General features: G+C 44.6%; 2 protein-coding genes and 1 long non-coding RNA gene across 4 annotated transcripts; 1 reads left to right on the forward strand and 2 right to left on the reverse strand.

The window, feature by feature from the left end:
• Positions 1–2,650: 2,650 nt before the first annotated feature.
• LOC148056058 (uncharacterized) lies at positions 2,651–18,228 on the reverse strand. Its single transcript, XR_015704119.1, has 5 exons — positions 18,064–18,228; positions 16,831–16,965; positions 5,174–5,853; positions 4,786–4,907; positions 2,651–3,286 (listed from the first exon to the last, which is right to left on the reverse strand). It is a non-coding gene; the product is annotated as an uncharacterized LOC148056058 (long non-coding RNA).
• Positions 18,229–18,459: 231 nt separating this feature from the next.
• Positions 18,460–49,089, reverse strand: PTPN11 (protein tyrosine phosphatase non-receptor type 11). 2 transcript variants are annotated; one of them, XM_087754371.1, is made up of 17 exons: positions 47,976–48,518; positions 43,811–43,933; positions 42,762–42,864; positions 42,460–42,654; positions 41,109–41,301; positions 39,730–39,846; positions 39,090–39,203; positions 34,171–34,267; positions 33,473–33,552; positions 33,188–33,346; positions 29,818–29,949; positions 28,767–28,921; positions 28,114–28,181; positions 27,302–27,453; positions 23,510–23,622; positions 23,182–23,283; positions 18,460–22,132 (listed from the first exon to the last, which is right to left on the reverse strand). In XM_087754371.1, exons 3-16 carry the CDS (start codon positions 42,767–42,769, stop codon positions 23,214–23,216), a joined length of 1,653 nt encoding a protein of 550 aa, XP_087610497.1. In that variant the 5' UTR covers positions 42,770–42,864; positions 43,811–43,933; positions 47,976–48,518; the 3' UTR covers positions 18,460–22,132; positions 23,182–23,213. The 2 variants fall into 2 exon arrangements, with proteins under 2 accessions (XP_087610497.1, XP_087610494.1); XM_087754368.1 differs by lacking the exons at positions 42,762–42,864; positions 47,976–48,518 and adding an exon at positions 48,592–49,089.
• A 102-nt stretch (positions 49,090–49,191) lies between these two features.
• Positions 49,192–53,568, forward strand: RPL6 (ribosomal protein L6). Its single transcript, XM_087754372.1, has 7 exons — positions 49,192–49,331; positions 50,081–50,317; positions 50,410–50,508; positions 50,986–51,129; positions 52,148–52,196; positions 52,685–52,869; positions 53,374–53,568. The coding sequence occupies exons 2-7, from the start codon at positions 50,081–50,083 to the stop codon at positions 53,524–53,526; spliced, it is 867 nt and encodes a 288-aa protein (XP_087610498.1). The 5' UTR covers positions 49,192–49,331; the 3' UTR covers positions 53,527–53,568.
• Positions 53,569–65,046: the final 11,478 nt, after the last annotated feature.

The raw sequence follows: 65,046 nt of genomic DNA on the forward strand, positions 1-65,046 counted from the left end.
AAATGAAGCTGTTGGAGCAGGGACCACTCCGCTGGGTGGGATGGACCTTCCCCATCACCCAGCCGGCAGCTACAGCTGACTAAGCTGCCGCGCACAGAGCCCAGCTCAACAGGCTGCTCCCAGGGTCCTGCACCGCCGGACAGGGAGAGGGACACAGCAACACGGACACGCTCCTCGTGCCACCCTCGCCCAGCCGGGGCTGCTCAGAGGTGGGCGAAAGAGAAATAAATCCCGGTGCAGCAAAGCATCTCGCTGTGTTTGCTTTCGGCACTATTGCTGTGAGCGTTTATCCTTTTGGATACCTCATCACAACAAAACCCTTCCTAGCGCACTCTCCATGGGATTCATCACGGGCAGGTGGTGAAATCAGCCAAGTGCTCGTCCTTGACTCGCTGATCAATCGAGAATAGGCACCCACTGGAGCTGCACGTCGTCCAGTTAAAACACGTGGTGGAAGGAGAGATCCTGGGGATTTTCCTCTTTTTTTTTCTCCTAATTCCTACTGAGTCCAAAAATACGTTCCAGGAGAAGCTGCTAAATATTCCAGAATCAAGAAAGATGAGGCAACAAGCAAGAGGGGAAAGAAAATGGGGTGCTCCTGCTGTTTGATTTTTCTTTTTTCCCAGCCTGTGCTCTCACCCATCTTACCTCCCAGTACCCATTGACGAGTGACTCCTGCAAAGAAGCTGAACACAGCAGATGGGATTATTTATTGCCTCATCAACCTGAGGACAAGGAAAAATATTCCTTAACTCTTAATGCCGGATAGAGTCAGCTCCCTTCGAACGGGACGTCACGGGGGACGGCTCTCCTTTGCCACTGGGCCGTGTCGGTGTTATTTTGGGGACACGTGTCAGGCACTGGCGCTTTGCAAACTAATGGGACAGCCCGCAGGGAGCAGAAGTCGCATGTCCCAGCGAGCCATGACACCTCTCACGCCATACAGCCATCAAATGGAGGCTTAAAGGTTGTAGCAGAGGCAGGTGAGAGGATGGAAAAAGAAATTTAAAGGACGTTAAAACCCTGAAGGACCGTCACGGGCTATGCACCTTTCTCCCAGCTAAACCGCCCTGCAAGGCTGAAGCATTTCTTCCTCCTCTTCTTTCTTCTTCCATCCCAAAAGGAAATTAAAATAAGAGGGGAACAAACCAAGTGCATATTTCAGAGCAAATCACTTTAAAAGCGCACTTAAAACTCTCACAGCGCAGTTTAAGAAATGTAACACGTCCTCTCAAAGGAGATGGGTTTTTCCCCCCCATAAAATGATCCACTAATGGCTTTCCAAATGCACCGCATGAGAATAATCTAGAGGCATAAAAACACTTGCCAGAGGCAGATTCTGTAGGATGTGTTTGTCAGCAGCTCCCCTGCCGTGCCTGCACAGCCGGGTGCTCGCACCCCCTGCACGCTCGCACCCTGCGCCCAGGGGGTCGCCCACGGGGGGGTCAGGGATGGGGATGCAGCTGCGGGTGCCCCCCAAAACCTCTGAATGTGAGGTCAGGTTCTTGTGCTGTTCTCCTGCCCAAAATTTCCACAGCCGTCAGCTTCCCAAAAAGGCCAAAGGAACCACGAGGTCCAGCCCTCGGTCCAGCACCGTGAGCCCCAGGCGTCTTCCCCCAGGGCTGCTCCTGGCAAACACAGCCCCTGAAAACTGAAATAGATCCAAAACGCAGATTTAAACCAAGGAAAGCAGAAAGAGAAACAACGAGCAGCAAAGAGGCACCATTTACATTTTAAGACCAGGTTAAGCTAACGACCGCTCGGGTTTCTCCTCTCTCCCAAGGCAAATAAAGCAGCAGACAGGTACTCGAAGCCTTTCCACAGCTGTCTGAAAGGATGCTGCGTTGCACATCGGCTTTTTCAAGTCGTATTCGGGCACAGTAAAATCTGAACTGGCAAAGTCTCATACACACCCCCCTCTCTCTGCTTTGAAAGGACTAATAACACAAAAGGTGCAGACGGTGGTGAGCCCAGTCAGCTAGGAGAAAGAATTTAATGAAGAGAGAATTGGACACTGCTTACGGACATTTACTTAATTATTTAAAAAGCTGCAGAGAAAGAAATTCATAAAAGCCTCGCTCAGAAGGCAAGCGTAATCAGGCTTTAAAAGTTTGTTGTTTTTTTTTTTTTAAAAATACAATATATAGAACTAGATAGTTGCTAGCAGCTAAATTAGAAAGTGAGCAAAAGCGATGAGAGCAAGCAGCGCTGGGAAGAAACCCATGGTCCCCCCTGTCAAGCCCGATCAGGTTAGGTACGGAGAAAGCCAAGCAGGGGTGTCAGCCCTGTAATCAACAGATGGGGTGGAAGTGCTGACAGTAATGCAGAGAAATTGGGTTTATTTAATATGGAAGAGGAAGAATGAGATGATGGATTCATGCCACAGTACAATGAGACATTTTGTATTGCAACACAAACTAAAATAAACCAATAAATAGAGATTATTAACACCAGACTTTTTAAAAATCAGCAAGATCTGGAGCAATTGAATCAAAGAGGTTTTAAAGAGCTGGCCAGGGAGTTATTTCTAGATTTTTTTTTCCTTTTTAAAAGGCTACTTTAAATTACAGCAGTGTTATTTATTTCCTTGTATGTTAAAACAATCCATGTCATCTTCCAAATTGTTGGTCTGACATTGAAGCCGGGCAAAACAAAGGCAGAGCTGAAACAGGACTCACTTAATGAAGAAGTGAAATTTAATTAGTGCCAATCAGCACACATTTATGAAAAGCAGATTTCATTAAACCAACCTGAGCTTTTTATGAGATTCTAAAATGAGTTTACCAACGCAACAGGGTGTTTGATTCAGCTGCGGGTGACATTTTGATGAAGAAGCTGGAACAATACAAAAATCAACACAGAACCTGTTAAGTCTCTAAACAGCTGGTTAAGACACAGCTGCCCAAATGTCAGGTGAAGGAAGGAATCGCCACTGACAGGGATGCTCAGCCAGCTGGTGAGTCACTAAATAGCGAGGGCTAATAACGAAGGCAGGGAAAGCAGTTTTACAGCCGGGGTAATACCAAAGCTCAGGCTAAAAGATTCCTCCTGGCCTTAAAAGCCATTAATATGGAGGGCTGGGGAAAGGGGAAACATCTGGTGAAAACAGCGTAGGGGTTTCTCTCTCCTCCCGCCCTATCTGGATGCACACGCACATCACTGCGTTGCTGCAGCTTCAAACTGGGCTCCATCCTCAGCGCAGTGGAATGTGCCCACTGACGGTTATTTTCCATGCTGTATTTGTGCTCCAGCTTTTATTCCTCTCCCGGGAAATCAGTAGCAAGCTCTGCAACAGGCAACAAAAAAAATCACTTATTGGGACAATCAGAAAAGGAAAGTGCTGGAAATCAGGCTGCCCGCCTCATCCGAAAGCCAAATCCACGCGAGGCTTTGAGTGAGGGCAGTACAGACACGGGGTGGCAGAGATGCTGCCAATGCCACCCGGTGTGGGAAATGGAGGTTAAACTGCAGGAAAGCAAGAGGCCATCGACAGACCCAGGCTTTTTGGGGGTTTTTTTTTGGTAGTTGCCACATGCTGGTTGGACAACACAAGGGTCACATATAAACCCTGCACTGGGAACGGGGCGTTTCTCGCCCCACGGCAGCGGGAACAAGGCAGGACGTGGCAGAGCCACGCTGCCCACATCTGGGCACTGCTGGGTTTGGCCCCAGACATTGTGGTCCCGACACGTTTCCCCTCCTGGAGAGGGCACAGGGCTCGCCAAGCCCCACCGCCACACCGGGGCCAGCTCGCCCTTCTTTTTTGCCTAAATTGCAGGTGTTAGGAAGCCTCCTCCCGGTGTGTGGAGGAGGTTCCCCAGGGCCACCAGGCTCCGGGCATGGGGACATCGCTCCCTGGAGATGCAATGACCACGGTCCCAACCCAAGCCACAGGCCCACCACAGCCTGAAGCGGTCGCTGCCCTAGCTTAGGTTGTTCTCCATCGTTGCTAATTACTGCAGGGAGCCTTCTGCACGCGCACACGCTCCCCTCCAACAGCGTCTCCAAGGAAAGGACGTGCTGAAGCCCAGAGCCACGGTCCTGGCTGGCTGCCACCCCCATCTCCTTGCAAAGTCTCTTTTGATGCTGTACAACCTTCACTGGTGGGGGGGAAGTCACCGCTCTGCTCAGCACAGTCAATGCACGAAAAGCTCAGTCTGCTGCCCTCAGCCACAGAGGGGGAGGAGAGCGGCAGCCATAGGGCTGGCCTGGGGACGTCTTTGGGGTGAAAAACAGCAGGATGGGGACAAAAGCATGGCCAGAGCCCCAGAGCTGGGGGGAGAAGCAGGAGGATTTCGCATCAGCCCCAGGAGAGAAGCAACACGAGCCACGTGCAGGGGCTGCTGGGAGGACCCGGGTGGCAGGGGGTAGCCAGAAAGGCCACTGTTCTGCCTGGCCTCATGGTGGCTGAAGGTGACAGGGAGGTTTGGGGGTGGCAGGAGGAAGGACAGGAACAGGGAGCTGCAGGGGCGAGCACCCAGCTGAACCCCGGCATCCATTTGAAATCTGGTGCCTTTATACCACTCAGGGAGAAGGTTTTCTTCCAAAGGCACCAGTACACTTGGGCAACCAGCTCCTCCTCCGCGTTTGCCCCTGCAAGCCCGCGAGCTACATCGCGAGGAGCAAAAAAGCAGGTCTGTGCTTCTGGGCATGAGGAGGCACCTTCCTCCCCAGCCTCCGCTCCTCTGCAAAACCTTCACGTCTCTGAACAGGCGCAGGCGGAGAAGCAAACACTCCTCCCGACACTGATGAGCCCTTTTGTACCCAGCCCGCGCGCTCCTTTACCTTTGGGCAGGGATAATAGGACAGCCTGAGCCAGGCGGCTGCTGCAAATGTCACCTCTTTGGAGAGGAGGACAGGGGGTGGCCTCCGTGCTGTGGCTCATCAGTGCTCTTGTCTGGAAGGAGCTGTGACAGAAGGAGGAATTAATCCTGAAGGCTCAGCCGGTACCTTTGATTTTGGGGCCCCGGAGCATCCGCCGCCCCCTGCGCTGTGCGAGGTCCTGGGAGCAGCGGGGACCCAGCAGCAGCACCCCCATGGCAATGCACCCCCCCCTCGCATCGTCCCTCCCCGGGCCTGCCCAGACACCGATTCCTGTCCCAGGGACCTGTCGCAAACCAGGATTGATTTCTGCACGTCAACAAGCCCGTTAGTGACAACCTGAGGCCGGTACCTCCTGATGGCTCAGGAACACATCTCCTCCCCACCATGCTCCCGAACCGCTGCAGCCACAGCCAGCCTGCTCGTGAAGCCAAACGCTGTCATCGCTCCTCTCTGGAGAGTTTTACACTCAGACACCATCCTCCAGTTCATCTCCAGAGGAGATGCTGCGGCTGTCCGTGGTCCTCCCCCGCTTCCCTCTCCTCCTTCTCCAGGCAAAAACAGGAGAGAGGAACATGAAGGACACGTGTCACATCAGGCACCTGGTCTGATGCTCAGAGACACCGAGGCTCCAGAGCAGGGGTGTGAGAAGAACCGGGTTAGATGAGGCCTCCTGAGATGACTCAGACCAGAAGGATGCACATTACGGGTCTCCATCCAAGCGCTCTCGCTGCAATGACCCATAAATATGCCCTTTGCTCCACCACTGCTGCATTTATGTGCTCTGCTTTCACCAGAGGGATGCTCCTGAGGAGAAGTTGACCTGAACACTGCAATACAGCAAGTCCAAGCAGAGGATGCGGCACTGGAGCAGAAAGCCACGTGAGACTGGCCAGAAACCGGCTCCTCGAGGGGTTGGAGAGGCAGCATGCAGGATATGCCCAGTGCTGGAGCACCCCATGAAGCGGAGGCTCTCAATTCCCAAAAGCAGGAGCATCCTTCCCATTAGCCCTCATCCCTCTGGATTTGGACCTGGTGGGACACAAGGCAGAGACCAGATAAGCCACATCTCCACCCACCGATCCCTTTTGGAAACTTCCAGTGCTTCCCAGCAACCTCTCGCACCCCCTTCTCTCCTGCTAGAGATTTATCACAGACCCTGAACAACAAACTCACACCAACAGTCTCCAACGTAAATTATTCCACGTTGTCTTCTGTACATAGAGCTTCCTCCAGCTCACTGTATTAATCTGTGCAATTAATTAGGCATTTGCCAATTAAATTTTAAATGTCATTTTAGGTTAGTTGAAGGTGGGGAGGAGATTTCCTATTAAAAAAAAAAAAAAAAAAAGGAAAAGGGAAAAGCAAGTAAAGCCCTAATGACAGGAATGATTAAAGACAGGCTGGCAAATGGGCCCTTAGAAGACGTGGATCTGCAGTCAGCTCAGATCACAACTCTCTCATCCCTAACTGAAAAATAATCATCATCACAGCATCATTGCAAAGTCAATAACTTTAAGACACTCGAGAATTACTTCCACTTGCTTCACCATCACTTATCCCCACCGAAAGCAAGCTGAGAGTGTTCTCTGGCTAGAGAAAAAGCATTTTGTCTTTGTCTTTCCTTCGGGGGAGGAACCTGACGTGGCAGCAGGAGACCGTAGCTATTCGGATGGAGAGCAATTGTTTTCCCAACCAGATGAGTTCATGGGTAACTGTGACCGGTGAGAGCTTTCATCACTGGGTGAAACGTGTTTTGCTCAGCAAGGTACAAACCTTCTGGCTCTTCACAAACAAGCCCTGGCCCCAAAAGCCCCATGGGGGCACAGAAATCATCCCATTTCCCCATCACCGGTGGGGCCCGAGGATGCAGCGTGCCAGGATGGTGCCATCTTCCCTTTTCTGTTCCTCATGAGCTGCTAAATCTATGCAAAGAAGCAATTGCAATATACACATAGATATGATGTGGGGATGGGCCACTGCTATGGTGGAAAACTGAACCAGCTACGGAGGATAAAGCTGATTTGAAATCCAGGCGAGTATCTAAAGACGACCCAGCGGCAGCCATGGATCAAACCCATGTCCCTCATATTCACACTTCTTGTCTCATCAAAAGCTCTCCAGGCCCTGCTAAAGGCAATTAATTAGATGCACCTTCTCAAAAGACGACCTTTTGTTATTTTCCAAGAGCAGGAAAGGTTAAAAAAAAAAAAAAAAAATCACAAAGCAGCATTGGTTTCACCCAAATTATTTTAAACGGCGATTATGAAGGATAATCCTCTGAAAAAATGGGTGATGGATTTCCATTAAACCTGTTCTCTGTTCACCTGTTTGCGGGTCCCCGTCGGTCCGATGCCATACGGGAGGCGTGCGTCCCCACAGCCACCTGGGTTGGTGGGGTGCTGGCCTCCCCTTCTCACCTGCCCAGCCCAGGCCATCACAGCTGCTCCTCAGATTTGTCACTTCTCCTCCAATATAAAATACAAAATGGATAAAGCACCAATTAAAAAATAAAGCAAGCTGTGGTTTGTCTTGAGTTAAGCTGGGGTTTTCGAAGGACATTACCCCAGTCTGTTGGAAATCAAGGGCAATGCAGCTCTGCAGCGGTCTCTATTCAATGTCTTTGAAAATCCCAGCCTTTCATCCAGGTTTGAGCTGAAAGCACGAGGAACACCAAGGGATGGTTTCACCCCCCCCGCTGTCAGGCTGCCTGCTCAAACAGGGCCACACACGCTGGCAGGACAGCGTCCCGGCTTGTCCACCCCCCTGCCATAGTTACAGCTCCTGGTTTGTGCGCAGCAGGAGAAAATTTGTTAGAATTCAAATGCTCGTTAACAGGATAAAAAAATCACCCAGGTAGACCTGCTGGCCAAAGAGTCTGCTCTCTGACCGCCGAGCATGCACTGCTTGGAGATGTACCCTCTGCTTGGGAGAGGGATGGGTTTAGAAATAAGGTCTAGAGCTGATACTTTGGATATTTCGCTGCCAGTGGTGGTTCCCCGTGAAAGCCCTCCAGATGTGCTGCCATACACGCGCTCGACTGTAGACGCCAACCACAGCGCGGTGCTGACAACATCTTTCCATCTCCATTCTCAACAGGGGAGCTCATAAAGATGATACGCCAGAAGCCATCACGTTTCTGATGAGTTTGACCCAGTCTACACTCAAGAACGACCCTCACTCTTCCCTCCAGGGCCGTAATCCTGATGACTATGCGTGTGATGGAGGAGGATTGGTTTGATGGGCTGCTCGGGGCAGGTACGTACCCTGCATCTCGCCCAGGAGAGCTGCTGTCAAAGTAAAACCTGATCTAAGTCGGGCCATTTCCCAAGGAGCAGACGATCTTCTTAGCTCTGTGACACAACTGCAATGGCTTCACAGAGTTGGGCTCGAGCTGCACACAGCTCTTGACAAACACAACTGGGGAACCTGCCCTACTCCCAGCTAGTCCTAACCCAGCTAGTCCTAACTTGGCATCTGCCCTGCCTACAAGCTGTTATTTGAGATGGATTTTGGAAGAGCCAAGCATTTTGCTGTACGACCCATGCGCAAAGCTCAAGGCTGCTGTCAGCGGCAACTCCACACCGTGAGCTGGAGGAGAGCAAGATGAGATGCGACTCAGCACGGCTCCGCTTATCCAGAGCTCCACAGCCGGCAGGGAGAAGTTTGCAAACTAAACCTACAATCCAGCCCCAGCCCTACAAGAGCTCAACCATCATCACTGGAGAACCATCACCCACCCAGACAGGCTCAGGCAGCGTGTTGGTAAGAGCAAACCTGCCCTTACAGATCCCATCACAGCGCAATAGGGCAGACAGCAAGCCGTGCTGGAACGCCACGCTGACCTTTACAAACACGATTTCCACCCCCATCTCCTGCTCTCCAGTCCTGGCCGCAGCCGGAGCGGGACATTCATCATCGTTTACCATCAGGACTGCAGGAGAGGACCCGGGAGGGAAGCGGCGAGGGAAATGGAAGGGTGCCGTGAGCAGGCAGCCGTGCTTGCCGCTCATGGTCCCGTCTCCGCTTCCCATTTGTCATCGCAGAAATAATAAGAAAGCGAAGCCAGCTGTAACAATCCAGCCTCTTCCTAAAAATATGCATCGTTGGCAGCAGCTTTATTGCTGCCGGTTCAAAGGCAAGCCAGCGTGGCCTCTGCTTTCCTGAGCCTCCCGAGGATACGTCAGACAACTGCATGGGGGGGATGCATTGCAGTGAGTCTCCACCCTAAAGCATAGAGCCCACCACGGCACCCGCGGAGAAGGAGCCCACCAGGACCCTCGCTGCGGGCTGCTGAAGAGCAAAGTGATGAATGTCTGCTCCTCCGAATGGAGGAGGTTAATTACTGTGATCAAAAATATCCAGAGGGAAAAATGTTACACCAGATATTAGCAATTAACCCAGAAATCTAAACATCACAATTGCTGCAATTAATAGGATCCTACACTTGCACTAATTGCCAGTCTGCGCAAGAGGAGGCTGTGCCAGGAGGGAGGGAGGGTGCCTGCGGAGCCACCGGAGCGGCAGATCCCGGCCCCAACTGGGGATGCTACAGGGGGGTCCCATCTAGAGCCGCGCCAAAATGGAAGTGGCAGGGGTGACTGGAGGGCTTGAGGGGGTCTCCTGCCTTCAAAGCTACACCAGGGTGCTCAGGGCCTTGCACAAAGCTCGTTAAACCTCCAGCAAACCAAACCTGCTTGCAGTGGCATTGCTGCATGTCACCAGACCAGTGGGGACGTGCTGTTCTGCAGCACTGCAACCACACAGGCTTTAAACCGGGAGAGGAGCTGATCCTGTACCCTGACTCACCCCCAGCATGATCCTCCCCGGTTATGGTGGGCTGCAAACCACACCCGTGACCGTGCCAAGGGTGTCACCATGTGCCGGGAGGGTCCCGGGGAAAGCGTGGTGCATGGAGGACACCGCCTCTGCTCCACGTCCCCAGTGGCCAGCGTAGGAGAATTTACCCCATCTCCTTGTTTTAGGAGTGCTGAAAGCACAGAAATATTGAGTAAGGCTGAGTAAAACAAAAACCCAATGCCTTTTCCTTCCTGCCCTACAAGCCCAGCTCAGACACAGCCCCATCGTGAACTCCTCAGAAAGCAAAGCCCCTCTCCTCCCGCCACCAGGTTTAAGCAGGAGGGAGGATCCTGCTTCCTCACCAGCACTTTTCTAACGTTTTAGCTCATTTAGAAAGGGGTTCCTCTGCACAGAGCAAGCACTCCCACTAACAACCACTTTGCTCTTTAAGTAACCTGGTGGTCCTTACACCCAGCGTGCAAATTCAGCTGTCGAGGGCAAGGCGATGCAATATAATGGATGCGATGTCAAGAAAAATTAAATCAAATGTCAGGATAAAATTCCAGGGGGGAACATACTTTTATGATTCATAATGCCAACCAATTATCCCCATGACAGGCCAAACGGCAGTATTTTATCATGCCTAGCAGCCTGGAAAGGGAGTTGGGCAAATCGGCTCATAAAAAGATTCTTTAACAAACTCAGCAGACATTGTAATGATCACTAGCACACACTTCATTTTTCAGCACCAAATGACAAAAAAAGAAAACCCAGCACTTAACGCGTGCCAGAGCTCTGATGTATTCCCAAGAAAAAGCACCTCTGCCGGGGAAACGATCCGGGTACTTTGCTCTCCCCTCTGCCCCATCCGCTCCAGTGCTTGAGATCTCCCTCTTTCTCCCACCGGCACGGGCAGGGCTCAGCCATCCATCCTAAAAACACTACAGAGCTTTTCATTTTCAACAGCTGACATGCTTCAGCGCTACTTGCTTTGGGCACCGAGACATAAAACGGAGGTTACATTTCCATCAGAAATACAAAGTAATTTAATATCTCAACCAGGTACAAAACATTGCCCTTGGCGATGACTGCCCCCAAAATCACATCAGCTGATGTGATGCAGCGGGGGATCAGCCAGGCACTACGGCCAGACGCAGCAGCCGACGAAGCGGCGCTAACACAGTCTATCGAGGCTGGATGTATTGTGTTTATACACAAGATTTACCCTGGTGTCTCATCAGCCGGTGGAGCGGAGCGTGCTGGAAGGGCAGTGGCAGTAGACGTCAGCCTGATGGGAAGCCACTGCGCTGAGACCAAGCCAGGAGATCACAGCAGAAAGCCCACGCAGCCTTCGGGTCAGGCTGCAACGCAGGACGCCCTCAAAAAACCCTCCAGATACCAAGGTTTGATGTACGAAATACAGCATTCAGTGCAAAAGAGCATGCAGGGCTAATGGGAGTCAAGCCGTCAAAGCCCAACAAAAACATCAGCATTATTTTTAATCCCTGGTATAACCCCACAGAAAAGCAAAGGAAAATCTCAGGAAGGAAAAAGCTTCCTGCACTGGAAGTACTTGTTTTCCATGGAAATGCTTGCAAGATCATGGCTCAAAGCGTAATCACGTGAACTTGGTATTTTTTAGGACCTACAAAGTGCTTCATACTTCCATGTCCTGAAGGGCAGAAAGGAAGGAGGCAGTTGCATCTCTGCCAGCAAAGGTGGAGGAGCAATCGCTAGATAAACTAAGGTGGATTAACAAACACCCAGCCCTGCATCCCAGTGCTGCCTCTGCCCAACAGAAGGAAAAGCCCAGGGTGAAAAACAGCAGAATTTTTCTGGCTCAGAAAAAGGGTATTTAGACCAAGAGAGGGAAAGAGAAATTCCACCTATAAAACCAAACCTGCCACTAGGACTTGGACGTACGTTCTCATTGGCCGCTCTTCCCAAAATGGCTTTTTTTTCCCTAGAAAAAACGAAGGGTGTGCTCAGGACCTCCCTCTGCACCACGGCAGGGAGCCAGCGACCACCCGGGGGCTCGGGGCTCTGCCGGCGCCCAGGAGCCCTGCCCAGCCGGGGGCAGACGTGCTGGCAGACGGAGCCGGCGGACCTTCGCCTGGCCCGTATTTGTGTTACATGGATCTTTTCCAAGTGAGCAGGTTAAGTGTTTGCATCCTGGAGATACAAAAGAAGAACCAAGCCACCACCAGGCGGGTCCCCAAGGAAGAGGTTTCTGATGCTTTCCATCCCTGCTAATAAAATATAGTTCCTGGCTGGTCCAGAATCCTTTTGGAGAGGTATTTAATTGGCGCTTATTGCGGTAGCTTTCCAGCCCCCTGCCAGGATGGGACAGTTAATGACGCGGGCAGCAGCTGCTCCTGCTCCGCTTGCAATAACAACGGGGTCTAGGAGGCAGCACCAAGCCACCAGCTCGTCGGCCTCACCGCCTGCACGCAGACACCCACCCGGCTCCTATGCAGTCGCAGGGCTTACAGCAAAGGGATTTTTTCGCCTGTTTGTTCCCAGCCCATGCCAAAACACAGCGGTGCTTCCCTCACCAAGACCATGGAGGATGGCAAAGCTGCGTTCCCAGGAGCCCACGCTGTCTGCTCCCAGCCCAGGGCCCGCCGGAGCAGAAGCAGAGCCCCGATGGCGAGAGGCTGCCCTTCCCACCACTGTCCCGTGTGACAGGGCCAGGAGCATCCTTCCCGCCTCGTGCTTTGCAGGATGACTTCCACCCTGACTGTTCCTCTACGAGACGCAAAAGCAAAGCCACCGCAGCAAGGTACGGAGAGGATAGAGAGAGTTAACGCCTCTCCAGTAAAAACAGGGGTAAGGTAGTTGTGCTTACAAAGCCCTGCTCTGCACCAGGACAGGCACCCCCATTGCATAAGCCAGTTTTCTCAGCAGGCTTTAGCACCGTAACCCAGCCTTTTGGCCATCGACAGACCTCCAGAGGTGCTCCCATCCTCACGACCCCAGAGAAATAGACCTGGGTATCCTTCGCACCCTCCCAAACATGCATCTCCCTCTCCCAGGGGCTGGCTGGCCTCGAAGGCCACCCGCAGCAACCACGCAGGAGCCCCAGCGTCCCCCATCCGCGGCACAGCCGGGCGGCAAAGGAGGCCCCGAGGACCCTGGGCAGGCACGTTTGAATAGGACTGTCGACGCTGTCCCGCTGCCGCATGACACAGCATCCGAATGGCCTTAAAATAAACTTCTCCTCCTTTCTTATGCATGATTAAGCTTCCTCCCGAAAGTGTGTGTGCCTGTGCATGCACGTGTGCATACACACACGCACGCTCCCCACCGCGCCGGCACCGTAGGCAGCGGCGCACTCATTATGTTTTAAATAAAGCATTTTTAAAACCTCTCAGAATTTAGCAACAATTGCCATGGATACCAATCACTGAAATCCCTCTGTTACTATAGCAACACCTTTCCCATCCTGCCTATTTATCCTGGAACTGACACACCATTTATCGTGAGTGATAGGAAGGGAATTTGAAAGCAACCTTCCCTAAGTGCACGGAAGCATAAAAATCCTCAGTGAGGAAATAACTATTAATAGAGATAAAACAGCTACAGCGCGCGTTAGCCCCAGACCGATGGCACACGGGGTGCGTTTTGTGCCTGCGCATCGCTGCTAAACGCCGAGGACAACACGAGCAAAACGCAGCCTCCAGTGAAAGGGAAGGCAGGCAAGGTCAGTAAGGCTCAGTAATGGAAAACACAAACGCACACCATTTTTTTTGCACATGTAGCACGCAAATAATTAACACGAGAGCCCATAAGAGCGAGACTGTGTGCTGCAAAGGGACTGGGGTAACTGCGCTGCTGCGGTGGCACGGGGATGCTTTAGCAAACGCTGCTCGAAGCCTCCTCGCAAGCCTGCGGGCGACGCTCGGGGCTCACAGCAAGCCCTCGCCGGGGCTGGTGGCACCAGAGTACGAAATTACCTCCTCGCCCCAGCAAAGGGGCTTCCAGGGGAGCGGAGTGGGCAATCCAGCCAGGTGAACCATATATAAATGTCTCACGCTAGGTATTTATGATGCCCGTTGGGGTAATATTCGAGAGGCCTGAGATCTCCATGGTGTTTATTTTCACAATACACCCGACAAGTCAGCACAGTTTATTATTCCCTGCATCTCCAAGGGTCAAACTCAGCAGAGCCAGAGCCTGCCGGTGAATTGTTTAACTCAACCCATTGCCCCAAAGCACCGAGGGGCTGAACGCGTTAAGCACAAAGAGACTTCTGCAGTCGAGCTACAAGCGCTCACATGCAAGAGCCTCCAGGCTCTTACGCACCAGCAATCAGCCCCTTTGCAGCACAGACTGGAACAAAGCCTCTCCCCGGCGTTTCTGATCCCACGCCAGAGCGCCAAGCGTGCTGCGTGTCGGAAATGCTCAGCGACCAGCCGAAGAAAGGGGAACAAGCCTTGCAGAAAGAAGCCCACCACCATCACAGCCCTTCTTCCCACACCCTTCATGAAAAAGGGGAGAGAAAGGCTCCAAGCCCCTGGGAGGGGGATCCTCGTATCTTCCAAACATTGGTCATCCTGTTGCTCTCCTATCCTACAGCTTCAGGCACAGTGATGCTGAGCGGGAGGAAGGAGAGCAAACATGAGGCAAGCCCAGGTAGTGGGCAAGACCAGGGCTCCATCCCCAATTTCATTTCCCAGGCTGCGTGTTACCATTAAGACAGTGTAATTCATCCTGAAGAGCTTCATACTCAAAGGGCAAGACATAGCTACGGGGAGTGGGACCCCAGCTGTTCCCTCGGGAAGGATGGAGCACAGGCTGTCACAGCTCACCACCCCGAGGTCACACTTACTCATTCTGCAGGGTGACAGCAACACGCTGGCTCCATCCTTTGGTTTTCATCAATGGCAGGCACCGAGGATTTGGGAGAGCAGCTTTATATTTTTCTCATGCCTCTTGTAAAAGCATCGTGATCCAGACTGAGTCCATCCACTGACCCGTGCCTGGGAAGAGCAATTTGAGTAAGAGTCTACTGCTTTTCCATGTTATGCAGAAAGGCGTCTCTGCAAGGGAAGTCACCACTCAAAGCCTTTTGATTGATTCAACTGAATTTTAGGAGCAGATTGTCCAGACACTGATATTGCTATGCAGATCGAGGCCTGGGAAATGGACCAAAGCTAATAGAAATTCAGTACAGCCATTGATGATTTTTACAATTATGGGCTGCTATGAATCAAAAGGTTAACTTTCAGACAGTTCCTTGTGGGAGAACCCTGAGAGATCGATTTCAAATTTCATACAGTATTTAGTCAAATCTCTTTATTAGGGGACAACAGCAGTCTCCGTGTCACAGAAACGAGAAGGCTGAAGGCTACGCAGAGGTTAGTGCAGGACACCTGCAGGGACAGCAGCGTGAAGCGATCCAGCGTAGATGCTCTGGAAATACTGCATTTTTCTGAGCTCACGAGCCATGAGGAATGTGAATTGACTGCAACGTGCAGAAAGGCTGTTAATTACAATCACGCAAGTCACTGCAAACATCTGTGATTAACAAGAGGACTCCAGGAGACTGAAGGAAGGGGAGCAGATCGCACACCGACACAACACACCAGCTACCACAGTCGAGATGGGTGAACATCAAAACTCAGCTCTTGACACTGGGGGCGGAAAGACTTGCAAAGCATGGAGCTTGCGCGGCTGAGAAGTCCCGGGGAGGTTTACCGTTTGCACAAAAGCCTACACAAAGAATACCCCAACTAAAGCAGCTTTCTGCTCTGCTAAATTAGGACAGCGCTACAAGTACGATCAGCTGCTGTCAAAGGATGCCAGAAACATCAGGAAAGCAGCGGGAGGACGTGTCCATGGGCAGGTCTGTATCCAAAGCACAGGCTCCCAAGAGACACCATTTCCCGTGGGAAGGCCAGGGTGGCCAAATACGTACAGACGAAGCCAGGATCGCTGCAGTTGGGCAGGAGCTGAGGTCAGGCTTATCTGAAAGAGCGAGCGCAATCAATCTTGACGAGCCAGCCTTCGACCTGTTCTGCGTACCCGCAGCCCAGCCACCAGAAGGACAGAGCCATTCCCTTCCTTCAGAAGGACACTCACCCGCTCTACAAATATGAAACCTTAAACGCACAAGATAAAATGAGATCAAGCAGTTTGAAAAAGCCACCACTTACATATTATTTCTCTTTCCTGTTTCTTATACAGCACTTTATATCCCTTTAGCTATCATTCATAGTTGTAAATATACATGGGACTTTCACAGATCTATAAAATTAAAGATTGCGGCCAGAAAAAACAACCATAAACTAAGCTGAGATATAGGACTATTAAATAAAAAGACCAGAAGGAATCACAGCATCTTCCAGCCTGATTTCCAGCACAAGAGAGACTAAGGAGTTCCTCCCCCTCCCGTTTCACATCCAATGACACAAATAAGGAAACTGAGAAAAGCACCAGCGTAAGAATCCAAAGATCTTTCCTCCATTAGCAGCAAACATGCACATAAGTCAAAAAAAACAGAGTTGTCAAGATGATGCACGCTAAAAATGTAGCAGCCCCTCCAACACTGGAGGCATTCGTTGGGAGAGCTGGGTTTTTTTTCAAATCAAATGTTTTGATCTACGAATTGTTATGCTGAGCCTTACTCCGTGGGGAAAGCGGGAAGCAAGCAGCGTTATTAAGAATCCTTTGAAGGTATCTTTCCCAACCATTACAAAAGAAAAAGGAAAAAAAAAAAAAAAAAAAAAAAATAGATACACGTTTGAGCCTCAGGCCCCAGCTCAAGGCAAAGGAAGGTTTCAGACTTGAAGCACAAGCGCCATGCGATGGGCTCAGGCGAAGGGACATGCGAAGGCTCAAAAAGCACCACCGGGTGCAGCACACAGGGACGTGAAACAAGAATTGCTGCCCTGAAAACAGAACCTGATTTGCACCAGCTCTGCCAAGAGAGATGTGCTGGAAAAACATTGTCTTTGGAAACAGCAAATAGGTTGGCTGAAAGATCAGAAGAGCGGTACGATGTATACGTCTTGTCGTGTAACAGGAGGCATGTTTCACAATTCACCTAACCGAAACACTAACTGCACTGGAGTTCGTACTGAAGAAAAGTCAGCCAAAGTTTCAAGGTTTTATGGAGATAACAAACTTGTCCTTGAGCAATATCCGATCACCCAGGTTTGTATAAACACAGAGAGCGCTGCGAGAATAAATTCTATTCATACTTACCTACGCGGGGCAAGCAAAAAATGCAACACGGCAGCCTGGGAGAAAGCAGGAGGGGCTGCAAGCGTCACCACGTCACCATCGCTTTCAATCTTTGTCAACGTTCTCAGATTGGACCAGGCCCCCTCCCGCCCCAACCTGAAACAGATTATAAAACCATTGCTATACACAGAGGTGGATATAAACTGTTGGATGCACTCATAAAAAAAAAAAAAAAAAAATCTTACTCTGCAGGATAATCGCCTTAAAACCAAGCTGCTCTACAGAGCTACTGTCCTCATTTGAATTCAGCTTGTATGTGAATCTGCAGAGGCCTCAACCACAGGGCTTTGCCTCCTTCTTGGCATTTCAGTAGATTATCTCTATGCGTTGCCATCGCCTTGAGATTAAGCTTGTTTTACTACAAATTCAGCTGATATTTGCTCTGCGTTCAACTGGCACTGCTCATGTTGTCTGTGTTACAAGATACAGCATTTATTTCCTAAAAAGTTGCAGGAAGGCTCAGCTGCATTTTTACCGCTCAGCCCTGAAAGCAGGATCGAGGGGAGAGCTAATGCTTAGTGGAACCTTTCCTTAAATTAAAACCCCTTCCTGTGTTAGTGAAGCCCCTCGGGCTGTCTGGTTTCTGGGAATCAGTACCAGCAGCGACATGCCTAGTGGGGACATTCCCCACAGCTATAAGTAAGAGCGAGCAGTATCAGTGGACCTAAAATTAGACTGATCGGCGATACTTAGAGGCACATGTACGCTCTTCTGCTCAGGCCTAGAGAATAGGTAGGACATTACATTTTTGGGAGTGTCTAGCTCCAAGTGCTACAGCGAGTCAGAAATTTTGATAGCTTTTGAAGTATGGTAGCAGCAGCTGGCAGAAAGGAGCCTGGGGTGCAATACAGCTCCTTTTCAAAGCACCAGTCCCTCTTTTGAGTCACTGCATGGTGCTGGCATTAAAGGATCTCAGGAAACAGCAGAGCCCCAAAGACAAATGGTGCAAGAGATAAAAGATCTGGAAGGAAGAAGCAGCAGGAGTGAGAGCAACAGCTTCTTCCTCCCTCCCCCAGAAGAGCTGGTTGCAGCTACGTGCGCTGTGGACAGAGAAAGAACAGGATTGTCCTTCCTTTCCCCAATTAAAAGTGATTGATTGCACACTAAAAAATGAGAGGCTAATCCTCATCCCTGTTTTGAGGAAGTTCGACACCGAGTTCCAAAATCAGGAAAGAAACACTGAGGGTCAGTTACCTGGAGGCGGAGCAGGAAAGGGAAAGCGGGAGGCGTCGCGGGGCACAAGCGCAGGACTCCCAGGACAAGAGCCATCGAGGGCTCACCGGAGAGGCAGTACCTGGACAGCACGGAGACCTCCCACGGGGCAGCCAGCTGGCAGCGGATGGTAGGAACACAAAGATAAAAGCTCGTATACATCATATTTAGTAAGAGTTTTGCTCTGCTGGCTCTCGGGAAGGACAGCTGCTCTCTTCAGCAGCATCTCACCCCACGGGGGGCTCAGCAGTACAACTCGGAAACACTATGATGTAGACTGGAAGATTAGTGCCCGTACAACACCATCTTTTCTGACTGCAAGCTGGAGAACAGAGTAACTGACAAACCATCTTAAGAAAATGTTTTTTATTTCTTTTTTTTTTTAATTTCTTTTTTTTTTTCCTTTTTTTGAAGTTCTGATGTTTACAGATACGCTTTTATTTCTGATAATATAGCTTCGCAGCAATAAAAATCACAATGCAGCTAGCAGAGCAGCTGAACTAAGACCCATAAATACCAGCACAGAAAACAATGGACAACCACCAATATTTCTATACATGAACTATTATTTTAATGTCACATTTTGACAATTGTAAATGGTCTACAGAATGTATGTGGGCAAAAGGCAATAAGTGAGTCCTTTGAAACACTAGATGTACAATAAACAGCGCATTATCAACATTTACATGATTCACATCAAATTGATGACATCCTAAATGTATTCCTTTTAAAGGACAGAGATTTTTCAATAAAATATTACATTTCATTTAATACTCTGGTACAATACTTCATACATTGCAGGAAAAAAAATAAATGCAAGGTCTACTCCACCTAATAAGAGGATCCTTTTTCATTAGTCTTTAGTATTGTAATTAAAAAAAAAAAATCACAATAATGTCATAAATAAACAGGCTTGAAATTATTAATTACGTTTCACTATTTAAAAGGGAGAAATTAAAAATTAATTTGAAATAATGAAGTTATGGGTAGAAAATCAAAACCTGACAACACATCCTAGTACCAGCTGTGATTTTTCCCATCCCTACAACAAAAAAGGAAACACGTTTTATAACTTGGTTAGCCGTATCCTAGTTAATCGTGTTTCAAACACATATCTTAAGAGGAAAAAGTAAAGTTTGGTCAGGATTAATAGGAGAACCAATCAGTCCTAACAACAGTTAGCTGAAATTAAAGTGTATGCTATAAAACATTCAGTAAATGAAGTCTGTAGCAAATTCATGCTGGCATAAATTATTGTGCCTTAGGAGTCGGGTTAAAGTTTCCCTTGTGGTATAAAGTCTTCTACAACAGAACGCTTCAGAACTGCATCCCTTTTCCATTCCATTGATACAGCAAAAGCTTGTAAATCAATGCTTAAAATTTATTCTCTAAAAACTCACTAGAAATACATGAAACCCACATTCACTTATCTCCCCTGAACCAAAGGACATTTCTCTTTCTTGCTTCATCTGTCATAAACCCCAGCCATTGTTTAAAATAATTTAAAAAAATGCTTTAAGAATCATCCCTCTCTTGCCGGTGCATGAAAGGCAGACAGATTTTATTTTGGTATTCAGCAGGGCCTAACACTCCAGTTAAGGGAGGAGTATTTATTCACAATCTTTCAGATTCTGTTCCCCCCTCGTTGACACTCTTCCACCATATGCTCCCCAGGATTAATACACATTCGGCATTGAGAATTCCCTGGTTCCAAGAAAAAAAAAAAAAAAAATATCCTACAGCGGCAGGTTCTAAACAGCTAAAATGAGGTCTTAAGAGGCAACTTTATGTTGGCCAGGTAACTCATTGCTGCTTATACAGGTCAATCTTTTAAGACACATCACATTAACTGAGTTCATAACAGAGTTCAGATTCATTCAGGATCCTTCTCTCATTTCTCTTGACTTTTCTCCTTACTTTTCAGTTTGGTGCAGAATAGCTCCAAACCTGAACATGCGTTCCACCTTGCTATAACGTATGAAGTGTAGAATTTGTCTAACTCTGTACAAAGTTTTAGACAAATATTTAATTGCCATCAATCGCTCTATACAAATACCAACACTTATAACTGATCCCTGTTCAGCAGGATGAAGCTGTAAATAGGGACAGGAGAGGAAGCAGGCGATGTAGAATTTCACTACCGAACGAATAGATTTCGCTCTCATCATGACTAGAAATTTTAGATCTAGAAAGGGCACAAGTATTTATGACTAGAGTATAAGGCTATGACATTAAAACAGGTATTATGGTATGCTGGTGACAGGAGTTCCAAAAAAAAAACCCAAAGCCTCAAAAGACAAAAAGGACAATAGGCAAAGTAACAAAATTCTGCTTAACATTAAAGAAGCACCTTCATTCAGTTCAAACAAAGTGTTCAAATATTTGACTTTGCAAAGTACTCTCAGGAAAAGGTAATGTCATCTCCCACTTAACCTTTCACAAAGCTGCATTAATTACATTCCAGGCTTTAGCGTAATTTCACCAGTAAGGCCAATAACGCAGTTCCGTTGGCCCTGCACCCTGGCATACAGCAACGTAATGCACCGTTCACCACCTGCACCTGCTGTATGAAAATGGCAATAATTCCTTAACACCACGTAAGTCACAGAACTTCCCCAGAAACACGGGGAAAGATGCTGGTAAGACACCACTGGTACCCACTCCTAGGGACCAATTCTGCCATTAATGCACACGTGCAGCTGCTCATGGCTTCAAGGGGAGCTCCTGGTCCAGATAATTGGACAGAGCAAACAAAGTGAAGAAACCCAATTAACTGGCAGTTTAACAGCAGTTCTTCGTTCTAGAGTCTCTAGAAGAGGACTTTGTCTCATTGACAACCATCAGAAGCAGTTTCAGATGAACGTGATTTTTTAATCTAATAGGGACAGCAAATTCAACGCAGCTCTGAAAGGCACTTCAGGTAGAACGATAATAAACTCCTGCCTGATGAAACGAACCAGGACAAGCCTGCTGGCCTCGCTGCCGGTGCTGCCCTTTTCAACTAAGGCAATTTTAGTGGATAGCTAGCTTCCATGCACTGCTTTCCCCACACAACTTTAATTTAGCCACTTACACTAGCATAAGGCCTTACTAAAAAACCAGAAGGCTCAACAGCTTCCACCTCCCCAGCAGAAGGGGAAGAGGGTTACCTTATACTAAGGTAACAGCCTGCACAGTGGGTTACTTGTTTCACTGTTTTTAATATGCTGTCAAGGTGTCATCATGCAACTTTTTAAAATGCCTTAACTCTACAAGTTCAATCTCTTGCTTAATAGATGAACACAGACAAGTTAACACAGACAGCGTCCTCACAAACCGCTAGGCCACTGTGTCTTTTGAGAGATACAGTAAATTGCTATTTTGGGTAGAGATCACGTAAAAGAAATTTTGTTTGATGTAAAGGCTACCTCGCATAATTACTCAAAAATAGCCCATCCAGCCACTCAGCTAAGTTGTAATCAAAGCCACCAGATATCACAAAAAGCACCTTCATATCAGTAACTGCTCACCCCTATGAAACTCGGTCTGAGTTTGAAATGTATTAGGACTAATTTCATCATGTAGCTGATTCTATTCACGCTGGTGATCCACTGTTTTCAAACAATCAAGTATTGTTCCCATCAGTATTTTACATTAGTGTAACGGATTTATGCGTATCATTGCTCTCCCACCACCACCCCCCAAAAAAACCCCCAAAATCCCACAACTGCTCAAATAAGGAAAAAAAACCCCAACTAATAGCCATACTGTGAAACAAAAATACTATTTAAAAAACAAATGGATGACAGTCCAACAGTTTGCGGGATTCAAAACTGACTCTACAAAGTAGTTGTCTACATTGTAGAAAGGATTTCCTTTTATTTGGAAAATGAGCAACTGTAAATCAGGTATTGGAGAGAAGAGATATAAACAATCTTTAGATGGTCTTAAGTTTTGCCTACTGTTGAAGGATTAAAACCGGAAATAAAAAGGTACCAAGCCCTCAGAGTTCACCGTTCATGTGAAGCTTCTTCCATCTCTTTCTTGACCTTTTTAAAAACCATATTCATTTCTGGGAAAGGAAGAGAGAAGAAAATAAAAATTATTTAGGAAAAAAAACACCAGTTATTTCTTATTCTGACATGATACAGAAGTGCTCAATTTTGACTCAATAAAGCCTTAAAATCAACCAAAAGTCTCAAACCTTGCTTATAAACTGCGTGGTACTTTGGCAGTAGATGACGACATTGTGTATAGACTTGGAGAAGATCCCTGGACTAAATGGATGAAACACACTTACAGTTACCAAATAAAAAAGGGAAAATAGGATTTCTGAGGTCTTTAAAAACACAGGGGGAAAGATGACAAAAAGCTTTAGATTAGAATCCAGAAGTTAATGACTAAAGACACCTTAAATTCAAAGGTACTCCTTTGCTATATTCACAGCTCATTAACCGAAGTATCACATAAACTCATTAGCTAATAACCTCTCTCTCTATATATTCAGTTGTCTGATTTCAAGAACCAAATTATAACAGCTATTTAAAATATAACAAAGAGAATCTACAGATTTGTGTCTCAGCAAAAGCAAGGATTTAATTTTTACGAGCATGACAACAATACTACACCAACTGCTCACACCACACAGGCACAGCAGTAAACTTGCTCATTGCATCTTTTATGAGGCTGAGCATGAGATTAAGTGTTCTTTGAATCTCTTTAGATGCACACAAATACTTAGCATCAACCAGGAGCAAATATCACTTATAAAAGACATGGAAAGTTCAGACTGTAGTTGCTACTCATCTTCCACTAGCACGCAGAATTTCAATCTCCTGAATAATGAAGACTTCCAACTTATGTCACTGGCGAGTCAGGACACGAGAACAAAGGCCAAACTACCAAGCTAATATTCCACATTGATTTGAAAGGGTAGCATAGGTGCAACTCAGTCAAAACTAGCTTCTGGAATTTAAACACCCTGAGGGGGACAGATTACATGCATTTCAGGCATTAGGAAGTCCCTCCTATAGTTCTTCTCATAGTTCGGTTTTGTGTACATTTTCTCCAAACCCCACAACTCCAGGCTGGATATGCACACTCACGCTTGAGCATACGTACCTGCCCTTGCATGGAAGTCTCTGTACATCTTCTCATCTGAAACTTTTCTGCTGTTGCATCAGCCCCACATTTTCATATACTCTAGCACTATCTTCTCTCATTCTGAAACAAAACAAATATTTGCAGTCTGAAGAATCTAGTTTGAGAAAACCACATTTGTACACACAGTATAATTCAGTGACAATTTATTTTGCTCAATTTATTTTAAGAGCAAAGCACAGGGCAACAGTCTAGGGCAGATTCTGTGATAACTCATTCTCATTCGAGGTACCTGAAGATTAGTTAGTACAGTTCAAAACTCACACACCAACAACAGAAGTGAACTTACTCTGGACACGTTGGGGTTGGGGTACAGGGTGGAAGAGGGCTCTGATCCCCACTTGTCTGGTCCGATAAAGAATATTTAATGTTTGTGTATTCGTGACCTTTTCTCTTACTCTTCTGTGAAGCAAAACACAACAAAAAGCCAGGTTTTGAATTACTAGTAGGAAACAATCTTTGAAGTAGTGCAGAAATTGCATGTATAACTATGTATGTTTTTCGAAGAAAGGTTTTTCCATGAACAGAAGAGAGCTCAATTCCGTAGATAACACACACAACATGGATAGGACCTAAAGGTTGGCTTTAGCTATTTGTTACAAGAAGACCTGAAAAGCCTCACTTTTCAATATTCCTCTTTCCACCACCATCTCCAGCAGAATGTACCAACCTTATGAACCAGCTCTCGTACACAACCTTCATCTTACTTGGCAGAAGAAACCACATTTCATTCTTTAATAGACAGTACCAGCCAGTGGGCTTCCCACTGACCTTATTTCCAACTTGGAGATGTGGTCAAATGAGTAACAATGTTGTCTGCAAGATCTCTAATAAAATAACATCTTAGCCCATTAGGTTTGATATAAAAAGAACCCAAGCTGTTATTTGTATTCTGCAGCATATGTTACAAGCTGCAGCCAATTGTGCTGGCATTCATCTAAAGATACTGAAGGCTCCAGCAAGCAAAGCTACGCTAGGAAAAAAAGGGGATATGGCTTTCTTAATTTTCAAGACAAACATTCGCAACACACGCATACACGGAAACCTACATATAAATTAAAGTCTCGTTTCAAAATTTTACAGGGTAGTGGGCTTTTGGGTTTTTTTGTTTTGTTGGTGTTTTTTTGGGGGGGAGGGGAGAAGGTTTAAATGCTCAAACAAGTACTAAATAAACTGGCCTGAATCAATCTCACAGAGGTTGTCAGAGCCTCTGGGGAGATCTGGCTGCTGAGTTTCCATTAAGAATGCTCTGTATAGCAATGTAGGTTGAAGTTTTTCCAAGATGGCCTTCTGAGACTTGCTCAAAACTTGTTCAACTTGTTCTGTTATTTTACTGAACTTCTCCTCTCTCAGCCTCCTACTTACTCCTGACAAATCACTTTCAAATAGACCACCAGTCCAGATCAATTACCTGGAAGGTCAAAGCTGAAAAATAAGATTTAAATAAAATGCTAAGGTTCAAACTCGGCTGCATTCTACAGTGTTATGGGTACAAACCCCTCAGCTGCCAATAATATTCTGAAGCCCAAATCTAGGGCTTGATTTCCACCACCACCCCCAAAACTGCATGATGAATGGCAGTTCAAGTTACAGATGAACCGTACAGTAAAAGCAATTTTAAAAGAATCAGTCAGTTCTTCTATTACTTAAGCTGACTGAAACAGATAAAACAAGGCAAGAAAAAGTAGATATCTGGCTTCTCTTCCTTTTGCTTAATTCACTGTAATTATTCTGAATTAGAAAGGATAATAGAAATGCAGTAAGAGCTACTTGTTTCCTAGATGCAAAGATATACACATTTCCACAGGGAAAAAAAAGAAAAACAAACAAACCCTAAAACAAATTCACTTTGCTTTTCTTCTACACTTGTAAGAAGACAGGCGATATTTAACATAACGCTTAACTCAATGAAACCTTGAGGCTCTCAGCGTTGCAATGCAAGAGAGAATGCCAGCAGAGGAAGGAAATTTTTCCTGAATATAAACAAAAATCAGGTATATCTATGTGAATGGATGCAGCTATTCACGTATCCACTTCTTCAGCCCAACTGGCTCTAAGTCCTGCATGACAACAGGCTAGCTAATGTGACTACCTCATTTCTTATCAGAGCTGGCTTGTGTTCATCCAGGTTGAAAAGCAGACAGGGAGCACGACCCCATACTCTTTCCTATATAGGTGCCCTAATTCACTTCACCGTTTGGGTTTTTTTTTCAGCTTTCAGGTTTTACTGTTTGCAACTGCAATTAAAGCAACTGTAGAGAGAAGAAGGTTCCAGAAGTTACAGTTTCTCAAAACACAGCATTTTATTCCCAAACTATCTTTCTGGGGTGAAATTCAAGCATTCCATACAGTATTCTACTACTCTACTCAGCCATTTTTTTTCTGCTCTATCAAAATGTTTTGGAGCATTCCAAATTCACCATGTTTTTTTCAGGACATTAGTTACTACAGTCACCACATAGCTTTGCTTTTGTCTGAAGAGTTCTATATTGTTTTACTCCTATAGCTGCCACTAGCCCTAGTTATAGGTCAAGACCTCCTGAGGTAAAGCAATGTTCTATTTCCAGTTTCTTAAAAGTTTTATACCTGTGCCCTCTGAGCTAGTAATGGAAGAGAGGATGAAACACAACTAACTGAGCCTCATCGCTATAGGAGAAATACACTGCTCCACTCAATAACAAAACACTATTCAAAACCCATTACAACGATCCAGAGTGTTACAGATCTACTGTGTAAATGGCAGCAGCAGAAAGAGACCATATTTAAAAAGCTGAGGATACAAGGCTTGCGTAATTACACACACAGAGATATGAGGGAGCTCTAAGGCGAAGTGAGACAACAAAGCCAGGAAAAAAACAGTACACCTGAGGGATTTCTTGTTCTTCACTTTGTGTCTAATCACCCTCAGAGCACTCAACAGCTGTCCTGGGGAGAGGAATAAAGTCTCTATCCTCTCTGCTGAACAGCGTGTCTACATCATGTAGGCAAATATAAAATAAGCTCTGCTGCACTCCAAAGCAGCCAGAAGCCACACAAGAGTGCCAAGCCGGAGCTGGCACACTCCATCTCTAAACAGGGATTACAACTCACACCTGGCACTGCGCTAACCACACAGCTTCCCACATCTGCCCGATCGGTTGTGTGGTTCTATCTCCTGAGCAGCAAGCCAGCTGCAGAAGGAAAGATACTGAAATTCTGAAACAAAGAGATAAAAATCCCAGATGACCAGAGGTTAGAGCAGGGAATGAAAGCAACAGCAAGTAGAATGTCAGTTCTTTATTACAAAACGAGGTACCTTCTGTAAAAGCCCACAAAATTTGAGTGCAATGAAGTACTTAAACAGGAAGAAAGAGGTGAAGGTCTTGTGGTTGTCACCACATACTCGAAAACTTTTCTCATCGCACCAAATCACTCCTCTGACTGCTTTTTGTTGGATACTGTACTGCAAGATCACCACACTCATTCTTTAATCTTTCAGTCCAATATACTTACCTCTTACTAATAAACACGTCATTTAAGACTCCACAATATATATTAGAGCTACTAGCATTTGAATTTGATTATCATACTTCAGAAATACAGTTAACAGATTGGAAATCTCTCTAAAGCTCAATAGAGCACACGGTTCTGTGTTAATTAACAGAGCCTTATCTTTTATTCTTCTTGCACAGAAAACTAGATAATATTAAGGGAATTTGCAATCTGGGGTACAAGGACTGGGGGACAGGATCCCATACATGCAAGCATTTTCATGGAAGGTAAAGCAACACTAGCTGCAGTCATATGGAGAAGCCTCTCAGACTGATGATTTTCTTCCTCTGCAAGTGGCCAAACACACTATTTTACAGTTTTCTAATTCCACCTAATAGTTTAAGTAATTATTAAGCACAATGAATTGAAATATAGGCTAACTTCTCTGAACAGGGTTAACAAGTTACAGATCCAGCCTCTTCACGATGCATTGGTTATACAGTCAGCAGTCAGGCCTCCAAAAGTAACAGGCAGCAAACGGGCAACTCTGCTCCCTGTTCCAATGATAACACGTTCCTGTGTAACATTTTATACTGTAGGACAAATATACCTGCTCCTCTTCAATTCTGCGCTGTAGCGTTTCAATGTAGTGCTGTACTGCCATGTAAATAAATCTGTACTGGGCTTCTGTCTGAACCATTCCTGACCGTTGTGATCTCACCATCTGAATGGTCTTTGGAACATCAATATCACAGTCCACACCTAGGAAGAATCATTATAATGTTAAGAACAATGAAATAAACTTTGTCTTTGGAGGAAAGATTGGCCTCATCTTCCAGCAGAACACAGCATAGTTGAATGATCTTGCAATAAGCAAGATTGCTAACGTTTAACACAGAGGATTTGTCCTTGACTACTAATACACAGATCTGTAGAACTGTAGCATAACGTGGAAAACTGTCCTGGGGGAGAAAACTGCATCACTTCACACTGTTCCAAGACAACTTTAAATGCAACCTAGCTCAACATACATGCTGAGTTAGTGTTTATGGCAGTTTATACATAAATACAACACCATTCTCTGAAAACAAGTTACTCAAATTCAGCGTGCATGAGTACATTGACAGCCACACACTCATGAATGACCTTAGAAGAAAAATAAATAATAAAAATAATAAGAAGAAAAACATAATCAGACTCCTGGCTGATCCTCAGCTGAAAGTTTTCATTACACTGAACTGGAGCAGGGTTTCAGCACTTTGATTCCAGCTAAGTCAAGAGGAATAAGCAAGTCCTTTCTATGCCAAACACACACGTCTACTTTGTAGCATCACTAGAATCCTCTATTCCATCAACACTCCTGTTTTACTGCGATGTATCTGTCAATGTCCCACAGGAAAATAAAGGCGGGGGGGAACCTACCTTTTTCTCTGATTATGTCAATAAGAATATCAATCACAATGAAAGTTCCTGTTCGCCCAATCCCAGCACTGTAAAAAGAGAAGGGGAAAAAAAGTTAATTGTTTTGCTCTTTTTGAACAGACACCAAAACACTAACAGAAGTAAGAGTCCAATATTAATAGACATTAGATCTCCAAATTATAGCCAGAGTCAAACCAAGCCACAGAGCCAAAAGTAACTAGAGACCTAATCAACTTAACATGGAAGAGACAGAAGATGTAACAGCGCTCTGTACCTCAGCGTTTATTAACATCCTTGAATCAGAAAAAAACTACAAGGTCTAATATAACGTTTCCTTGCCTTATAAAAAGTATCTCATTTATAAGCCGAGACTGAGGAGAGAGCACTCACGGGAGGTGGGATGGGACACTAGAATTCCCATGATCCCGCAATCTGAAATGCATCTAGCCAAGACTGGCACCACCTTCTCACACAACATCAGAAATTTTTATTCATACAGACATGCACACTCTCAAAAGACAGCTTAGGGGGAAGTTGTCATCTTTTAAAGTTTTCAGCTCCCCCCGCCAAAAAGGAGAAAAAAAAAAAAGGATCCAACAGAACTCCAAAGGCATAGAGAGCAGTACCAAGAGAGGCATAGTGCATCACTGTACCTGCAGTGGACCACAACTGGTCCTGCATCAGAAATGCTCTCCTGCTTGTGATGCACCTCCTCTAGAAAGTCTAGTACACCACCAGGGTCACTTGGGACTCCATGATCAGGCCAAGTTCTGAAGTGATATTGCCAGACTGTTCTCTCTGTGTTCCCCTAGAAGGAAAACGCCAACATGTGAAAACAAAATCCTTCAGATCAAAACCCAGCTAAAAGCATTTATGTGGCAAAGTTGAGTCAGATCAGAAGGTGGCATATCCAACCTGCTGCTCAGTATCCATGGCACCCCAACTCTCTTAAAGGAGGGAGCAAGTCACACTTCTTCCTGGCCTCACAAGTCAATCACACCACCTGCTTCCTCAGCTCCCTCTTTCTCATGCAGTTGTTTCCAAGAACATTTCCATCTTCACCTTTAGAAGCCATGGCAAAGTTCTGTCTGAGGGTGACCAACAGCAAGGGACCTTCATCTGCCATACTCATCATTCACACCTAGTGGCACTTACCTTACACGCTTCTTCCCACTCAGTTCCATCCCATGGGCATACCAATCTAAGACATCCTGCTTATTTGCTTCTTACACCATTTGTTTTGCACCCCGATCCAATTTGTTCCTTAAGAAGGAAATGCTATTTCCACACTAGTTAACTGTTTCCTTCCTCATCTTTTGTATTCCTTCCCTCAAGTGTTCTTTCTATATACTGGACCCACACACAACTATTTTCTTCTAGTGCAACCATCTCCGTGAAAGGGAGCAAATGCCTAGCTAGACTTGAGCGTGATTACTTCAAAGCATTGTCCCTTTCCAGAGTTCCTCAAAGCTCTGCAGATGTCCATCTTCTGCCAAAAAGTGCTTAGGTACATGAATCTTCAATTATCCCAAGAACAAAGAGAAAGATGTATGGAACTAAACTTGGAGCTTCAAAGAAAGAGACAGGGCTCAATTTATTAATCTCTTAGTGCTTTTATTGATTCCAAAGAAACAGTCTATTTCTGCAATTTTTTTTTGTGATCTGCAACCTAAATTAAAAGGACAGAGTTACTAACATACTTACTTGCCCAACTTTAGAAAGCTTAAGTTCTCTTAGTGTGTAATCGTGTGCCGCACTCTCCTTAACATTCCTAACACGCATAACACCGTACTCCTTTAGGGAATATTCATCAGGCCAGTACTTGACACACTTACTCTGGGGGGGAAAAAAAAAAAAAAAAGTAATCAGTAAGAAGAAAGGCTGGTTCGTAAACTGGTTAACAAACACATTTCTGAACTTTCATTTCTGAATACATAGAGGACAGTTACTAGTGCCAACTGGACAGCTAGCTGACAAGGTGAAGTACATTTTAGGGGGAAGTTTCTCTTCCCCATAACAAACACCAGATGACTTCAGACAAACAGGTACAGGCAATGTCTCCTTTTAACAGCTTTCGTGATCATCTTAGTACCTGCTTTGCCTTGAGAGTTTCAGAACCCGGAGATTAAAATACTCTTACTTGTATCTCCACCCAACTACGGGTTTCAAAATACTGAGAATTTCCAGTGGAATGCTGTACCCTTACAGGCTATTCTACAATCAAAACCCAACCACCTGCAAAATAAATACAAGTCAAAGGCATAAGCCATTTTTAGCAGAAATGAAACTTGGACGCTTGCTTTTTCATCACTTGGAGCAGAAAGCACTAACATAGCTCTCTAATTCAATCACCAAAGCAACAAAGAACTGCTCCCTATGGCAGGGGACTGAAGCCTCCTGTGTCTGTAGGTTTTGAAATCCAGAGCTTTTGGTGTGCTGCTTCACTCTCAAGATTATCTTTGGCCCGGGATATATTCCATCCACTGAAGAACTGATTCACCTATTACTACTTGCATTTGGTTCCTGTAAAAGCTTAGGAAAGAGCGAACTCCTGTTAGTCTGTGAACGTCATACAAGTCCACACAGTATCAAATGAGATATTATAGTGGGTACATAGATGCAGCTTCCAGCAACAGCAAATGCAGACTAAACACCGAGTACTACAGAGAAACATTTCCTATGTGCAGTTACTACTGCATATTTACGAGAAAACAGAGCAACAAGAAAGTTCCTTCTGCCAACACAAGATACAGTAAGAGATGATCGAACACGTGCGTTCCAGCCTACTTAGGCAACAAGATGCTTTTCTGTTACTTTTGCCCTTCTTTCCCTGCCGTCTCCAAAAAGGTACAAGCTAAAGAAAAGATGTTGATCTTAGCGTATGCCAACATAACTTGCAGTTTCAACACAGCACTCTGAACACAAGAGCAGCTGGTACAGCAAGTCTGAACAGTAACACACGATGTTAAAACAAGCTTTAGTCTGACAGAGGGGATGCATGTATTATCAGCTCAGTGGACTGCCTCCAAAACACCACTATTTTAATTTGTAAGTATTCTTATTACTGCTTCTACAGTGCACTCTAAAGCATATTCAGAACTCTGTGCGGATCTGAGATGTTTCAAAGTTCCTCACTTCCTTAGGCAACATGCTCTTGAAGTCATCTCTGATGTAGAGGTTTCTCTCCTTCCTGCAGATCTGAAAGCACCTTGGCCTGAGATAAAAAAGCTTTTATATCAGGACTGTTATTTGCAATTCTGGAAGAAGTGAAATAGGCATCAAGAAAAAAAAGAAGAAAGAAAAAAAAAAAAAATCAATGCATCCAGCACTGATTAAGTAATCAAACATTTTAATGTTTTATACAGCTGGGGCATAGAAAACAGGCTTAGCAAAACTTGGAAAGAATCATGGAGAAACTGCAGAGGAACACAGGCCATTCTGTAGGTCGTCAAAAAAAAAAAAAAAAAAAAAAAAAAAGAAAGAAAGGGTATTAGGTGTATTCAAGTCAATTCTTCCAAAGCAACCCTGTAATTTATTTCTCTTCTTCCAAGAGAAAGATCTAAGAGGGAGGTCACTGGAAAGGGGTAGCTTCTCCCTCCTTCAGTTCATTCTCAGGAAGGAAACACAAATCATGCCCCTTTATAAAGGCGATGAATGGGCAAAAGTTTACAAAGCCTAAAAAAAAAAAAAATAAATCCACAAGACAGCATCTAATGGTTTTTAAAAACACCACTAATGGCAGCTTTGATACCTAGATTAGGAAGATAAGCCCATAAAGTCTACTGCTATTTGTCTTCAGTGCATATACACAAAGCCTCTTTTTTTTGTGGCAGTGATAAGGAACCCCCACAATTACCAGTCACCCATAGAAAAACATTAGCTATACTTCAATTTTTTTTTCAAAAGTGACGCTCATCTAACAATAGCTTTCCATTCAGAAACAGATCCTCGCATTACTGAAAAAGGTAGACAACGGTACGTGGAAAAAGCAGAGAAACTTTAAAAAAAAAAATAAAAAGAGAACAGAAACTCTTTACCAAACAGAAAAAAGATCAGAAGCAACACATTCCAAAGATAAAACTACACTATACACAGGAAGCGGTACGTGACTGTTGCCAGAATATCAGTATTCAACTATTTCCTATTCTTTCCTGCCATATGTCATTAGAACCCAGAAACAAAGTAATAGCCTCAGATTTGCCCGAAGACAGCGAATAAGACAAGATCTCTGCACTTTAAAGGGAAAATGGAGGTTCTTGGGATACTCCACTGCAGGAAAATTTCCTCTTTCAGAGCATTAAATACTGCCAGAGCAGTTCACAAGGGGCTCGCAGATTCCTGAGGCTGAACAGGCAGCTGTCTTTACGCAGAACAGGGCAGGCAAAGGACCTGACTTTAGGAACAAAAGTGCTAAATCACGCCTGGTTGAGGGATTCCTAACCAGGTACAGTTCCAGTTGTAATCGCTAGCTCAGCATGTAATAAGAATGTTATCAAATTCAAGCACAGAAAGTAAACCCAGAAGAGAGAACAACATTCTAGTAGAGTCCAGCAAACGTGACTTGAATGCGGTGAACCTGGGGCAATAACTTCCACATTATATTGTAGTTTTTAGGTAAGAAGCAATATTATCTAAATTCATTCTTATAAAGTCCCACAATTCTGCTTTTCTATTAAAGTCTATACAAACTTGGTAAGCTAAAATAAATGGCAATACTTTTGTTACAGGAACAGGGATTTTACCCCTTCAAGTACGCAGAATGCTGGTTTGGCTACATGTTGCATTCCAGTGCCTCATTCCCTGAATAACTTTAAAATACATAGATTCACATTCAGTAGCTAAAATTTAAACAGTCAACCCTTAAAAAAGGGAGGCCTGATGATATGACAGGAGTGTACCCTCAATTCCCACAGGCACCAACAAAAAAGGACACTCAGCACCTTCCAGGTCTCCAGAAACAGTGGTGGCACACCGGATTTCAGCATATAAATCAATATAACCAAGTCAGTTTAGTCCTTGCTTACATTCAAGTGCCACGACCTTTCCTAAGGGCAGTTTCAGAGTCTGTTTTTACCTTTCCTCTTTCAACTTCTTTTGTTGTCATAACAATAACTCGAGAATTCTCCTGGAACACCATCCTCCAAAAATCATTCACCGTATTCTGTAGGCAACCTTGAGTAGCAATGTAGCTTTTTTTTGGCTTTGAGTTGTTGCACTTGGTTTCAAACTCAGGCTAGAGAAAAAACAATTTAACAAATGGTGAAAAATGGTTACAAGACTAACTTGGATTTAGGTGAGTACGTTAAAGAGTAGACATGGGCTGTGCCAACAAGATTCCTGTAGGTAGAAGTGTACTTACCATAATAATATTAGCATTGATATAGTCTGAAACAGGTTCATTTGGATCACCATCATGTAGAACAACTCTGGTATGATCAACTGGAAGAATATATATGTACGTTAAGCACTTGCATCTCACAGTTGTGAACACACAGCTATTTTTAAACATCCCACAGACAGGTACATTTCTTACTGCTACCAGAAGTTATTAAGTTATCAAAGTCACTAAGTTAGCGGCTAGAATATTCAACCTTTCCTCTTTTGCCGTTTCTTAAAACAAGCGGCCAATTCATAACAAGCTAGATCAAAGTAAGTGTTCGTGAACCCTAGGAACTCATGAGTACACGGACAGTCAAGCACTAAGTCAAGGCAAATGGCCGCTGGATTTGCACCATGCAGTTCTGTACCACAAATTAATCCTCTTAAATTTAAGCATTCCAGTTTGCTGAGTAACAGTTTAGGGATGTGATGCTTTTAAATGAAAGCTGAAGATAAAAACAGTATTTGGGAATCAAAATATTAGTATCTACAAAGTGCAAATGTTTGAAGACAAATTGGAAATTGCATGGGCTAACACTGACAACATAAGAGGGGAAATTATCACTGAAGAGAAGAAAAAGCACAGTGGTGATTAATTAACCCTGTATTTATGAGTTAAGAAAATAAAGCATAGGAAAGTAGGAAGCTTACATTATAATGAAAGAAATCAATACTTACAGGGTAAAATGTTTTTGTATCTATTTTTGTTTTTGTTTTCCTGACGCTGACCTTCTTTACGACTATAGAGAAGTTTGCATTCCTGCTGCTGTAAAGTCTAAATGAAAACAGCACAAATAACTGGTTTTAATAAAAGCAGTATGGACTGTTTCACCGTCATTATAGCGAACCTTTCTCACAAAAATGATAATATTTGATTATAATGCCAGATGGTCAGAGAAAGAGAGAGAGGTACTGGATTTCCCCATTCAGACTTAGTACAACATTGCTTCCAAGGTACATAAGAAACACAGGAGCACGAGTGACAAGGCAATCTATTTTTCACCTGATAATTATAAACACCTATGAATTCAAAGCTTCTTTAAACCACAAACTACAACCAGCAAGTCCCTCATGATACTGTTCTGACCAAGCAGACCCAAGTTGGTCCCTTAAAGCTTTTAGCTGTAGAACACTGCGCAAGGAAAACAGAACTGGTTACAAAGGACCAGAACAAAAATTTTGTCTGTGGAAATCTGGGCATCTTAAAAGGCAGGCAAAATAAACCAAATAACACAAGCGCCATTGCACAGAGCAGGTCCAAATAAACATTATTTATCACTAGGTCTTTCTAACCAAGCATAGAAGTTAGGAGCTTTAGTACTGATAAAGATTAGTAACTAATGCATTCAAAACATTGCCAGCCTGCAGAGGAGTAAGGCACTTTGTGATCCAGTGCTTCTCTACCTGAGCTGTACTGGATTCCTCCAGGCCTTAGCAGCCTTCTTCCGCTCCTTCAGCTACAGTCTGTAGTAACACTGCTGGAAAGCCCCCAAAACAAGTCCCTGAGATTACGAAGGCTGTGTTACAGCAAGGCCACAAGAGCAGATCCTTGCAAGCTGCAGCCAGACCAACTCTAGACAGCCAAAGAGGAGGAAGGAGCATACGGAAAACCCAACAAAGCACATCAACACAAGCAACTGTATTTAAATATCAAGCACAGTGAAAAGTCCTTCAGCAGTTAGAAGCAGAGTATTAGGAAGATATTCTTGTCTATTCCCCCAGAAGAGAAGTCCACATGGGAATGCTACAGTATTTTCAAAGGTATGGATGAGACAGGTAAAATGCCAACGCACGACCCACCACCCCAGTCATGTAGGACTTTAAGTGCTCTAATTATTCTCTTCTACCAACATAAGGCCATTTCACTAAACCGGTACAAAATTTTGCCCAGACTTTCTCATATTACCCTGTTGGGGGAGGAGGGGGGTGCATTAGATAACCACAAACAGGGTTATCCATAAATCATTCCAGTGCAGAAACAACAAATCTGCATGGAGATTTCTCTCGTTGGCCAGGAGCTAATTTCTCAGTGCCTGGTTCACCATTAATACGACAGGGGCAACAGCAATTCCATACTTCACAGCCGTGTTGCTTAGTAGCAAATCCCCTACTTGCAATGAAGCTGGAGGGACCAGAAGCTCGATGTCTTTGCTCCAGGTTTTAATCCCAAAAGCAGTACTGGCCTGACTAAAAGGAACACTCAGGCTTTGGAAGCTGCTCCCCTTGTTATTACCACTCTTAATACTCTTGCAGAGATTGCTTTTACTTTAAAGCTTGGGCATGTCAGGCACATTTCCTCACTTCTATTTCAACCTCTGTTACTACCTCACTTAGTGACCTTAGATAATTAGGCTTGTCCTAAAGACAGGGAAACCACAGAAAGAAAGCAATATAGGAGAGCTGCGAGGCTTCATGCTTGTGAAGCAAAAGAAAACATATCCCCGTAAGGCATTGCTTCCTACTACTAGCGATGGGTGAAACGGCACTTTGCAGTAAGCTCACCTCTTGCCACACTACAAGGGTCTTTCAAGTGCCATTATCACAGAGCACCTTTATATAATATTAACACTTTTGAGTCTCAGCCAAGTGAAACGCCAAGCAAAAGAACCGAAAGCTAAACTTTGCTAGCAGGTTAAAAAATGGAAGCAATTAGGAGTGGGGAAACCATAGCTTCAAACACATCTTCACTTCGTACAGTTAATTATTATTGCTTTGAGCATCCCTGAGGAGAGATCCGTGAGCAGCCACGACTTCTAACAAGCCCATTAAGAGATGTACACAATGCAACAATAAATCTGAAACATAGTCCTCAATTTCACTGCAGCATCCAAGCATTAAGCTCACCAAACAGCCATTTTTCAGAAGCAAAAACATTACAAGGACTGTCAACATTTCTGCCTAGCGGTTCACGGGACAAGAGGTACGTTCTTAAATATGCCTGAAGACAAGTAATTTATAACCACCATCTGGACTGCCAAATCATAAACAGCACAGGCAGAGATCCATGGACAACCTGGAGTTTGCCCCCCTGCCACCAAGGCTGACAGCTATAGCTTACCTGAGGTGAATGAAAAAGCATGACACCGAAACTGCTATGAGATTGCTTCATTTCCAAAAACACAGTGGGGAAAAAAAAAATAAGGTTTAGTGCTGACCTCACTAACAGCAGTGAAGGGGAAAGAAAAGTTGAACATCTCACAGGTAAAATCATTTCCTACATTTACTTTTTCTGTAACACTTCTGGCTTCCTAGCAAATACTCCTCTTCAGGAAAGCCAAAAGACAGGCAAAGACTTTCCTTCTAAGGACCAACTGATAAATCCATTACAAGACAAATTTATTCAATAAAGACCAGAGGTCAGAAAAGAAGTCGTAAGTGTCAAGTAATAGTTCCATCATTTTCACAAATCAACAATCCATTCCTAAAGGCACCGCACAAGAGTGCTTCCCTCCAGAAAAAGAAAAGCAAACAAACATTGATTCACATAGCTTCTAGTAAGCCAGCACCAATTACAAGGAGGGCAAGCCAACAGCACACACTTTTTCCTTTTTATGCCCTCTGAATAAGAGTAAGGTATGCTTGGAGCCTCCAGGGAAGCCATCAGACACCCTTTGCTTGGCTAACTTGCAAATGTATGTTCAGGCTAAACCACACAGTGATCACAGGCACCATCTACACGACTGTGTCATGATATGACAAAGCACACCACTAATCAGTCTTTGCAAAAAGCACTTAATTCCCAGATGCAAGTTTTAGCCACTACAGCAGGTGTGGCTGAACTGCCTGGCTCTTCAGGCTCCGTATCAAAGTTCACGTGTTGAACTCTGCAAGAGAAGCAATTCAAAGGTTGAGGCCAGTTTACCTCCAGGCAAAGTTCACAAGCAATAGATGAAAACTGCTCCCCAGGGGATCCACCACTCTACCGTTAGGGTAAAGCAGAGCCTCAAGTCCTCAGCAACAGCCAGAGCAACCTCTGCTGGCTTGCTCCCCGCTCCAGGTGGGATTCTGACCATTCAGCAGTCCTGGGTCAAGGACTGTCCCCCCGCACTGGGCACAGGGGAAGGGAGAGGAGAAAGCTTAATCCTCATTTTATGATCTCCCCACTGTCATGATCTCACCTTCTTATATTCCACCGACATTCATAGTGAAATGTGTTAACTCTTTGCTAAGACTCTTTTGCTTTTCATGGATTTATTTTTCTCCTCCTGACAACAATCTCAGAGCAGATTAGACAGTACGTTCAGCTAATGAATATGTCTGATCAAAAAAATTTCTTCAAGAATCGTTGCTTTGCAAATCCATCACTATTCAAGAAGTTTCTCAAAATAGCATTACACAGCCAAAACCAGCCTCTCTGCCACAGCTCAGGACTTTCCAGTTTCCTGTTGCCATCTGCTGGTGGAGTTCCAGACTCCACTGTGGTTTTCTTACATGTGTGTGGTATAAACCAGTCCATTATATTTAAGACACTTCTAAAGCTTTTGGCTATGACCATCACGTGCATGCAGCTGTTAAGTGACTCCAGTTGTCAGATGCGTTAGGACCCAAGCTAGACTCAAGTAGTTTGGAATGTGTTGGTTAATGCTCATACTTAATCTCCTCTGCTTGAAAAATCAGCAGTTTCAGCTGTATTTTCTTTCAAACATAAGTAGCTCCCTGAAATCTTTAGGGCTTCAAAGAAGGGGAGAGCTGGGCCGGCACAGCTATGTTACACACACACACGAGGTGCGCAGGTAAGACAGAAGGAAAGGCAATGCTACTTTCTGGGAGGAAAATAGAATTTTGGCTGCAGGCAGAAATGAAACACCCAAACAAAACAAAAATAAATCTCCAGGAGTCCAAGGAATACCTATAACCAATGTTGCTTCATCTCAGAGTGTGCTACCGCTACTGCTCCACAGTAGTTTTAAGGTCCCCAAAAACAGCTATCAAAAAGCCACAAACTCAAGGGCAAGAGCATATATTGACCAAGAAATCAGACTGAGGTTTCCTTAAAGCAACAGTACCCAACCTCCCAAACACAGCAGAGCGCAAACCGAAACATCCTCTGCACTGAGGCATGCAACAGACAGCACGGTGCAATCCGCTTCATATGCACAATACATCTGACATATTCCAACTGCATCAGATACGGCTACTGCACTAGTACTCGGGTCACCAAGAGTAACATATGCTAAGAATTAGTCCTTTGTCTCCAGAAATGTTAATCCGGCCTACAGACCTCTTCCTGTCCACATGAAGAAAAGGAACACAGGAATGAACCTGATTAATTGTCCTGGTGGGCCAGATACAGTTGTACATAAGGCTGGGGTGGATATTCAGGAGGAATTGTGCTAGGTACTGAATGAATAGCCCTGAAAAACATAATTAGCTCTCAGAATCAGGAAAAAAGGCAAATATTTCAATCATTTTACTAGCAGACACAAGAGTGGAACTGGTAAAATTTTAACTCATGCTGTACCTGACACAGGAGATGGGAGCAAGAACAGGGATCTGAAGCGACAGAGGGGGAGATGAGAAAATGCCAGGAAGGCAGTAACAAACCTAACTTTTTAGTAGAGATTTAATACCGTAACACTTGGAATGTAATGAAGTACCTCAAATTCTTCCCAGAAGCCCTGCTTGACTTTATCTGTAGTCTCTGCTAGCTTGCTTAGCTCTCGCACTCTGCTTTCAATCTCTGCAGCATTAATACGGGTAGTATTCAGAGGCTAAGAAAGATACAAATATTAAACAAAGGTATAACAAATGACAACTGTGAGAAGACAGTTAAAACACAAATTCCCTACACTAAGTATATTTTATATAGGCAATTCTAGGATCCAGGCATCTACTTGGACTTCAAAACTTTACAATTTATACAACGAAGGGCAGTGAGAGTAGAGAGGAATGGGGCAGGGAACAATTGCTTTTAGATAAAGTCTCACGGTTGTTCTTCAATACATTAAGTTGTCCCATTTCTGGACTAGTCCTGCAATCCCTATGGACCACAATGAAACCACAAGAAGTTCTGCATGCATCAGAGACACAAGAATCTATCCTTCACAAGCATATAAAAAAATTGTTCCCGTTTAAATGACTGACTTCGTCATCCTGTTTCACAAAGTTTAATTCTTCATTTTTGCATTAGGAAAGAAAAAAAAAAATGATGTCTCACAGAACACATGGAAAAGCCTGCACTTCAACAATATATGCTGAAGGTAACAAAGCTTAGTGGTGTCTTCTCCATTCACTCACCTGCTTGAGTTGCAGTACTGTGCCCAAAGTTTCTACCATAGGGTTCTTCTTGTAATGTTCCACTAGATCTGTCAGAGAGTCAAATTTCTCCCCTCCACCGACATCGTATTTCAGATCCTTGAAAGAGAGATGCTCATCAAAATAAATGCACTTCATATGATGAAGTCTACTCTAATATCATCTTTAGGCTATGCAACATACGAGAAATTCTCTTTAAAACCATATGTAGAAGAATCTAGTAAAATCCTTCTGCTAAGGGATGGTAGAATCTTAATAAAAACAAACACACACACACACACTATGGAGGACATTATCCTTTTCGTCATCTAATTGAAAATCATTTTATCTGCCTTTTCAGGACAGCTGATTCCTTCTGAACTGAGGTTCAGTCAGCTCAAGCAGGCTACCTGAGCTACACAATTAGAATCCAGGAGACAGCCTTGGAAATCAATTCCGATTCCTAAGAGAGTATCATTGGGTCCCGAAAGGCTGGTATTGACTGCCACCATCCCTATTTTAAGAAAGCAATGCTAAGTAATTTTCCTCAATGTCATAAATATTACTTGTAGTTAACTGCAAATCAAAGAGGTTTTCTCAAAAAAAAAGAAAAAAGAAATCTGGTAATTTAGCTTTCACAGTCTTGGTAGGCCATTTCTATCTCCAAACTATTTCTGTTATCGCATTTTAGTTGTTTTTAAACAATTAAGATGCTGGACTGTCTTTTAGGATAACAGAAGAAAAAGAAAATGATAAAATCTGTAATTTTTTTTTTAAAATAGCAACTCATGGGCATATATGAAAATATCAAAATACTATAATTTAATAATACTTCAGAGAAGAACTACCCTATATTAAATTCAAGCTTTAGATTTAAAACCGTTCCTTGGATTCAATACTCAAAATTTTCACAGAAAGTTGATCGTCTATCAGGTCCAACTTTATAAACTGACAGGGGAGAAACAGATATACTCTGATGGATCTCTATTTGTCCAATTACTCGTATTTTTACATAACTTATCCAGGAGACTGCAACTCACTTAAGAAGATTCATGAACGTGAAAGGCCCCATCAGCAGAGGATCTGAGACAGACTTCTGATGCAATCAAAAGCAAATCTATTAGAAGGTACTTGACAGCATAGTATAGTATGACATGATTCAGTCAGGCAAGCAGTCAAAAAAAAATAAAACACTAATAGAATTTTGATGCTATCAAATTAGTCAATTTGATCAAACAGATGATATATAGCACATAGAGTCCCACAGGGAAAGGGGAAACGCATTTAGCGCTCTGTCGCGAAGTGCAAGATGGCCCTCCTGTTAGAATAAACCCACCGCCCATGGAAGTAGCCCTGTTACAGCAGCTCGTGCTTCATCATACCTGGCAGTGAATCATGACATGTGTCACTTTAGATTTCCCATCATTACTCTCTCCTTTATCATCTCCTGTCCGGACAGAAAGAACAAAGTCCCCAGGGTGGCTTTGACTCTCACGCACAAGAAAGCTTCCATGTTTTCCTTTTTCTGTTAATAGTTTTTCAGCTTCTCTTCCAGAGAGATGCCCATGAAACCACCTTTAAATAAAGTAAGATATAGACAGGTACCCTACTTGTCATTCCAGCCATGGCTGAATCCGCTTGTTCTAATTATTTATTATAAAGTAAAACGCTTATGTATACTGAAGAACAACGTCCAGGTCTACAGAAAGCCTCAGTTTATAAAAATAAAAGCCAAAACAAGCCTTGGAAGTGTACATGTACATACACATGAGTGATTACAGAGACACTTCAAAGCAAGCACTTCCATAACCACTGAAATTTGCATTTCACGAAGCTTCAAATGAAGCTTTGATTTGGCTCCTTTACAAAGTCCAAATGGATTCCCTGGTGTCCAATAAACATGAGCTTACGCTGCAACCTTTTCCTCAGTCAAGGCATTTGTTCTTTTATTTCCTTCATGATGCACTTTCCTGATAAACCTGTGGGAACTTAGCATCTTTGAGACCTCACCCTTCCCTCACATTAGGAAGTGGACAGGATAATCACATCAATCCCATTTCTTCAAGAAACATGGCCAAAAAGGCAATAATCTTCCCTACTACTGTTAAATACAAGCCATTCTGAGGAGTGAGAGAACTCGTTCTAATATTTTTCCTTGTTTTTTCACTTCTGATAATAAACTAATATCTACTGGTCACAGAGGTTTATTTCTGACATACACATACTTCCTTAGTATGTGTCATGTCTAAAGTCTCAGATTCTCCTTATTAGCCATGCTCCCAAAAACATGAGTTTGAGCAATTCGAGGATTTGCACGTCATTCACTTTCTCATACACAGGCCCACTGCTGGAAAAAATGTATAAAGTTATGCCCAGAAATATACCCGGGAATTCCTTGCGGTAATAACAGCTTCAGCAAGCTTTAGGAGAACTTCTGTGATAAAACATTCTCCCAGTAAAAATAAAGGGAACTATGCCCTCTTTTTTAGTATTGTATCACACCAGGAAGAATGCTGAAGCAAATAGGTTCTGGGGCTTAGATTGTTTTACCTTTAATCATGTTTATTAGGCTACTTTGCAAGTAACCTCACTGGAATGAGCGGGAGCACTTTCAGTACAAGATAATGGCCACCGTCTCATCAAATGGAAGCTGACTGGAGTGTTAATAGGGATAAAACATGCATTTATCAAGAAGTGCACAGACACTGAGGTTTTCACCACTATTTCTCTGACCTTTCAGATGTAGGATCAGCACAGTTCAGTGGATATTTCAACTCTATAACATCTCCATTCTTTTCCTTGAGCTGTCCATGATGTTCCATGTAATACTGGACTAACTCAGCCAACGTAGCAAACTTCTCTCCTCCATAGAGGTCATAGTAGTCTCCTGTGTTCTGGATCTTGATGTGGGTTACAGCTCCAGTTCGTCTAAGATTTGAAACAAAGGAAAAAAAAAAAACCACATAAGTCAGCTGATTTCCAGTCACTTTTATATTTAGTGTTCTGTTGTCTGAGTTAGAGAAATCCATACTTACTTTTGCATCACTTTCCAACTGAAATATTGCAGAATAGCTAAGCTAGTGCACCTCTGAAGTGTGCTTCAGCCACGTTTCAGTGGCTTGCAAGAAGGGGAAGTGGCTGTCCAACAGTCAGGAAGAACAGGAAAAAAAAACTTAATTCCATAACAAAGGAATCCTTGAAGCCTCACGATCTCCAGTAGAAATCCCTCACACCCCTAAGAATTGCACACCCTAGCACAAGGGGTAGAGGGGTGAGGAGAGAAGAATTCATCATTCTCAAGACACCCATCGGAGCTTGTTTGCTGCTTTCCCTAGAATCTCACACTAACTGCTAAGATCTCTCCTTCAGTAAACAGTTGCCTTTGCCTGATGTAAATCATTTGCTCCCACAGTCTCTAGTATTAACGAAGAACAGCTCTCTGAAAGAGTCCCCTTCTGTTCAACAACGCCCATTATCTCAAAGGTATCCAAGCAGCATTATTCTTATCACCAATCCCACTTTTCCCTTTTCCTTTATTTACTTCCACTTGCCGTCCTTTCCCCATCCCTACCACTACACACACAGTGTCGGGGACAAGTGTCACAAAAGGCCTAATTTGGAAGCTGAAATAGCACCACAGTTGTCCTTAAAAACTTGCTGTCTTTTCCTGTAAGAAGAGAATTCGGATAGCATTTTCTCGCATACATTTGATCAGTAATTCATATCATCTCTGCTACTTTCAGATGGTTATCGAATAGATTTTTAAAGGGCTAAAAGTAATGCTATTATGAATCTACTTCTGCTTCCCCTTAACTTTTTCTGTCTCTCTGCAGAATCAGAATTCACCATCCCTCCAACCTATAGTTTCCTCAAGTTGGGTAAAAGTATTTGAGAACCTCTTCACGGAAAATGGGAGTAAAAAAAAAAAAAAAAGAGGGGAGAAGAGTGAACAACAGACTAAAAAGTGATTCGTGCATTCTTTCACCTCTTACAAGTAGTTCATTTACAACTCTTTCCCATAGAACAGCATCAAACGCAGACTCTTATCAATCTGGGGAGAAAGACAAAAAGAATTTAAACTTACCTAACGGAGAGCGTAAAGTCTCCTGGGTTACTTTTGCTGGGCCGTGCCAAAAAACTGCCATCAACTCCTCTCGTTAGCAGTAGGTTTTCTGCCTCCACCCCAGTAATATTTGGATGAAACCATCTATAAAAGGTTAAAAATAAAGAGTGTTAATAAATTAATAGAAGAACTTCTGGTTTTCAGAGTTAACTTACATGACAAGACTAAACAATCCAACAGCTTCAAAACCAGGAAGTACTGAATTTTGTTCCTAAATTAATAAGAATATCTATCTTAGCAGAAAGCATAAATTGTTCATTTCATATTACCTTGCAATTTTACATATTGGTAAGAGATGCTTTGTAAGTGAAAGAGATACAGCCATACATATTCAGACTGCTTGGATTAAAATGATATCAAGGAAAGGTGTACAGTATAAACAGAGACCACAAGTCACGCATTTTCCTTACTCCTGGAAGACAGGACACACAAACAAACTGAAGTACAATCAGGAAAAACACTTAACATCCAAAGTGACACTTGACAACACTTTAAAAGGTTAAAAATTTAACAAAACCTCATGCTTTAGGGCACAGGCTGACCACCAGCTGACAGGGGTCAGGAAGGAACTTCACTTGTGGACAACCTATTCAGTCGCCCAGTCTTTTTCCACCTTCCACAAGAGAACGGGGTGCTGAGCGCTGCCAGACACAAAAGCACTGCTCTCGTCTTCTAACTACCATGGCAATTTCTCTGGTCCGAATATATCCCGCTTAAATACAAACACCGCGGAATCTCATATTGATATTCACCACCCACGAACAGCCTTGTGAATGACTAATACAGTGCCCTGCCAAAGGAGAGCTGTATATGGTCTATATCTAAGAAGCTCAGTGTCCCCACCTATGGCATTAATTTTTGAGAGACTTATTCTTAGCCATTCAGTTAACACATCTGCGTTTTCTCTTATCTGTAATTGAGGATTTTTATGGCACTCTTGCAGTACTAAGTTACATCTGTGTGTTCTGGATGAAAGGAGTTTTTAATGAGGCACAGTTTTAGAAGACAAACTTAAAAAAAAAAACAAACCCAAACCACCACGCAGCCCAGGGACAGAGATGTGAGCACAGCAACTAAGAACTATTTTAGTGGCTTTGTCAGACTTGTATTTGGCAATTAAAAGATCGCCTTTATTTTTCAGAGTTGCCATAAATCAGACACCACGCAGGGCACAAGTGAAAATGCACATCCATATCTGCAGAAAGAACGCAGGGTACTCCCCTTTGTACACGAGGTTCTGGTTCTCCAAAGTAAAGCGAAACATTAAGGCAAAAGTCTCTGCAACCAATCTCACTACAGATATGAGAGTGCTATATCTAAAAAAAATCGCACAGCATTTCTGATCGTTCCTCATACAGTCAGCATTTCATGCTAAATTGCTAGAACAGCAAAATATGTGAGTGCATGTCTAAATTTAGGGTTATTACTTGCATTGTTTCAGCAATATATATACTGAATTTATTTTCTATACTGAAAAATTGACAATATTCCTACCAAGGCCTTATCCAGCCTATCCTCTTCAGGCATGGATTCTCATGGAAACATTCTGGAGAGTTTTAGAGATTCTAGAATATCCAAACCTCTAGCAAGTCATTCAAATGGGAATTACGATTACTTATGTACCAATTCAATTTCAGAAGTAAATGATTCTTCTTCCTAATCTTGCTTTTTTTCTAGTTAAGGATATTCTGCTTGCACCAAGAAAGTTGAGTGAATAGTACCATATCTTTAACTGAAGAAAAAAAAAAAGAAAAAAATCAATCCTATGCAGCACGGATCATGAAAAAAATATATCAGAAAATACTTCCAAGTTATTACAGCAAAAGGCAATGAATTAATAAATAATGCTACATTTATCTAATGACTACTGAAAAGTCAAGAAAAGTTCTGCTTTGATGCAGTCTCACAAAAGAAACTGCACAAGCATTGGCGCCTGGGATGAACTGAACATTAAATAATATATTTGAGAATATGACAGGTTGGTCTGCAGAAGCTGATAATATATTTACCACACTTTCACCTCCAAAATTTTACTTCCATTAGGAGAAAACAAAAAACAAGCAAAAAAAAAAAAGTGTAGCAACATTTTGAACAGTTTATAAGCTTTTTAAATACACACCGGATTCAAGAGCCATCTTTGGAAGTTTTTGAGTTTACATTCAAAAATTTATAAACATAAGAAAGGAGAAACTATTGGAATCAGCCCTACAGATTTATTATATGGTGACATGCCACAAACTTAAATTAACATAATATCTTCGGTATCTTACCCTAAACCCTAACGCATCTGGAAATAACTGTACACAAGTTGTTAAGAAGATGCAAAATAACAGAAAAATAATAATTTAATGAACAGAAGGGCCTACAAATAACTTGCGCTTAAAGGAGAAGTTAAAAAGATGGTAAATTGTTTAAAAACCAAAATCTCACCCCCACATAGACATACACTCCTACTGAAGATGACAAAAAGTAAGTGCATGCAGCAAAAGAAAAGCTACATCTGGGAGACGGATGGAGTTTATTGCACTTTATGTAACTTTTGTTCTAATGGTAACTTGTACTCCTGCTCTCTCATCTTTGTATTTTTGGCTTTGAGTAGGAAGATGCATTTGTCAGCCACCCCAAATAGAAAAATGGGGGTGTTAGTGATCTCTGTTAAATGGTTCCGGACCGGTGATCAAGATTGCTTCATTTGAAGTACTGCCATCACATGTGCGCTTTTGAACCTTGCTGGCTGCATCCCTTCCAAAACCGGAGGAGAGAGCAAAGGGGACTGCAGACACAGATACCAGTAACATAAGCCCTATAGAGGACTTTCTCTTACACTTCCTTTTATAGGGATGGAATGCATTTTAGACTTTTTTTCTACTTTCCTTCTTCAACCTCTATTATGAGCAGGTGCAGAGGCTATCCCAAGCAAAGGACATCACAGCCAATAAATACAATCAAGAAAGTAACACATGCACACGTAAACCCACGCTCTAATTAAACTAGCTGTCCTCACCACGCACAGAACACTCCTTACAGCAATTCTGATTTGGGGGGCTCAGCAGCATACCATTTCAAGTCCCTTATTAGTTTACAGTAAGATGAAAACGTTGGCAGAAAAGAAACCAGTGAAATTGTGGGGCTCTCATTTACAAAACTAAGGGGATATCAGCTAAGCAAGAAGCCTTTTGATATAAACAAATATATGGTAGGAAACACAACCTTGCTACAATTCTCTCTCTCCTTTTTTTTGTTAGCATAGTCCAGAAAAGATCAGCAGGATTTGTGCTTTGTAAGTCATACCTTGCCAGCATATTTCTCTCTTACCAAATTGAAGAAAGAAAAGAAAAAAATCAATACATTTTTCCATGCTGTGCTTGGGCTTTTCTAACCACCTTTTCAAGAGCAGAAGAGATTAAATCAGTTCTGAGTCTCAGCTGTCACAACCATAGCATTCAGGGAGGCAGTGACTGGTAGTTTAATTACTCCTATTTATAGGCCCATCAGTTTCTATTTCTCATCTTTTTTCAGTCTCCCTCACAAGTTACAATTTAAACTTCTGAGCAGAATAAGAGGATTACTCCTGACGAGGAATTTCACAAGTTTTTCTAAAAGGTAACCTGTGCCCTTGTTCTGATGCATGAGTAGGGACATTCAGAAAACCCAACACACGCTAGAGATCCTCCACACGCTTCAGAAGACCCCGAATCCAAATTCAACTATAGATGGCCGCAGACTGAAAACCAACCCATCTAGTTTGAACCGTCTTAAGCAGAACAAGAAAGAGGACAACCCAACATCAAAGTTATACTTTAATGGGTATTACTTAGAGAGGTATCAAGTTTCAGAATAGGAACGTGAGATGAGAATATAAATATCTTTTTCCTTTTTATGACAGTAATTCCTCTTAAGTCTAACATTTACCTTAATCTCTCAGCCCAAAAAGGACTGCTAAAATAAGACAAACATCAAAATATGTTAAGGACAGTGAGAAGCTACAAGAAAGAAAACAGATTCAACTGTTTATCATCCTGATTTTGCCACGCCACAAGGTTTTGAAATTAGACCGAATGCTGCTAATAAACTGAGAGCCCAGAGCAGGGCAGCTTGCGAACGCTCATTTTAAAAGTTGGCTCACGTTTTAGTCTCAGGAACGTGCCTAGTGCTGGGCTACCGGTAGCAACACGCCCCTCCCTGGCCTCGGATTCCGGACCGAGAACCGAGTGGGTCGCCACACGAATAAAATTCACCTCTCGGCTCCGGTTCGAACGCACACGCGGGCTCGGGGAGACCCGCTTGAGCCCCCCGCGCAGCCAATGCTGCTGCGGCAGCTCCGGCCCCCGCACAGGGGTCGGCGCAGCCCGGGGCCTGCCGGCCCCCTCGCCCCACCGGGCCCCCAGCCGCGCCGCACCGGCCAGGGGAGGGTCCGCTCGCCGGGGAAAGCCAGGCAAGGCGCGGGGAGCAGAGCGAGCCAGGCCCCGACCGGAGCCGAGGCGGCACGGCGGCCCCAGGACGGCGGGAGCGGGGACATCCCGCCCCGGGAACGGGCGGGGAGAGGGGCCGGGAGGCGGCCGCAGGCAGCGGGGTGGGGGCTGCCCCAGCGCCGCAGCCACGGGGCGGCGGGAGGCCCTGCCCTGCCCTGCCCGCCAAGAGCGGGCGCCGAGGGGCCCGGGCCCTGCGCGCCCCGGGGGCGGTCGGCCCCCCGCCCGCCCCCCCTCCCCCGCCGGGCTCGGCGCCGCTCGCTCCCGCCTCACCTCCGCGATGTCATTTTCTCCGGTGGCACTGGCGGGTCGCGGTGCGCCCGCCCGCCCGCCACCCCTCGCCGGCCGCCTCTCACATGGGGGCCCCCCCGGCGCGGGCCGCGGCCTACGGGCGCCCTGCGGGGAGCGTGAACAACGGCCGCCTCAGGCCCCGGAGGCGCACGGAGCGCGGCGCGGCCCGCCCTGCGTCACCCGCCCGCTGCGTCATCGGCCTGCGACGTCGTCCCGCCCCCGCCTCGAAAGGGAGCGAGAGGGCGGGCGCCTGGCGGGGGCGATGGCTGCAGGGCACCTGCGCGGGAGTAGCGGAGCCTCGTCCCGCCGAGCCGAGCCGAGCCGAGCCGAGCCGAGCCGAGCCGAGCCGAGCCGAGCCGAGCCGAGCCGAGCCGAGCCGAGCCGAGGGTCGGCGGTCGGCGGTCGGCGCGGAGCCTTACCTCGGCCGTGCCCCGGGCTGGAGGGAGGGTCGGTCAGGCAGCGGCAGGACAGCGAGCCTCGCTGCCGGAGCCGCCGGCCACCGCACAGCTCCCTCCGGGGCGGAACGCGGGTGTCCGGTGTTCGCCCCCGCCGCCCGGCCGGGACCCTCCCGCTGTCGCCGTCCCCCTCCCCGGGTGACACGGGACTGCCCCGGCCCGGCCTACAAGTCCCAGCGTGCTCCGCGGCCGGCGCGGTGACGTCAGACGCCGCGCTCTCTTTAGGCCTCTTGTACCCGGATGTAGGTCCCTTTCCCTCCCCGGAAGGTAAGAATGGCGGAGCGGCGGCGGGCAGGGCTGGCACCCGGCGGGCGGCATCCGCCGCCATCTGCCCTCGGGTGGCTGCGCTGGGCTTGCGGGCCCGGCCCGGTGCCCTCGGGGAGGCGGCGATGAGGCCCGGGGGCCCGTATGGGGGTGGGGATGGAGCGGGAGGTGAAGCCGCCTCTGGCCAGGCCAGGCCAGGCCGGGGCTGGCTGCGGAGGCCGGGCTGGGCCGTGACCGGCCGGGCCGGCGCCTCCCAGAGTGCGCGGGGCCGAGCGGAGAAGCGGGAACCGGGCTCGGCCGGGGCCGGAGCTGGAGGCCTCTGCAGGGCCGAGTGGTAGCCCGGGGAAGGCCGGCGTAGCCCCGCGGTGTGGCAGGGCCCAGCAGCTCCGGCGGGACCGGGGCAGTCCCGAGCCCAGGGCGGCTGCGACCGGCCCCGGGGACGGCAGGGCGGCCGCGGCCTCGGCGTGCGCTTGCATTGGCTTGGGCTTCCCGCCGAGTAGGCTTGGATGCCTCCGGTGAGCTTGTAGCTGTTGTGACTAGCGTGGAGGAGCGTTTTGCGTGACGGATGGGCGTGCAGCAAGCAGAATGGCTTTTGACTCTGCATTTGGTTTGCCACGGCTGTAAGAGGTGGCTGACAACTATCAGAACGGTGTAAAGGATCAAGTTCCGATTCTTCTGTTTTGTTTCCGCAGCTTAGACGCTCCTGCGCGCCTTGCAATAAGTCATAATTTCTGTTTTATTTGGATCCACAGATGGCGGGCGAGAAGGCGGCCGGTGAGAAAAAGCCAAGCAAGAAGAAGCCGGCTGAGAAGAAGCCGGCTGAGCAGAAGGCAAGCCAGAAGGAAGCAGGTGAGAAGAAGAAGAAGATTAAGAAGCATCATGCCAGCCGTAACCCTGTCCTGGCCCGGGGTATCGGGAGATATTCCCGGTCAGCCATGTATGCCAGAAAAGCACTGTACAAGCGCAAGTACACTGCTCCAGAAACAAAGGTAGGACGAGAAATACTGCATTTAAATAATCATATTTTTCACGGTGACTTTGCTTTGGAATTTCATACGTTTTCCCTTTTCTTTGCTTACAGATAGAAAAGAAAAAGAAAGAAAAGCCACGCGCGACCATCACCAAGCCAGTTGGTGGAGATAAGAATGGTGGCAGCCGTGTGGTTAAAATCCGTAAAATGGTAAGAAGAAGAACCAGGACGCTGGCGGTTTCAGGCTGTTAGGTGTCGCTTCTGACCCCAGGCTGCGCCTCTTGGCCGGGGCGACGCAGCAGCCTCGGCCCATGCCGCGCTGCACGGAGCTGGTGGTGGTCATCTCCTCCAGACGCCGACCCAGCGGTTGCGGCTCTCGGGGGAGATGCCGGTAACTGAGAACGGTTAACGGGTAAGCGCGGGTTCTCCTCTGCCGCTCGTGTTGCTGTGCGGGACTGGAAGCACGCTCGGAGATGTGGAGCTGCTCTCAGCATTCGCTATTGCATACTTGTACAGAAAATACTCGGTGTGTTCCTGCCGTGCTGGTTGCAGCAGAGAAAAATCTTTCAGAAAGGTCATCTTTAGTGAAATAGCCTCTCTTAACGAAAGGAAGAATCTAAACTGTAGTGAAAGCTTTCCGTCTCGTGGAATACGGAGTGGTACAATGATTTCCTCCTCTTTTTATAGCCCAGATACTATCCCACGGAGGACGTTCCTCGCAAGCTTTTGAGTCACGGCAAAAAGCCCTTTTGCCAGCACAAGCGGAGGCTGCGGGCCTCTATTACTCCAGGAACCGTTCTGATCCTTCTGACCGGTCGTCACAGAGGCAAGGTAATCGGGGGCTTCGTCCCGTTGGCTCACGCGGCGGCTTTGCAGCTTCCGTGCCGAAACGGTTGTGACTGAGCAGCGGCATCCTGCGATTACCAGCTGGTGTCACCGGGCAGCGCTCAGCCACGAGATGCGAATCTACAGAGCTGCTTTTTTGTGAATTCTGTCTAGGCGCTTTCTCTCGCCCTGCCTTTAGGGGAAACAGTCTTTAAACTAATGTTCTTCTACGCAGAGCTGGAAGTAAAACAGGCCAGGGCAGTGGCTTAAGACAAAATGAATTGCAGAAAAGTGCGTAGATTCGTGTCCCGCCAACTTTGCGCTGCAGAGTGGCAGACCCGATGCCCCTTGCTGTTACTGTTGCAATGAGGCCAAAGCTTTGTCTTAGACTGCCTATTGCCAAGGAGGAATTACAGCGTCATTCTTAATCTAATTACCAAGGTGCCTTCATTGTTACATTAAGCTGTGTTCTTTGTCTTAATGATTTTTACTAACGGGTCTCAACTGACATCCTTTATTTTCTTTAATTCTTTGGCTTCCATGTCACGTTACTGAGAAGAATGCTGTTAGGGAAGGCAAACCTGACGAGAAAGAATAAAATGTAACTGGGGGATGGCTCTGACCGGGTGTTGTGTTGCGGTGCCCTTCTGGGTTTTATCTAGTTCTTGCCTTTAACTTGTACAAAGAGTTTGGGCGCCAGGACGGCTGTCTCACCGGCCTGTAGAACGGGCAAAGAGTTAAAAAAACGTACTAATTGGTTTTGCTCAGGCTGGAGTGCTGAAGCACGTGGAGAGGGGCGACCTGTCGTAGGTGCGGTAACCCTGGCAAAGCCGCTCTGAGAAGCACTGGCAGCCTGGCTCGCGCGCCGGTTGCTTCTCGAGTCGCGCAGTTGCGCCTGTGCCCGGCGGCTTTGCCAACGCTTGCCCCAGTAACGCAGGCCGAGCGCGGGCACAGTCCCCATTTGGTTGCAGTATTTCAGAGGGCTGGGACCTGAGGACTAATGTCTCATCTCATCTCTCTTCAGCGCGTCGTCTTCTTGAAGCAGCTTGCTACTGGCCTTTTGCTTGTCACAGGTAAAAACCTTTTACTTAAGTGTATGATTTTTTTTTTTTTTTATTTTTTTGGGCAGTTTTGTGGGGTTGGGAAGGGGTGGGGTTTTGGGGGATTTTTTTGTTTTGTTGGAGGTTTCTTTTTAAGTTCAAGTTTGTCTCTGGAGTCAGTAGTGTCACAGATCTGCGTGTGGATGGTTTGGCGCGTCACGTGTTCATGTAACTAAGTGGAATCGTGTTTTGTGGCTTTCCAGGGAGGTGGAGGGGAGGTAATTAAGCTTCAATACCTAGAAGAGATCAGGAAGCATTTTTTGGCTTTTCTAGAGGCTGCGGGGAAGGGCTTTGTTGGTTCAGGTTTTAGCTGTAGGCATCTCTACAGAAGATGAAGAAACTAGTCATCTAAAGTCATCTGAAGAAGAAACGAGTCATCTCCGACAGTACAAAAATTGAGCTTCAGAGCAGTGGTTGTTGCCAGGAAAGCTAACCTTGTTCTGTCTTTCCTCTGCCTTTAGGACCCTTGGTTGTCAACCGTGTCCCTCTGCGCAGGGCCCATCAGAAATTTGTTATTGCTACATCTACAAAGGTTGATATCTCTGGAGTGAAAATTCCCAAGCATCTCACTGATGCGTACTTTAAGAAGAAGAGGCTGCGTAAGCCCAAGCACCAGGAAGGCGAGATCTTTGACACTGAAAAAGAAGTAAGGAACATGATTGTTCATTCTTTATGAACGTCCTTGTTGCCTAAAGCCTGGCTGGAAAGGGGGAAATGCCATGAAACAAATGGACAATTTAATTTTAAGTGATCCTTGATAAAGTAAGGTAATGTCATTAAAATGAATTAATACAGCAGCAGTGAGATAAGCCCCTTTTAAATTTGGGGATTCTTTCCTGCTTGTACCTTAGCAGAACAGCAGCAGTGATGATTCCAGTTAAATGTCTTTTTTGACCGAGAAACACCTTTACTGTTTCGATACTGCCAAGAGCGTGCTGCTGGCTCTGGTACCTGCAGCGTAAGCCAAACAAGCGGCTTCAGTTCTCTCTGCCACCTCCGGTCTCCTACCACCTCTCCCATATTTAGAACAAATGGAGAAAAGATTTCCTGAAAATGCCAGAACTCGGGGTTTGCCCTGAATTTTCTCATCTCTGTAGAAGAGTCTGAAGTCACTCTGCAGGATTTTAACATTATTCTTTGTGCTTTTTAGAAATACGAGATAACGGAGCAACGCAAGTCAGACCAGAAGGCGGTGGATTCACAGATCCTTGCACGAATCAAGAAGGTGCCTCAGCTCCGTGGGTACCTGCGTTCTACATTCTGTCTCTCGAACGGAGTCTATCCTCACAAATTGGTGTTCTAACTGTCCTAAAGCACCACATTAAATCTGAAGGGAGAAAAGCAAGGATTTCTGGTGTCTTCATTGCAATCCATACTAGAACATGTTGTGCAGATCTTGCAATGTATGTTATTTAAAGGGTAGGGAAACTGCTTGTGGCACGAAATTCTGAGGGACTGTGTGCAGATGATCAGAATTTTGAGTGTATAAGGGTTTGGGGGTTTTGTTTCATTGGGGTTGGGGTTTTTTGGGGGTTGTTTTGGGTTTTTTTCCTGTTCAGTATAACCAGAAAGGAATTAGCACTTGATTTTCAGCTTTCTTAACTATTAATGAGTTGGGGGGGCAGGAAAAAATCAAACATTTTCTTTTGGGAAAGAGGATATACATACTGGATTGACTACCCATCAGGACACATTCCAGAATAAACATCCAGCCCAATGTCCGCGCTGGCGTATTTCTGTGCACTCGCATGCCTGAAACCAATGCTTCAGGTGTCCTTTGTTGAAGAACCAGCAACAAACCACTGCTAGGTAACTCATTAGCATTTTAAAGCTTGTGTACAGCTGTGTTGAGATGGTATTGCTGACGAACAGCTTTGATCCATCCATCACCACATAAACCTCAGCAAATATAGCAACTTTTTAGAGGCATTTCAGGAGGTATGCCTTGCATTTTAAAGTGGAAGCACTATATAGAGTTGCAGGGTAACGTCCCTGGAACCATAACAAAATTTGGAATGTATGTCCCTTCCCAAATTCTTTGTCCATGTGGGATGTAACACTTTTAGTCAGGAAGAATACCTGCTTAGATCAAAAAGGAAAAGCATGATTCTTAATTCTGTAGGCTCAGAAATGAGTAAAAAAGCAGAAGCTGTTTCTGTGAAAGGCAAGTATTTTCCTATTCTGGGAGACTTCCAGAGTCTCAATTTTTCCTATCTCAGAAACTGGCAGAAACCGAGTTGAGAAAGTCAGGCCTGTCTGTTTTGTTTCTCTGTTGAGGTCAGTTACCAGATATCTGAAAGAGGATGCTTGGGTAGTAATAGTCTGCTCTTACAAAAAACAAGGCTGTACACATTAACAAATCTGGCATGCTTGAGCTCTTCCTTAGCCAGACTTAGGCAGGAAACAAGGCTTATATAACTGCACCATCTGTCTTCCTATTAATTCTTAGCTGAAAGTAGCCAGTGGGGTCAAACTTGACAGGGAGTAGAGATTTCATGAAATTCATACAAGTTTCATGAAAAGGGGATAGAAAAGGGAGTAATACAACCCTCGCTGAGGTGGAAGCCTGCACGTCACATGCTAGCCACGTTCGTTAGGAAGGAGGAATTGGGCTTCAAGTGCTCCAGAGCCAATGAAAAAACTCGAACTACCTGCAGAATGCCTGGCGGGTTCTCGCACCGAGGGGCTGTGGCCATCTTTACAGCTGATGCTGGCTGGTGGCACAGGGTATGGAAGTCTACAGCACTGGTTACTCTTCCACCATCTTCCTCCTGAGAATTAACATTAAATATTAGCGTGGTTCAGCAGAGGGAGCCGGTGAGCCAGCTTTGTCCCAACGCAGCACTGCGGGCTGGGGGTGGGTCTCGCGGTGCTCTAGGCTAGGTTCTGCCCTGGGGTGCTCTGGGAAGATGCTCTTTTATTTTTCCCTCTCATCAGAACTACGTCTGCAATGAATTACGTCTTCTGTTGTACGTGGCTTGGTGGATAATGGGTATAGTCAGAGGTTTCTTAAGTTGATGTGAGATTTTTACTGCAGTGGTGGGACTGGCCTGTTGACATAAATCAATTCTAAAAAGATACAAATTGTGGCACGCATCTCACTGCTAGTACTAAGATAAGTTTACTGATACTACCAAAGAAAGATCTTATAACCCAATATGCTTAGAAAGCTCAGTTAAAGTAAAAACTTGTACGTGGGAACACTTAAATGGGAAAAGTCGAAAAACAGCAAGTAGACCTCTTGATCAAAATAGTTTGTAGCAGCATGTGGTATCACAAAGTCTGCAAACAGATTTGGTCGCACAGTTGCAGTCTAAGAGAAGACTTAAGAGGTACTAGTGCTTCAGTCATTCCCTTCCCCTCCGGGAATGGGGAAGCTGTAGTAACAAAACAGGACTAGTCTAAGAATAGCGAGGCATTTAGCTGCAGTGGTATTTTCTATAATTATTGATTCCTCTGACACATTCCTCGTTTGTGTATCAGAAGACATGAAATGATACTTGGAACCATTAACCTTGTTTACTGAAAGGGGAGGCTTTGTCTTCCAGTGTGCTGTCAGGAAGTGATTTGGTAATACAGCCCAGTTGTCTTCATAGGTCCCGGTACGGAGAAACGGCCTCATGTGCTGCCGTCGCCTCCCTCACCCCAGTCCTGTCACTTGTCTGACGAGGTGGTGACCAATAACGCAGCCCTGCAAGGTGAGGAGAGAGAGAGGGAGGAGTGAGTATTTTCGTGCTGGTTTAAATCCCTGAACTGAGTCACTGTGGGACCAGATGAATGTTGGTGTTGGCACACAGGGGCGTGGGAGCGGGCCTGCTTCTGGGGGCGCTAGCTGTTAAGTCAAATTTTAACACCAAATCATGCCTGCGCGGTGCCGAGCAGCTCCTCGGGCTTTGCTGCAGAAAATGGAGACGGCAGAACACTCATCTTTCATAGGGAAAGGCAGCCGGTGGACAGCTGTGATTTGTCTCTCTCTTAACCTCTAAAATATTTTCCTTGAGTTCTGTGAAATCTGGCTTTTTTCCGAAACGCTGTGGGGTGGCGGATGGAAAAGAGGAACAACAAGGACTGTACAGATGACCAACACAGAAACAAAGTGAATATTCAGAAGGATTTTTCAATGTAGATAATACTGTCCACTACCTGAAAAATACTTCCACCACATAAAGAGCTTTTGTGTGTGTTCTCGCTGTCCCACAGGTTTTCTCATTCTGAGCATGTAAACAGTTCTGCAGCCCTGGCTAGCTGAGTCATTGCTTTTCACTGAGCATCCCCCACAGAAGAAGCTAGAGACATCCAAAGCCTCAGTCACCCGATCAAAAGTGCTGGAGATGTGCAGGTCCAAAAATAGTGACAGACTCAACCACAACAGCACTTCATTAGCATCAAATGTGCTCTTTGCTTCAGCTGCCTAATAAAGTGATATGTAATTATAATAAAGCATCCTTTTGAGAGGAAAGATAGAGGGATGTTGGCTTTCTCAGGGAATTGGTACTAAGATGCAATGCCTTATTATCTACAGCCACCTATTTTTACCTATTGGCTGCCTCTGTAAAGTGACCTGGTGGATTCAGTCCAGCCCAGAGAGGCTGTGTCCCCACTGCTGTGTTGGCCGGCAGTCTCAGGCAGGCAGACGCTGGCTTTCCTTCTGGGAATAGAAGCCTCGGGAGAAACCGAGGCGTATTTGCAAGACAAAGTGCTTTCCAGTGCCAGGTTTGTAAAGAATGTTACTTTTGGCATTTCAGGTGTGACACACTTTGTTTTAACCTTAATTAAGAGAAGACGCTATGGCTGGAGCGTGAAGGTGCTTTTACAGGACACATACCATTTTGGCCAGGTGTTGAGGAAAATGTGCCAACTGCCCAGATCTCCAGTGATCAGCTACTGAGTTCACCTATGCTATAGGGTACCTATAGGATGTGCCTTGTCATGCAGGGGCAGCTGAACCTTTTTCCCCCAGCATATTTCCACCTGATCCCTGCCCTTCCTCTCCTCGTAGTTCACAGAACTGTCGCCACTGGTATACCCAGCCCCACTTCTGCAAAAAGTCATTCTGGATCTCCCCACAAGCTCAATACAGAATAAACAGACTCTGGGGACAGTTTCTTTGTCTTCACCACCTGGAAGAAGCTCTGCTTTTACCTCACAGAAAATGTAGGCAAGATCAGCTGAGACACCATTCATGGAGAAGAGCTGGCCTAGGTAGCCTCCCTCTAGCAAATGCAAGGTAACTCCTTCCACTCTTCTCCAAATGCTGATTCCCATCACGCTTTAAATGATTCAAGCATTAGAAACCCCATCCAAATGGATTTTACTAAGAGAATTTGTTCCAGATTCTCTGTATATTCTTCTTTCAGTACATTTTGTTGCTTGTCTTTCAATGCAGAGGGCTTCCTGTTCTCTGCTTATTAAAATCAACTGGTTTTTAAGATGAAAACTGTTTTTTACAGTTTTCTGACTCCAGGCGAGCAAATACCCTGCTCCGTTTGAAACTGGACAGCAGCGTTCTGCCCTGTCCCTGGCTCACTGTGAAGGTTCTGTTACTGAGGTCTCTTAAAGTTCCATTAGGATAAGAGATCACACCATTTTCCTGTGCTGTTTAGGGGATTAAGCAGCATCCCAACCTACAAATATCAGTGGCTCCTACGATTTTATCAGCTATTACTCTGTTACAAGACGGAGACATGGATGGACAGCTTAGTCTAAGAGATCCAGAACTACATCGGAAAGTCATGTAAACTCCACTCCACTTTCTTCCATCATTGTTGTCCTGAAGTAGCAGGTCACATAAATGACATAATCATATGGGTACAGTCTTAAGAGCTCCTGCTCCTGTTCTGGTTTGGAGACAGCATCTGAAGTTCCCAGTGACTTGTGTGGGATGTGAGGATGCAAAGGGGAACTATTTACCTGTTAATTTGATTTCTCCAGTTCTCCTGCATTACAGTCTGCACTAAGTACTTGACACCTCATTGTTTAAGCAATTAGAGCAATTAAGTCCATATTTTATAAGGATCTTATTCATAATAGTTTTGCTATTTTTTTCCTCATTGCTCAGGAAGCCACTAATTGAACAAAGTGAGCCAGTCCCACGGGCTGAAGCCAACATTTGCACTGAGTCATGCAAGAGGGTTGGTCTGTGATGGTTATATGTGGAATTTAACATGCTTGCCAATAAGCAACCACGAAATTTCAGACTTGTTTAGTTTGTTTGGGTTTTGGTGATTTTTTAGATCAGACCAGTTTTGACCCTCTCACAGATGAAGAGTCAAAAAGCATTTTTGTCAGCTGACTGCCTTTTTTGCCTCATTTTATCCTGTTTTTTTTCCCCATTATTTCAGTGTTTATTTCAGTGGAAATGACTTTACATGACAGACTGTACACACAGCCAGCAACTTCTATGACTTAACCATGGTTCACACTATACCAGACATAAATATTTATTAGTAGTAATAATGATAGGGAGAGAGGAAGCATGGTAGTCAAAATATTACTTGAGATTAAAGAAATTCGATTTTTTTTTTCTCAGCGGTATTGATTTTCTGTGTGATTCTGAGCAAGTAACTTAATTTCAGTGCAGTCAGTGTTCACATACCTGCAGAATAGCAGTAATACTTTCTCATATCAAGTCTGAAGAAGTGTTTTAAACTGCAGACATACAATTTATGACAATGCACTAAAGTACATACAAGAATAAAAAGTCTATGCTTGGATGACACTGAGGAGGGGACTTGATCCATTATTCTAATCTTCCCCTACTGAGATCACATCAACATTTAATACTAAAAAATAAAAGCATTGTGTGGTGTTGAAGACTGGCACAGGTGGCATGAGGAATAAATATTTTCATATTCCTCTTTATCAGCTGTAATGTCATTTTTTGCAGAACTTGGTCCATTACATTTGTACAGCTAAAAGATTTAGTCACTGGTGACATTCTGTGTTTCTGCATTTTGCCCAATTAGCAGCTCCTAACACTTTGCCCGCAGAATTTTTTTAACGATCGTAATAAACAACTTCTCATACACTGAGCATATTGGCCTCGTGATACCAGCAGAGGTAAAAACTGCCATTATAACACCAAGAAGCTGTACACAAAGGTAAAATGATTTATTCAGTCCATTGGAGGAAGTCAGTGGGATGCAGAGAACCACACCAAGCAGCACTAGGAAAGGCTTTAAACCTCATGAAGAAAATAGGAGACTAAACCAGAAGCAATTACATCTTCATTTATTTTGTCAGTCCTACTTGATCTAGAGGTTTTTCGCTCGCTTGACAGATGCACTTAGGATGTAATTGTTTTTAAAATTAAGGCTTTCAGATATCACCATGTGCTATACATGGTATCCTATTGTTCAAAATGCCCATTTTCACATGAAGAATAAAATACAAAGATAAAATGTACAAAACCAGTCCTAGGCAGCAAGCTTACGTCCTTGATATACAAAGGAGGAAGGTTATTTTTCAGAATAAGGAAATATGAAGGCCCTAAAAAGAATGATGCAAAATGTTTCACTGGAGATGTTTAGGTAAAATCAGCATTCAAATTACTGGTGTGAATGTCCTGCTAAGCTGAAATGAAGATCTGTTTCATGGGATTTCATAGAAATTGGTGGGTAACCATAACTGCTCCTTAAAATAAGCACAAAAAATAAACAAATGCCCCTCTAGAATCAGAGAACTGAAACAACAGCAACTATTACTCAAAAGACAGGCACACGGCAAAGCTTCTGTACATTGCACATTATCCGCATGGCTTCTCTCTGGACTGACACAGAAAGTGCAAAAAGGGCATTTGGAGTTTGGAGCTTTGTGTTTGTGTGAGAGAAAAAAACCAAACACATGCACATACTAGGGACACAGAGGGAGAAAACGGAAAGCTGCGTTTTGAGACTGCTGATGCAAGAGAAAACTTTGAGAGCACTTTTTTTTTTGTCAAAATACTGGCTTTGGTCAAAGCACTGTGCACAAAAATTTGTGGTTTACGTAATCCAGCACTCTAGGAAAAAAGACTTTTTCACACTTTGTAAGTAAACAGGACTTCATCAAGGCAATGTCTAGCATCATCATGTAACCATCTTCTAACACAGGCAACCCATTAATCTCCAAACTGGTTAACAGCTTGAATAAAAAAAAAGAAAATAATACAAATAACATCCCAAATTATGTGGCTTGGGCTTACTTGAAATAACAGCTGATTTCACAAGTACCTGAGAAGGGTGTCCCAGCGTGAGCCAGTCAGTGCAGCTGTCTCCGGGGGATTTATAAGAATACTCATTAGAATTTCTGTCATTCTTCCCATCCTGTCACCCCAAGCTGCAAGTTTTCATGTCATTCAATTGGCCACCGCACCATGCCTGGGGAGACTGGATAATCAAGCCTAAGAAATGGCTTTTTTATGTGTTTGTCATGCACAATCAACAGCCATATGACAACGATCTGGAAGAATGGAGGAGGGAGCACAATACATGTAATATGGTCACTGTATTGCGTGGGAAAGGCTGGGCTGATGCTGCCTGTTTGTGAACCAATAATCTAATGAAGGTGGTGATGCTGGTATAGTCCTCCAAATAGTCAGTTGGCTTTGGATGACTGACAGATAGCGCTGCTCTCAGTTCTTCTGTTGATTGATTGCTCATGGAGTTATTTTAGTTGAAGGGCAATTAACTGTTCTTCATGGTTTATCTGTAGGCTACTTGTGATGTTCTTTTTAAAGAAACACTGCTATGTTGTTAAGCATAAAGTCAAGGGTTTATAAAACAACTCCAGAAAAGACTGACTTTTACCTGTCAAGACCAGGATTTTATTAGCACTTGACATTCCACTGCAGCATTCATAAACTCAACTCTACAATATTAAAAATTAAGAAACTGTCCTACCTGTAGCAGCATGAAAAGATTTTCAACCATCCTGGCTTCATCTGGGGGCCAGCCCATCACAAGTCTGTGGAATGATGAATTATTTGGCCTTTACTGGTTTATGCCATCTGGCTGTAAGGAAAAGAGGGAAAAACAGGTGAGTCATAGTGAGCATAGGAAGATTGCACCTCTCACAGAAATCAGCAACAAATCCACTTCACTAAGAAAACCACAGTAGACATCTACATCATTTTTTGTTTGTCTCCCTCATGTTTATATCAAGTTGTTCACTCACTGTGACTTCATTGTATAACAGATCTTACTCTTCCTTTAAAAGTAGGTTATTGGCTGGAAATTATAGGAAAAAGATACTGGAAAGAACAGGAGAAATCCTTCAAGAACAAAAGGAAGGGGAAGTAGGCACTATGGGAAGCACACCTTTGGAGATGTGGGCACTTACAGCTGCAAAACAACACCACACAGAGAGCAAAATTGTTCTCCCCAGAGGAAAAGGCATTCCAATTTGCGCTGCATGGCTTCATTTCTCAATTAGTGGCTTTCAGTTTCAAGTTTGTTTTGAATGCCTGTCACCACTGAAGAGAAAATCAGTACAGACTATAGCGTTTTCTCAGGCCAGGGATTCACTGACCTGGCTTCCTTTCCTTAGGAAAAAGGGTAGTTATTGCTGCCATGCCTGTGAAAACCTGCTAATTAAGACTTCACAGGATCTTGGAACTGATTTCTAAATTTCAAGTAAAAGACAAAGATAATAAAAGTTCAAAAGCCACCTCATTTAAAATTCTCATTTAAAATCCTGCTTTGACTCTTTTCTTTGGTGTCCTGTTGTTTCAGACTCTCTAGTCACTGTTATCTCTTTTATAACACCCTCGCAAGTTATCCTTACTTAGAGATGTGCTTCTGAAAGGCAACTCATTTTTGGATGAATAACATGTAAGGAGTTGTGGGTTTTATTCCCAATATTGCTCACTCGGCATGGGCGACTGAATAGATTTTTTTGTCAGGATTGGCATACCTTTTTCTAAAACTTATATAAAGATCCAGCTCTCACCTTTTGTAGTAAGCAGCTGCCTCAGGCCTTTCATTCTGGGTGACACCTACGAAGCTGGAAAAATTCTGCTTCTTGCCATCTTCGAGGAATTCCTCCCTCATTCCTTCCATCACTCCTTCTCTCCGTGGACAAGCTATTACATGACATTCCCAAAGCCGCTTTTTTTTTTTTTTTTTTTTCCTTTTTCCTTCCTACAGGTCCTTCTGCTTTCTCCCTGTCATGGGTATGGAAATGACTTTGAACAGAATATAGGAAATTAGTAAATGGACTATGAAAACCGTCTAATCCTGCACCATGAGATCAGCTAAGTCCCCATCAGGCCCAACAGATACTTGCCCAGTGCAGTGCCAAAACCCTCCGTTAACAGAGATCCCACAAGCTCAGAAGGCAACCCAGTCTCCTGCTGAACACGCCATACCAATGGGAAATGTTTCCTGATGGCTGCCCCATATCTCCGCAGCTGCAGTTTAAGCCCATGACTTTTTGTCCTCTCAACAGCAGCTTATTTCTTCTCTCTCTGCTTCAGCCTTTCACACGTCTTCTCTCTGCCTTCTCTTCTCGAGACCGAACATACCAAATCCTTTCAAGCTGTCCTCACAGGCTGTGTTTTCAAGATGCCTGATTGCTCTCATCAAGACTTTCCCCCAGCCCATCCACGGGCTTCTTGAAACACGGTGATCAATTCCAAATGCAGCTATCCAGGTGGTGCTTCATGTTCAGCTTTTAAGCAGTTCTCTTCTGTGTCTGTAAAACATCACAGTAAGATTTTGTTTTTGAATGAAGCTTACAGCTGCTACAGAATTACAGATAATAAGAAAAAAATAAGTAGTATAGACAAATTCTTGCCAGTCATAGTAATCCCTGCTTTCCACCCACTTACCTATTCATACATTTCATTTTGCTGTATTTATTATATGTATTTTAAACTCTCAATGTCAAAATATTCCTAACCTTACCGTATGATGGATTGAGACTGAGACATATGAATGAAATTAAACTAGCCTAGTATTTATAAGCTTTCCTAGATAGTTTGACTTTCTGGTACACTAGAAAGCCACGAAGACTTATTGTTTATTTTATTCCTCAAATGTTTTCTGTAACAAATCAAGACTTTTATCAACAAGAAATGAAAAAGCCAAGATGCACTCATTTCAATTTTTTTATTAGTTCTGCTTTGTCACAGAGGAAAAGCATCCTTATTTGTGAAGAGTAGCTCCTGAATTGGAATAGTCTGAAATCTGTTTAGGGTAGGCTGATTATTACTGCAGCAGAAAACAACTGAAGCCTGATGCATATATTTAGACACGAGACAGACAGATATGATGGGATATTTATGTAAGAAATAGAAGTTACAGAATACCCGTAGTAGTTAATTCCTGCATTTCTTGACCTGACCTCTACAGTTCATAGGAAATATATCTTTCACTAGCATAGGAAGGATATGAGCACACCAGCCTACCTATCCTTTCTTCTGACTTTTCATTTACCTCCAATTACCAGTTCAGTTCATTTCAGTGAGGCATTGTTGACGACGTTAAAAGAAAAAAAAAAAGGAAAAAAAAAAAGGGTGACAGAACTGTCTAATGTCTTAGTGTCTGTCAGAATTAGGGAAATTCTGACTGGGCAGATACCTTCGCAAGCCGTTACATTCCCTGCCACACTCATGGCTTTGTGCCAGCGCAGACCATCCATCCCAAGGTGAGAGTGAAAGAAAAATGCTGTACTGGGAAGCTTCTCCCAGGAATTTTTGTTTATGGTTCTGATGGGATGAGTGGGATGTAAAAAGGTACTAGAATGTATGTACCATAATTTTAAAATCTCCTCTGTTGCTAGCAATGATATAAATAAGGATAAATAAATTATAAATAAAATAGAAGCTCCTGTAGATGTCACAACAATATTTTTCTGCAAGACTATGCAGACTGTCCCTAAGCCAGTTTTAATGATATGGGAGATCTTAAGAAAATGTACCAGTAATTGAAATCAACTCATCCTGTGAATGAGTCATATTTAACAAAACTTCATTTTGAAAAAAAGGAAGTATAATGTTAAAAAGGATTTTTTGAGTTTTCTTTTCAATATTAATTTTATTCAGCATCAAAATTATGAAGAAATTATATAAAATAAAAATTAATTAAAACAACATAACATATGGATTAAATTAAAATCTTATATGATAAAAAGTAAAATTGAAATAAAAATAAAACTGAAATAAGTTAATTGCCCTGAAACGTACTTTTTCCCCTGAAATTTTACATTGCAAATGTCAAAATTTCAGCTTTTTGTTCTGATTGGCATTAAACATTTTTGATAAATATTCCATAAAACTCCGCCCAGTTCTCAGTCAACTTTAAAACAATGTCTGTGTAGGGCCGTCCTGATGGGGAGACAGAACTCATTTCTCCTCGGGATAGAAGTTTTGTAAAATACAGATCTTGTTCATTACAGCTCAATATAAAGGACCATGAGCTTAGCCTCCCCACCCACGCCGTGAAGTTAGCCAGCTAGTTAACCAGCTGGCTAGTTAACCAGGGGCAGGCTTCCCACGGCAGAGTGTTGGTGGCCAGCCACAGGGAGCTCCTCCCCTCCTTAGCACCTGCAAGTACAAGGTATGATGCTTCCCCGCCTTGGGATGCAGCTGCAGCTCCTAGCCCCACGCTTCACGTTTCCATGTTTCCATCAGGCTTTGGTGATGTGAACATCCTTATCCTCCCCCGGGAAGTCTGATGGCAGGTTTGACAACACGCTTCAATCAGCGCTGAAGGAATATTTCAGGGAGTCTAATGAATCAGACACAAACCCTGGCAGATCACCGCACCCAGCTCCTGGAGGAGCTAACATCCTGTTTGCCTGTCCGTGCCCAGGGGCCCTGCGCTGGGACGGCAGCGTGATCCAG

The sequence above is a fragment of the Nipponia nippon genome, unplaced genomic scaffold (assembly GCF_047370975.1).
Source record: "Nipponia nippon isolate SJK-2023a ecotype South Korea unplaced genomic scaffold, ASM4737097v1 scaffold_18, whole genome shotgun sequence".
Lineage (NCBI taxonomy): Eukaryota > Metazoa > Chordata > Aves > Pelecaniformes > Threskiornithidae > Nipponia > Nipponia nippon.

What these genes read in the sequence shown, in the direction of transcription:
- PTPN11 (XM_087754368.1), bottom strand. An exon ending in GCAGAATTGAAGAGGAGCAG is followed by an intron (nt 23,623 to 27,301) that starts GTATATTTGTCC and finishes TTTGCTTCACAG; the next exon opens with AAGAGTAAGAGAAAAGGTCA. An exon ending in CCAACCCCAACGTGTCCAGA is followed by an intron (nt 23,284 to 23,509) that starts GTAAGTTCACTT and finishes GTTTTGTTTCAG; the next exon opens with AATGAGAGAAGATAGTGCTA.
- RPL6 (XM_087754372.1), top strand. Translation starts at nt 50,081, where the DNA reads ATGGCGGGCGAGAAGGCGGCCGGTGAGAAAAAGCCAAGCAAGAAGAAG. An exon ending in ACACTGCTCCAGAAACAAAG is followed by an intron (nt 50,318 to 50,409) that starts GTAGGACGAGAA and finishes CTTTGCTTACAG; the next exon opens with ATAGAAAAGAAAAAGAAAGA. An exon ending in TCTTTGACACTGAAAAAGAA is followed by an intron (nt 52,870 to 53,373) that starts GTAAGGAACATG and finishes TGTGCTTTTTAG; the next exon opens with AAATACGAGATAACGGAGCA.